Genomic DNA, 72,089 nt, shown 5'->3' with positions numbered 1-72,089 from the left:
ATAAACGCTCTTTTAGACCGCATAAACACACCTAGCACCAATGTAGACGCGCCTACACGTTTTTGACATTTTTTTGGACCCTATTCTAAGTGCCTTTATTACATTACCTAGCATGCATTTATGAAAATATTTATTGCAACAAAGTACAAGGAGGTTTTGTGGTACATACCAGCTCTCCTACCTTTGCTGGCCTCTGAAATCGACGAACGCGATCAAATCTGTGAGCCATTGCCATCACTGTCGACTGCTGGTACTCTATCTCACTCTGCACTTTGATCTCTTGGATGTGTGGATGACAATGAGGATGTTTTCCCCTCGTGGTCCATCTTATAGACTACCCTAACCCTAGTCTCCTGTGTCAGTCTTCGTTATCCCATGACTCTGTCACTCTATCCGGTCAGTCCATTCTAGCCATTCTTTCTTATTGAGAGATTGTCTGCGATTTTTTAGACATTTTCATCCAATCTCTTGAGGGGGCATATCATTCCCATCTTGGGGCAACTTCGTATCAGTTCATCTTATCTTCTTTGAAACAACGCGACAAACCGCATTGTCTCAAAGAGGGGCAAAATGTAGACACCTAAAATTGTCCAATCTAATTAAATAAATATCTTTATTTATTTAATTACTTTAGCCTAATTCATCTATTAATTAAATAAATCCTTATTTATTTAATTAATTCATTTATCCTCTTCTAGCCTTATTTCTCATTTAAATAAATACATTTATTTATTTAAATTATCCTTTTTCCTAAATTAAATAAATATCTTATTTATTTAATTCATCTCACTCCCTCTATTAATTAAATAAATCTTTATTTATTTAGTTAATTCATTAACCTTTTCTACCCATGACACATGTCATTCATCTCTTAATTCATACACTACCTACCCCTTTCATTATTTTATTATTTCTTTTACCTACCCTCTAATCATAGCCGACCTCCTTTTACACCTCTCAATCTTATCCCTCCATTTCATATAGTGTCTTCTATATAAGGAGATGCTTCCTTCATTATCAAACCCCCCCGTTGACTACTTGACTACACTATGCTTTTGAACATAGCTGATCCTACTTGCAACCACATTTCCATTCTTTGTTGAGCTCTTGTGCACACATAAAATATGAGAGCAAATATATCAAGCAAGATCAATGGAGATAGGAAGAATGGAGATCCAAACCCTATTGGACATGTGATGGTATAATCTTTGTGATTTGATTTGATTTGCATTGTCTTAGGTAATCTTCATATGTTATGGTGGATCTTTGTTGTTGTTAGGCTAGGGTTTTGTGGTTTAATTCATTTAGCCTTTCAATATCGTTATTATCGTTATCCATTTTCACCATATACAACAAGTAATTAGAAAACCGAAAGAATAGTGTATTGGAAAATATTAAAATTTTGGTATGAGATTTGTTTATACTATTGTTGTTGTTGATATGTTTCCATCAATGAAAAAGGGGGAGATTTTTGCAAGTTTGAGTAGAATGAGTTGTTGGTGTGTTGTCATTGATGTCAACATGCACTTTGGTTGTCATTAGTGATTGGTTGGTATATTTGATGTTGATTTTCCTGTGCAGTTGTATTGAGAGATTCGCTCTGCATATATTCTATATTGTACATCTATCCATGCAGCTTGGATATGTTACTAAGTAGTGTTTAGATATGCTATATTTGAGATTTGGTGCTCCAAATTGCAGTGCTAAGGAAGTTGCATTCACCAATGTTTGATGATGTTTGATAGTGTTTCTGCATGAAATGTATGCTTCGCATTTCTCTGCTACATGGTTTTTGGTGTTGTGGTTTTGGAGATAAGTTGATATTGAAATTAACTTCATTCTATTCAATTGGCATGATTTATTGGGCTTTAGAAGCATGGTTTCAAATTTTCATGGTGTTCACTCTAGGCTTGTTTGACCTTAGGTGTTTACATTTCACATTATCGCTTTGATGATTATGGATCATTTTAAGGTGTATGACATTTATTTTGGTCTCAATTAAGACATGTTGTCGTCCACTTTAAATTATTTTCCACAATGGCAATGTATAGTGCCGACCTAATTTGAATTTTGTGTTTCGGTTAAGATGCTTAGCCAACCTTGGGAGATTTTTGCATATGTGAGGATGATATAAATAGAGGATAATTTTTTGAGAATGATACGAGAGAATGGGTGTTGTGTGTGGAATATAAAATAAAAAGGAAGTGAGTCATGGTATATGTGTATATGATGAAGGTGTATGAAAGAGGATCTAACTCCCGAATCATTTAATAAGTGTTTTTTGAGCTGGTAAAATGTGTTGAGCAGTGTGGACTTTCATGTGTTAGTTACCGAAAGTAGTGACACAAAGGTATCTACAAATCTTACAGTTGTAGAGGTATATCAATGGTGGATTATTTCTCTTTTATTCTTTTGCATCTAGGTAGTGAGCCCTTCGAGAGTGATTCTTTCTTTCTTTCTTTCTTTCAGGTAGTGAACCTTTCTTTGTAGATATTGTTGGAAACAATGTAGAAAATTGAGAGGGGGGGTGAATCAATTTGCACACAGATTCTACACAACTTAAACTTAAATTAAGATTTGATTATTAGCAATTAAAACATAAATCATCACCACATCAATAACACACATAACACCAATATTTTTGACATGGAAAACCCAGTTAAGGAAAAAACCATAATGGGAACCTACCCACAATGAGATAATACTGTGTTAGGATTAAATGTAAATATTAAAATGGGGAATGCACATGCATTCAGGCACACTGCCTAGAGCTCACTTCTCATGACAAGAAGGGCTACAACCCTGAGAAAGACTTACTATCTTACAAAGACTGCACAATAATCCAGATGACGTGAACTGATGAAATAACATCTCCTAATGCTTGATTATAGTTTCAATTAAGCATAGATACTCAAACTCTGTTCTTTCCACTTCTTCACACTCTTCCTCACTTTTTCACAATTCTCCTCTGCTACTAAAAGATTAATTCAATGTTTGAACATGCAGATACATCTCACAAATGAATATTACATATATTTATACAAATCATCAACCTATATTTCAAGGTCCGTTGAACCCTCAACAAAAATTATAAAATAATAACCTTACACACTACAACAACACATACGGACCAAAACAATGTCAACTAAGACATAGTCTTGACCCAAATCATTACCACAACCAAGAAACATCACCAAAAATTACACCTTGATCATCCTCAACACGCTACAATCACCAATAATGCCACATAACATGAATAACACCACCTGATCAAGAAAATGATCAATAATGGGCATGATGATCAATACCGACCATCAAAATAGATAGGACCCAATCTAGAAACATCCACAAGCAACACAAATAATACCAAAAAAAACCACAACATCACCACTTACTAGCATTACCATCATCATGATACCAAACCTCAAGAGCACATGTTGAACTGACTATCAAATTGAAAGATTCACTTACAAACTTCTAATTGACGAACCATATGATTGGGGACACATATGAACATCCCAAACACTTTGCTAAATCTACAAACCAAGATAATGTAGTTCTAGAGAAATTAAGAGGACAAACCAGAATACCAAATAATATGAACAACTAAATATCAACCATAATACTAGACGTCATAACTCAATCAAATCAACATGCGGATCACTGAAACTTCTATTGAATCAACTAAACATGCATACCTCATAACCCATGCAATCGTAATAGCTAAAATGCAACACACTGATGAAACCAACTCATTTATTCTGACTGCAACATTGGAATACACAAAAGAATATGTTGACATCAATGACAACACATCATTGCAACAAACTTCTCAACAATATCCAACAATCTCCCCCTTTGGCATTGATAGAAACATATGAATGTGAAAAAAAATCAATGTAAAGAAAGAAATCAACAACCAACAATAACCCACAATCTTCCCTTAAGATTATGCACATAGCTCAACATAGCTCTCTCACATATAGTGTTTTTCACATATATGCTTCTCTGACTCTCTCTCCCTTTGTCATCAATGCAAAAGGCATATACAACACAAATATTGATTCTCTCCCCTTTTGACACATTCTAACAGTTTTAAATATCTAAAACACAACACTAACTACTTCCCCTAAGTAGCAGCCTCTCTCATCAATCTAGATCACAAGATATATATGTGAAGTCTAGTAGACTGGTGCAACTCCATGCATCTTAGTTCTCATCAGGAGGGGTAGTTACCCCTAACTTCTCTTTGAGATACTGAAATGTATCTTTAGGAAAAGGCTTCTTGAAGATATCTAGAATCTATTTCTTTGTAGATATATACTCCAATCTAAGTTCTTTCTCATCCACCTTCTCTCTCAAGAAATGAAACTTGATTGATATATTCTTTGTCTTTGAATGCAACACCAGATTCTTAGAAATATTGATAGTAGTTGAGTTGTTAAAGTATATAGCAGTAGGCTCATCAAAAATAACTTTGATATCCTTCAACATATGCTTCATCCAAATCACCTGAGTGCAATTGCTAGCAACAACAATGTATTGAACTTCTATAGTAGACAAAGATGTAGCATTCTGCTTCTTACTCATCCATGAAACTAATCTCTTACCCAATAAAAACGCACCACTACTAGTACTATTTGTATCATCAACATCACTTACCCAATTAGCCTCAGTAAAAGAACTCAAAGTAAAATCATTATCTCTTGGATACCATGTTGTTCACCAAAAGTGATAACCCAAGAACATCTGCAACCCTTTTATGAAATGGCCAATTTCAGTCTACAAAACACAATAGGGCTTGGACAACATAACATAGGACCCTAATTGATCCTCCTGCACTTCAGTTTCTGCTAGACCTAGGGGGGGACACCCTTTGATGCTTTGAATACAACAGTTACAAACACATAACTGCATCAACACTAAGCAGATAGATCATTTCACAAGCTCACCAAATCTAGAAACACACTAGATATTGGCTAGATCTGTATAAATCATAAATGAAAATAGAGCTTGAAATGAGAAGAACACACCCCTAAACATAAAGGGAAATAGATTTGTCTTTTAAAATATATATCTGAAACCATCCCCAAATCTGTCAAAGACCAGTGCCTTGTTCATTGGGCCACAGAGTCACACACACAAAACTACAAAATGCTAATCACAGCTGCAAATTTGTTTTCCTTACAAAATATGCCTGTATTAATACCTTATACTAATGCATTACTCAATCCATTCACAAAATTATCAGATCTGGGACACATTCCATTGTTTATGACTGATTATAGAATTCAAACTCTTCATTGAAGAATGCCTACAAACAATCATACAATCTCCTTGAGATGACAAATTATAAGCCTCCTTGAGGATTCAATTCATAACAATGAAATACATACACAGAGACAATATCATGGGAAATTTACTCAAGCCTAACACAAGTAAGACCTGGAACTACAAAACAATCCATCATCCTGCAATCTAGCCTCTATACCCTGAACAGATCCATAGAACTTTACAAATTTGGGTCAAAAAATTCAAAAAATGGAAGCCATGAACACTGGACCACTTCTCACAGAATTTTGGAACCTTTACAAAATGAGAAGAATTGGAAATAAGAAGGAGAGGGAAGAAAATCAAATCTGCAACTGAAATTGCCAAGTATCTCCTCTTTAGATGAATTTCACTCCCGTGGAAACTGCTCCCAAAATATCCCACATTTGTCAAAATTAATTACCTGACCAGATTCCTCATTCTGAGAGCTTTCCGGCGATATATAACATTTCATATTTTGGCAAAAAATACAGCCATGGGCGAATTAATCCTTCTAATGTGCACATCATTTAAATTTTTCAATTTTCTCTATAGTCAGAACTATATCATTAACTGATTTTAATTTTGATTTTTGCTCTAATTGTGCTCTGACACTTTTCCATGTGGCGGGACCTGATTGGTCGATGGGGTCCACTGGGCACCACCTGGGATGACACCTCGTCACTCCGCCACGTGTCCGCTTGCTTGTTGGCCACCTCAGCGCCACCTCTATGCCACATCATTGCCACCTCATCGGGACCTGCCTACTAGACGACCAACTGGACCTGCCACCTATGCGCCACCTGGCTTTCGCCATTTCGCAATGCTTATCCGGCTAGCATCTTCCTTTCGCGAAGTCGCACGAGCTGTTGGATCTTTCAAACTTGTAGGGTCTTTAACCATCTCAATTTTTTCATGTGATTTTCACTATTTAATGGACCTTAACCAGCGAGCAACTTTCCTTCGCAAAGTAGCGCGGATCATCCGATCTCCCGAAACATGCACGATCTTTACCTCTTTTCGTTGTTTCGCAGGGTTTAACTCGCGTGCATCTTCGGCCCGCAAATCAACGTGCTTCATTGGATCAGCTCGGACCTACCCATCGGTTAAGGCAACCTTTCTCTGCAAAATTTGCCAAATTGCCTTGGGAAGCATGCCTATGTGGGGTCCACCTAGTCACTGCTCACTCACCTCCTTCATCGCCTCGGGATCCGGGGCCCACGCGTGGGCCCACCTTCGGCACCCAACAATACCATTCGTCAAAAGCCCAGATGGCTTTGACATTATAGATGGAGAAGGTTTTGCTTATAAACATTAAAAACTATCACTTCCCAGCGAATGTGGGATAATACAGTTTTGCCCAGAAATGCATTTTGAAGGTTTCCTGAGATTGTTAATGGCAATTTTTCTTCTGCAACTTGAATGTCTATTGCCTTTCACCACGTGGGAGGGGAGAGAACGTGAGGAGGTTTGAATGGCATTCTATTTACCCAATTTGTATTGCATGAATTTTTAAATGCCTCTCTCTAGCTATCATGTACCATAGCAGGGAGGAGAGGATTGCATTGGTTTGAAAGTTTTGTTGTTCCTCCTCCACCATTCATGTGAGGGGAAGAATTTGCTATTAGCTTTTTTTTTTTTTTTTTTAAAAAAGACTCTTCCAACAACCACGTAGGAGCTTGTGCCAATTTACACTTGCTGCAAGTTTTTCTTGTGGCCTCCAAACACCACGTAGAAGGGGGAATTCACCTGTTGTTGTGTTTGCTGAAGACTTTTTTGCTGCTGCTGTGTCCAACGTGGGAGGAACTTAGCTCATGTTTGCAATTCCTCAAGACTCCAATGCTGCTCCTCCACCATCATCCATATCACGCAGAGGGGAGGGAGATTGGATTTACCTTCTAAAAGCATTATTTTAAGTTTATTGTGGCTACTGCTAGAGGGAGAGCACATAAGAGAGGAGCTACAGCTAACTTTGTTTGCATTTACTTTGGCAAACACCATGTAAACCCCTCTCTACACTACTCTAGACATTATGGAGCCCATGAACCTGCCTTGGACACCAACCATATTGCATTTGTTTGATTTGTTTAATGCCTTTTCCTCCTTCATGCTTGCTAAAGTTTTATATACTCCTTCCAGCATGCTCACGCAAAGATATGTTAGCATGAAAATTGCCCATTTGCACTTGCTTGATGGATTTAATTGCTACTTCCTTATTCCTATGTCACGTGAGCATGGCAATTTGCACTTGTTTGAAAGTTTTGTTGTTGTTGTTTACCATGCAGAGGGAAGACACTTGGGTTTTCAACGCTTTCAATGTGCACTTGCTATAGTTTTTTAATGCTTTTTACACAGCCACGTTGACGTGCTCTGCTGAAACATTAGCATGAGAGTTTTAAATACAGATTCACAGGTTGCATCCACAACATCCACTGCCATCCTAGTTGGATGATTATCCCAATGCTTGCTCCTAAATTCTCCATTCACTTGCCTCTTTGAATAATTGCAATCAAAATTTAGATACTCAGGAATTCTCGCAGTGAGCCAACATTGACCATGACCATATTTGCCATATGAGTGGCTTGATTGCCTGCAACTTTCTCTAGCATCATCATTTGTCAAATGGGAGATTGCATGCCATGAAATAAGAACAATTCACCATAAAAAATAGTGCACAAGCATGGGCCAGGTCAGGCCCCAAAGTGGGTCTGACTAAAAATAATTTTTGTTCTCAAGCGACTGGCCTTCAAAATGCTTCAAACACCTTAAACACACATCTGGAAATGATTGGCATCGCTTTCGAATCATCAGACTAAATTTTGCAACCTTCAAGAAATTACACCGCATTTTCACATTTAATTGCGAAGATGTAATTTTCAAACCTGTCAAAACACCTTTCTGGAGCTTGTCATTTGACAGGCGTGTACTCTGATATACAAGCATGAACGCTGCCAAGCGGTTTCTCAAGATGAGTCCCGAGCAAAGAGATATTAATTTTTGAAAATGGCCAACTGGCTTTGTCGACACTGTGGACCTGATGAAGTCAATGTTTTGGCAACACATGATGCCTTTCTCAAAAATACCAAACGACCTCCATGGACCCTAAAATTTGAAACACAAGTACCTTGGATTACATATTAAAACTTGGAAATCTCAGTTCAATCACAAGACTGACAGGATGCAAATGGTGTGCTCGCAAAAATGGCTACATTAACTGATATAGTACTGAAAGTATGGATGATTGAAAACAATGGCTAAATGAACCCTTTTGAAAACTAATCAAATGGATTGACAGAGGCTTGAAATTTGAAATATAGCTCATCATTTATACCAACATTAACTCAGAAGAAAAATTGTGTCATAACACTTACTGAGACAACTTTAACACTTATGCGAAATAGGGCTCCGACTAGCTGTCGAAACAGGGACTAGTCAAATCACACAAACTGCAAATGGATTTGGCTTCAAAAACTGAGTAAATGAATTTGTTAAGACTTGAAATTTTGCAGGCTAACTCAAATTTATGCATAGAATCCAATCCACTTTTAATTTATTCATGACGATCAACAAGGCAAAAGATATAATCACTCAAAGTAGGCTACTCAATAAATCTGCATTTGTGCCTAAAATGCACTTTCAGCTCACCCCTCAAAATGGGTACCCCATAAACTTATCCAAACTGAATTCTAAAAGTTGCACATCATTGAATAGGCCAAATGAAAGGTGTTTAACATGAATCCCGAGCCTTACCCTCTGAAAATGAACCTGTTCCATTTTACCCTCTAGCAAACTAGGCCATTCAAACTAAGTTATTTTAATCATTTGGAAATGCAGGGCAAAATTTTGAAATGGGCCTCTAAAATTGACTCAATTTTAATGAGTCCCAATACTGGCTTTGATTGGGGATGGTTGATCACAAGATCAACACAAGATTCCAGATATCTTTGGTTAAGTAGACCCTCCAAAAGACGGATCATTCTCTTCTTCTCATCTCATTTCTTTTCAAAGACAGGGCATCCTTAGTCTACCCGGACAGCAGGGCACTTTATTGAAAACCACACAACTGAAGCAAAGCAACTATACAAGATATACAAACATATTGACAACTGATCCTAAGCTACTCCACTTAGAAACATTTACCTTTGTCAAAAATATGATTCTCATCTCTTGATACCATGATCCAAACAAAGGCACTTTTCAATAACAGCTGAGCATAACTTTTATAATCCACCTCTTTTATCTCATTACTGAAACAGCTAGTGTGCATACCTTTGGTTTGATTATGAACTTTGTAATCACACATTACTTCAACACAAGTAAAAACATGAGACAATTCACCATAGAGGCCTTCCCACAAGCTACAATACACTTCACTATCCCAATCAATTCTACCATTTGCAAGGACATCATCATGTTGAACTTCAAAAATAAAACATTCATTCTCAACATTGTAATTCTTATCAACACATACCTTATTATCATTTAAATCAATAGAATGAGGGGCATCACTAATCAACTGATGCAAACAAGGGACATAAACATTGCAATCTGAATGCGATACTTCACTATGCTAATCACACTCCATACTATCCTTGTTTATCAAACTGAATACATCCGCATTCTCAATATCCCAATCATGGAAAAGAATGCATACCTCTGGCTGAAGCAAATCCTCAACTAAGTCTTCCTCATTCAGGCTTACATCTACCTGAAACACTTCCATTTGTGGTTTGAAAAAGTTATCACATAACCCATGCCTCTTGTCTTCATCACGAATTAAATTCTTACAACCCATGTTACTGTTGTTCGAAACTTTATCAGCATTACAAATTTGTTCCGCACAAGGGGAAACTTCATCATTCTCATCAATGAAATCAGCACCATGGATATTTGTATCAAAAGAAAAGAACTCCAAATCTGGTTCAAGCATACTATCAACATTCACATCCTCATCATGGTACTTGAAATTCTAAAAGCATTCAAATGTGGGTTCATTTAAATTTGAAAATAGAACATTATTAGTACTATCACATACATTCTTATCTTCAAAAACACTTTCATTTTTAGATTCGTAACTAAGGTACATAACTTGGTCTTCTATTATATCATCTTCACAAGATGAATAATAAGAATATTCATAACCACTTTCAGCTGCATAACTGGCATTCATTTGCTGATCAAAAGAAAGTGAAACACTTGTGCCAAGATCGTTCTCATTCTGAAATTGATCTTCATTGTTCATTTGCATACCTTCAAGGTGCTGGGAATATAACTCATTGTCCTCATAATCAACAACACCACTCCATTCTGAAACACATTCATCACTGGGTATACTTGCACTGAACACATCATCAACATCATTCACATTTTCATTTTTCAGATTTATCAGACTTAACCAAAATCTGATTTTCATCATATTGCACATCTTCACTTGCATAATCAGCAACATTTGGTGATCCTTCAGTATTTGGTATTTGAACATCAAATACATCATCAACATTTAAAGATAGATGGTCATCACTACCATAATTTTCATTATTGTTAACTTTAGGAGATGCATGATTAACTTGATAATTTGCAATCACATAGTCAGCATAACCGACATACAAATCAAATGGCATGCACCCCTTGTATATATCAATCTCCATATCAGCATTATCACAACATTGCACACTAATCATTCCATCATTACTGTGAGAGGCAACCGGAATTAACAGCAGAGGATCTTGAATCTCATTCAAATCTGAAACATATGCATCAACAAAACCATTTGGAACTGCAAAGCTTGATGCACCTAGACAAGGAATGGTTGGTTGAGCTTCACATGGTATTTCACCATTGAAGGCATTTTGATAAGAAACTACAGCAGACACAAATCTCTTGGCTATTCCAAATTTCAAATTATTTTCGATGTCCCTAGCTGTGTTAAAAGCTTCATACAAAGTTTTGGGTTCTTTGTTTCTCAATAGGAAACCCATCTTCTTACCAAAAGCACTCATATAAATATCCAGACATACCGTATCATCAAACTTATACTTTCTGAAAATTTTAGTCAATGCTTGTGAAAATCTGATGTTAAATGTTGGTACCAATTCATCTTCCCTGATTTGTATATCAGTGAATTCTTTCATCATATCATAATCACTCACTTTCTCATCAAATTGATCCATGAAATCTGAAATCAATTCTTCTCACGAGGTAATAGAATTCACTGGCAAAAATGAGAACCAATCCCTTGCATCCTCTTTCAATGACTAAACAAACAATTTCATGCATACATCTTTTTGGCAAATTTCAAACTCTCCTATCAAATCTGAAAGTCTTTTCACATGTTGACATGTTGATTCTGATTTCTTCCCACTGAAAATTGGCAAATACTTTCTGATTTTTGTGGGTATGGGATTTGGGTAACCCGGAATACCTTCAAAGTTTAGAGTAGCATAATACTTCATACTAAAACTCTTCCTATTACATGTTTGTTCTGGTTTACTAGGCATGGCTCTATGTGGAAATACACAAGGCTGAAAAACTTCACTACTCATTTTTTCCTACTTCCACAAATGATTATACAATCTTGGATAAAAAACCTCAAGCACATATCCTTATTCAAATCTATTCATTAACATTGCTTGACATAAGGTTCTTCCACATTTGCATACTACGGAAGATAACATACACTGAATATTTTAGCAGCATAGATATGCAAACTAATTTGAAAACTTCTCTTTCCCTCTTTACTAGTGCTATTCACTAAACGGGAAAATGACATTACACATTCTAATTTTCAGAACAAATATATTTGCATTTGAAACCTCTGAAAAATACCTGGAGATTTGCAGTTGTAAAACTTGTAGATCTGAAGATTTACTTCACTTTCAGCACGGTCTTTTACCTCAGAGTCGCCATCTCTTGCATAGAGGACATTTTGCATAGCAGGATGTCACTCAATACTTATTTAATTCTCTGTTTCTCTTTCAATCTTGTTGTAATCAACACTCTTCTAGGCTGTTTAATACTGGTATGAACCACAGAGTCGCCACCCAATAAGGAATTGAGGAAAAGTTCGTATACAACTGCAAGAGCTTCTTACAACTTTGAACAAATACAATTTACTATTACCTTTCATAAAATATAACATGAAATTCATGGATACTTGCAGACCCAAAACAAGGAACACTTTCTAACTCATAAATTCACTTTCACACCCTGTGCATACACAATGGACAGACTAGCTGGATGAATTTAGGCAATTTCCATTCTCATTTCCCTAGTAGAGTCACCATTTTTGTTGTGGTGACTCGGATGGGATAATCTCAACCTTATATGAATTAAATCTTTATTAAAAAGAGGCTCTTCACAGTTCATTTGTTCCCCAGCAGAGTTGCCACTTTTGTTGTTCACCAAAAGTGATAACCCAAGAACACATGCAACCCTTCTATGAAATGGCCAATTTCAGTATACAAAACACAACAGGGCTTGGACAACATAACATAGGACCCTAATTGATCCTCCTGCACTTCAAGTTCTGCTAGACCTAAGGGGGGACACCCTTTGATGCTTTGAATACAACAATTACAAACACATAACTACATCAACACTAAGCAGATAGATCATTTCACAAGCTCACCAAATCTAGAAACACACTACAGATTGGCTAGATCTGTATAAATCATAAATGAAAACAGAGCTTGGAATGAGAAGAACACACCCCTAAACATAAAGGGAAATAGATTTGTCTTTTAAAATATATATCTGAAACCATCCCCAAATCTGTCAAAGACCAGTGCCTTGTTCATTGGGCAACAGAGTCACACACACAAAACTACAAAATGTCAATCATAGCTGCAAATTTGTTTTCCTTACAAAATATACCTGCATTAATACCTTATACTAATGCATTACTCAATCCATTCACAAAATTATCAGATCTGGGACACATTCCATTGTTTATGACTGATTATAGAATTTAAACTCTTCATTGAAGAATGCCTACAAAAAATCATACAATCTCCTTGAGATGACATATTATAAGCCTCCTTGAGGATTCAATTCATAACAATGAAATACATACACAGAGACAATATCATGGGAAATTTACTCAAGCCTAACACAAGTAAGACCTGGAACTACAAAACAATCTGTCATCCTGCAATGTAGCCTCTATACCATGAACAGATCCATAGAACTTTACAAATTTGGGTCAAAAAATTCAGAAAATGGAAGCCATGAACACTGGACCACTTCTCACAGAATTTTGGAACCTTTACAAAATGAGAAGAATTGGAAATAAGAAGGAGAGGGAAGAAAATCAAATCTGCAACTGAAATTACCAAGTATCTCCTCTTCAGATGAATTTCACTCCCATGGAAACTGCTCCCAAAATATCCCACATTTGTCAAAATTAATTACCTGACCAGATTCCTCATTCCGAGAGCTTTCTGGCGATATATAACACTTCATATTTTTGCCAAAAATACAGCCCTGGGCGAATTAATCCTTCCAATGTGCACATCATTTAAATTTTTCAATTTTCTCTATAGTCAAAACTATATCATTAACTGATTTTAATTTTGATTTTTGCTCTAACTGTGCTCTGACACTTTGCCACGTGGCCGGACCTGATTGGTCAATGGCGTCCACTGGGCGCCACCTGGGATGACACCTCATCACTCCGCCATGTGTCCACTTGCTTGTTGGCCACCTCAGTGCCACCTCAGCACCACATCATCGCCACCTCACTAGGGCCCGCTTGCTGGACGACCAATTGGACCTGCCACCTGTGCGCCACCTGGCTTTTGCCATTTCACAATGCTTATCCGGCGAGCATCTTCCTTTCGCGAAGTCACGCGAGCCATTGGATCTTTCAAACTTCCAGGGTCTTTAACCATCTCAATTTTCACATGTGCTTTTCACTATTTCACGGACCTTAACCAGCGAGCAACTTTCCTTCGCAAAGCAGCGCGGATCATCTGATCTCCTGAAACATGCATGATCTTTACCTCTTTTCGCTATTTCGCAGGGTTTAACTCGCGTGCATCTTCAGCTCGCGAATCAACGTGCTTCGTCGGATCATCTCGGACCTACTCACCGGTTAAGCTAACCTTTCTCTGCAAAATTTGCCTATTTGCCTTGGGAAGCGTACCTGTGTGGGGTCCACCTGGTCGCTACTCAGTCACCTCCTCTGTCACCTCGGGATGTGTGCCTGTGCATGGGTCCACCTTGGGCGCCCAACAACACTGTTCCTCAAAAGCCCAGATGGCTTTGACATTATAGATGGGTAAGGTTTTTCTTATAAACATTAAAAACTATCACTTCCTAGTGAATGTGGGATAATACAGTTTTGCCTAGAAATGCATTTTGAAGGTTTCCTGAGAGGGTTAATGGCAATTTTTCTTCTGCAACTTGAATGTCTATTGCCTTTCACCATGTGGGAGGGGAGAGCACGTGAGGAGGTTCGAATGGCATTCTATTTACCCAATTTGTATTGCATGAATTTTTAAATGCCTCTCTCCAGCTATCATGTACCATAGCAAGGAGGAGAGGATTGCATGGCTTTGAAAGTTCTGATGTTCCTCCTCCACCATTCACGTGAGGGGAAGAATTTTCAATTAGCTTTTTTTTTTTTTTAAAAAAGACTCTTCCAACAACCACGTAGAAGCTTGTGCCAATTTACACTTGCTACAAGTTTTTCTTGTGGCCCCCAAACACCACGTAGATGGGGGAATTCACCTGCTGTTGTGTTTGCTGAAGACTTATTTGCTGATGCTGTGCCCAACATGGGAGGAACTTAGCTCATGCTTGGAATTCCTTAAGACTCCAACGCTGCTCCTCCACCATCATCCATGTCACGCAGAGGGGAGGGAGATTGAATTTACCTGGTAAAAGCTTTATTTTAAGTTTATTATGGCTACTGCTGGAGGGAGAGCACGTAAGAGAGTAGCTATAGCTAACTTTGTCTGCATTTATTTTGGCAAACACCACATAAACCCCTCTGTACAATACTCCAGACATTATGGAGCCCACGAACCTACCTTGGACACTAGCCATATTGCATTTGTTTGATTTTTTTAATGCCTTTTCCTCCTTCATGCTTGCTGAAGTTTTATATACTCCTTCTAGCATGCTCACGCAGAGATATGTTATCATGAAAATTGCCCATTTGCACTTGCTTGATGGATTTAATTTCTACTTCCTTATTCCTATGTCACGTGAGCATGGCAATTTGCACTTGTTTGAAAGTTTTGATGTTGTTGTTTACCATGTAGAGGGAAGACACTTGGGGTTTTCAATGTCTTCAATGTGCACTTGCTGTAGTTTTTCAATGCTTTTTACATAGCCACGTTGACATGCTCTGTTGAAACATTAGCATGAGAGTTTTAAATATAGATTCACAGGTTGCATCCACAACACCCACTACCATCCCAGCTAGATGATTATCCCAATGCTTGCTTCTAAATTCTCCATTCACTTGCCTCTTTGAATAATCGCAATCAAAATTTAGATACTCAGGAATTCTCGCAGTCAAATGGGAGATTGCATGCCATGAAATAAGAACAATTTGCCATAAAAAATAGTGCACAAGTATGGGCCAAGTCGGGCCCCAAAGTGGGTCCGAATAAAAAAAAAATTCATTTTCAAGCGACTGGCCTTTGAAATGCTTCAAACACCTTAAACACACCTCTGGAAGTGATTGGCATCGCTTTCGAATCATCAGACTGAATTTTGCAACCTTCAAGCAATTACGCCACATTTTCGCATTTAATCGCGAAGACGTGATTTTCAAACCTGTCAAAACACCTTTCTGGAGCTCGCCATCTGACAGGCGTGTACTCTGATATACAAGCATGAACGCTGCCAAGTAGTTTCTCAAGATGAGTCTCAAGCAAAGAGATATTAATTTTCGAAAATGGCCAACTAACTTTGTCGACATTGCGGACCTGATGAAGTCAATGTTCTGGCAACACATGATGCCTTTCTCAAAAATACCAAACGAGCTCCGTGGACCCTCAAATTTGAAGCACAAGTACCTTGAAGCACATATTAAAACTTGGAAATCTCAGTTTGATCACAAGACTGATAGGATGCAAATGGCACGCTCACAAAAATAGCTACATTAATTGATATAGCACTGAAAGTATGGATAACTGGAAACGATGGCTAAATGAACCCTTTTGAAAACCGACCAAACGGATTGACAGAGGCTTGAAATTTAAATGTAGCTCATCATTTATACCAAAATTAACCCAGAACAAACATTGTGTCATAACACTTACTGAGGCAACTTTTACACTTATGCAAAACAGGGCTTCGACTAGCTGTCGAAACAGGGGCTAGTCAAATCACACAAACTGCAAACGAATTTGGCTTCAAAAACTGAGCAAATGGATTTGTTAAGACTTGAAATTTTGTAGGATAACTCAAATTTATGCGTAGAATCCAATCCACTTTTAATTTCTTCATGACGATCAACAGGGCAAAAGATATAATCACTCAAAGTAGGCTACTTAATAAAATCTGCATTTGTGCCTAAAATGCACTTTCAGCTCACCCCTAAAAATGGGTACCCCATAAACTTATCCAAACTGAATTCTAAAAGTTGCACATCACTGAATAGGCCAAATGAAAGGTGTGTAATATGAATCCCGAGCCTTACCCTCTGAAAATGAACTGGTTCCATTTTACCCTCTTGCAAACTAAGCCATTCAAACTGACTTATTCTAATCATTTGGAAATGTAGGGCAAAATTTTGAAATGGGCCTCTAAAATTGACTCAATTTTAATGAGTCCCAACATACCACAAACCAAAATCAACTATCCCTTTCAAATATATGAAAATTCTTTTCACACCAACAACATGAGATTCCTTAGGATCAACTTGAAATCTAGCAACAAGAAACACAACATTCATAATATCAGGTCAAGTCTGAGTCCAATACAACAAACCACCAATCATAGATCTGTATCTATTTTGATTTTCTTTTGAGAAATCATCATCCTTTGTCAACTTACATCCGATTACTCTAGGTGTACCAACAAGCTTTGCATCATCCAAGCCAAACTTCTTCAACATTTCCTTCACATACTTTGATTGAGATATAAAGATACCTTTATCAAACTGAGTAATTTGGAATCCCAAAAATAATTTCATCTCACCTATCATAGACATCTCAAAATCATTCTGCATATCATCAGCAAACTTCTTACTTAAACCATCATTTCCACCAAAAATAATATCATCGACAAAAACTTCAATAATTAAGATGTTATCATTATCAATCTTGAAGTATAGATTACTATCAACAGTACCTTTATTGAATTCAAGCTTAATCAAATGCTTATCCAATCTAGCATGCCAAGCTCTTGGGGCTTTCTTTAATCCATACACTTCTTTCTTCAGCCTGCAAACCATATCTTACTAATCTATCAATTGAAAACCATCTAGTTGCTCAATGTAGACTTCTTCTTCCAGCTCACCATTAAGAAAGGCTAACTTGACATCCATCTGATACACTTTGAAATCTTTAAAAGCAACATAAGCAAGAAATAATCTAATAACTTCAATTCTAGCTACCCGAGCAAAAGTCTCCTCAAAATCCATACCTTCCATATGAGAGTAACCTTTACAAACAAGTCTTGCATTATTCCTAACAACTTCACCTTCCTCATTCAACTTATTCTGAACACCCATTTAGTTCCAATTAAATTCTTATCCTTAGTTCTAAGAACTAAATTCCGTGTACTATTCTTTTCAATCTGATTCAACTCTTCTTCTATAGCTTTAACCCAAATTTTCATCTTTACATGCTTCATCAACATCTTTAGGTTCAATTTTTTAAATCAAGCAACACTTTTCAACAACTCTTCTCCTAGTCATCACACCTCTATTCTTATCATCTATAATCTGATTCTTTGAATGATTTAACCTTAAATACTTGGGAGTCTTGGGATTTCATGATTCCCAGACTCTTGAGCTCTTTCTTCTGTACTTGCTTCCCCTTCATTCTCAGGCTTTTCTAGAGCAATCTGAACTTGATTCTAGGTCTACACTTGCTTTCCTTTATCTGCACTCACAATATGATCATCTGAATCATATCTAGAGTATCTAGGCTAATACTCATTTCCTTCATCCACTTTCACATTAGCACTTTCAACTATATTTCTGAATCTCTTATTATAACATCGGTAGCCTTTACTCTTAGTAGAATAACCGAAAAATATTCCTTCATCACATCTAGCATCAAACTTCCCTCTATTTTCATCTCATTTGATATAGAATTTACTACCAAAAATTCTGAAATATCTAACTGTAGGAACATGACCAAACCATAACTTGTAAGGAGTCTTATTAGAATCACCTTTAATATGCACCTAGTTGAGAGTGTATACAACAGTACTCACAACTTCTCGCTAATAGATATACAAGATATTTCCTTCAATCATCATGGTTCTAGAAGCTTCCTGAACTATCATGTTCTTCCTTTCCACAATACCATTCTGCTGAGGGGTCCGCAGAGTAGAAAACTGTCTCTTCACCCCATGCTCTTCACAAAAACAATTTAACTCACTAGAGATAAATTCACCACCTCCATGATATCTCAGACACTTCAATTTCTATCTAGTCTCATTGTCAACCATGTCTTTGAAAACCTTGAACTTCTCCAATGCTTCAAACTTATTTCTTAAGAAAGTAACACACTTCATCCTTGAATAGTCATCAATCAGCAACATGAAATACCTATCAACCTACAAGCTTCTCACTCTAGAGGGACCACACAAATCAGTATGCACAAAATCCAATATCCCATTAGAAGTATATTGTTTGCTTCTGAAATAAACTCTTGTCTACTTCCCTAACTGACATTCCTTACACACAGAGTTAGAAGGCTTAACAATCTTAGGTAGATCTCTTACAACTTGAGTGGAACTTATCTTAACTGTGCAGTCAAAATTTCAATGACACATCCTTCTACACCATAACCAACTTTCATCAACCTGAGCAATCAAACAACTTTTACCACTAGCATTCAAGTGAAAGATATTACCTTTAGTCTTTGTATCCGATACAATATTAGTTTTGGAGCTACTCAAGATCTTACATCTACCATCCTTGAATTTCAAATCATATCCCTTATCAATCATCTATCCAACGCTCAAAATATTATGCTTTAGACCTTCAACATAAAAGACATCATCAGTGTTATTCTTACCACAAAGAGATATAACACCTCTACCACAAATTATACTAGCTCTGTCATCTCAAAATATTACTACACCACCATCATACTTTTCCATACTCACAAACTTACTCTTATCACCTATGATATGATGAAAGAAACCACTATCAATAACACATTAATCTTTCTCTTCAACATTGCATCTAGTAGAATCAGCAGTCACCAGATCATCTTCCTTGATAGAAATAAACACCCACTCATTAACTGAATATCCTTTCTCAGACTCATCATTTATCACACCTTCATCATCAAAAAAGTAGTACTTCTTCAGATATTTAGAATTACAGGGCTTAAATGGCTTCTTAGTAACTCTTTCTAGACACCTTGAGGAAAAATGTCTTATCTTATTGCATTAAAAACATTTAAGAGGCAACTTTCCTTCATACTTACCAGCATCTTTAAGCAATCTTCTGGCAATCAGGGCTTCAATCTCTTCAAGATCTATTTCATATTATTCAAGCTCTTTCATCTCCTTCTCATATCTAGATACTCTTGTTGAAGCTTCTCCCAGATCATATTTTTGCTTCTCAGATATAATAGCTTTGAATGCAGATTTAGATTTAGGAGGGCCTTCACCAAACTCGCTCAACTCAAAAATAAATAAGTTTACCAATCAACATGTCTCTCGTCACATCAGTTATAGTCCAAATCCCTTCAATATCAACATTTTATGCTTGTAAGCAGGAGGCAAGGATCTCAACACTTTAGCCACAATCTCAGATTCTTCCAATACTCCATCGACACATCGGATGTTCAACACAATCTCATTCACTTTCTACCTAAAGGAGTTAATGTTATCATCGTCACCCATCTTCATCATTTCATACTTTCCCTTCAAGCTTTGCAACTTAGCAACTTTCATAGGGCTATCTCCTTCATACAAAGTCTCTAGCTTCTTCCATATCTCATGAGTAGTGTAGAAATCCATCACATTAGTCATATTAAAATCAAACAAGGCACTCAAAAATGCTTCCTTAGCTCTAATATTGAATTCAACTTCCTTAATCTCATTCGAAGTGGTAGGACCATTATGAGGGGCATTATACATATTCTTAGTAATCTTCAAATAGTCTTCACCGATACATTGCAAATGACATTCAATTTGGTTCTTCCAGAGAGTGTAATTCATTCCATTAAACCTCAGACTATCCTTCTTAAAAGAAAAGGTTACCATCTCTGATCTCATCAAGCAGTCAAGCTTCTTCTAGAGGATCTAGCTCTGATAATAATTGTTGGCAACAATGTAGCAAACTCAGATGAGAGGTGATAAGTTGAGACAATGTCATGTTTCTATCATCAGAACTCTTAAGTTTTTGACATCTTTTGGTTTGCATAGTAGTAGTGATGTATTGTAAATTGACTATATGTATTCCATGTGTTAAAACTGAACTTTGCCGGTCTATTCCTGTAGCCATGTGATTTGTTCCTATTGCCATGCAGATTATTTTGGGTAATATCATATGTGAATTAATAGATTTGTTAATTAAATAAAATGCGTATGTATGTCCTTGTATGTTGTTTTTGTTGCAGTGCAGGTAATAAATGATGACATGGTGGATATTCTCCTTTCGCGCTTGATGAAGGAAATATTACATAAGAGATAACTAAAGATCAAACTGAAGAGGAGCTGAGCAAGCGCAAGGTACAACATAGGTGGACCACTTAAGAGACACTACCAAAGTTTAACTTTAGTGGATATTGAATTTACAAACACTGCCACGAGATGCAAAGACTATGGTTCGGTTTAGATCCACGTTTCCTACAGCCAAGCTCTAGTTATCTTCTTTATCGGTCAATCATCCACCTCTTCTTCTGGGTGTGATTTGTGTTGTCTATTGTAGTTAATCTTCTCTTTAATAATAAGCGCTTCTTTTTCTCAAAGGTTAGACAGAATAGAAAGAATAGAGCAGAGGATCTTTGCTAGGCATTCTTGAGTTTTCTTTTCAAAATATGTAATCACTTTCAGGAAGCAATGAATAAAATTTTGTTGTTCTGATCTGTTAAAAGTAATTTTCTGGAAGCTTGATATCAGTCATCCAAGGGGGGCCACTTGGTGAGTGATCCTATGTGTGTTCATTAAAATTAGTATTCTTTCTTTAGTCATAGTAAAATTTCTTGCTTCAACTATTTCTATAGCCACTGGAAATAGATCCACTGACTGTTCCTACAGCCAAGCCAGAATAGAGTAATTTCTATTATCCATATTAGATCTTTCCAGCATTGCTTTTATGAATATTAGGTAGAAGTTCTTCCTATAGCCTTTCCATAATTTCCATTCTTCTCTTCCCTTTTCACATAATCTTAGTTGTTGCAGTAATGCAGAATAGCTATTGAAGGACCTTAGTGCATATATAGTGCAGACCCATTTCAAGTATTACATCCCTAGGTTGACAATCAAATGAACACTAGCCATGAAAATAGTAACTTTACCAGATCAATTTTCAAACTTTGATTTGAGACTTCAATTAGAGTTATTAGTCTTATTGTTGGGGTAGACATTTTTGGCATCATTGTCGGGGATGGTGTCAAACTAAGAACCTCCTATGGTTATTATTCTTTTCATTTTTTAGTTAATTTTTTATTTTTGGTATACTTTATTGTTTGAAAATTTCATGAATCTGCATGCATAGAAGAAGAAGAGACCCTAGAGGTAGATTTCTGCCCACTCATTCTAATCATGCAGAAGATAATTTCCCAGATATAAATCCTTTTGTTGAACTTTGCCAAGCTCCACAAAATTTGAACCACCCTGAATCTGAATTTCCTGAAGGTAGTCTTCAGTTCCTCTTTGGTCTTCAAGAAGGAGAATTTCTTATAGTAACAATCCCGACAAGTCTAATGCAAGGGAACCCACCTCTTGGTGGGAATAATCCACCACCACCACCAGGCCCAATGTTTGAGTTCCCCATATCTAATCAGCATGATAATGCTAATCTCAAGAACATTCCATCATCTTCACTCCCTAAATTCTATGGACTGGTGATAGAGGATCCGAACACATTTCTGTTTGAGTTTGATATTGTCTGTAGGAGTTTTGACTTTACTACAGATGCCCATGGACTCAAAAAATTTCCAACCACCTTGAAGGAGTCATCCTTAAGATGGTTTATGAGCTTGGGTAGTAGCACAATCAATACATGGGATGAGATGAAATGGTTGTTTCTTGCAAAATACAAAGATTATTGTAGAGGTACTGATCGTTATGGGGATGATATCTTTAGAATGACACAAACTGAAGATGGGAGTCTTGAAGATTATATGGAAAGGTTCCTATTTAGTGTCAAAAAGTCCAAGCATAGTACTCTCAATCAAGATTCCCTCAAGTTGATACTTTTTAGGGGAATTAGTGATGAATGCACTGATTCTTTGGATCTAATGGGAGGAGGTGACATTACACAGTCAACTTGGGCTGAAATAGGATAAATTTGCAAGAAGTATTGCAAATTTGCTTCTAAGAAGAATAGGCATTTTAAACCAGGAGCATCATCATCAACATATGGAACTGGAGTTTCTTGATTGGAACTTAGTCATCTACTAAAGGACTTTGAGGATATTATAAAAAATATGGCTACTTAGTTGGATACACTTGCCGCTAAGAAGAAGCATGAAGAAGCTGATGCATTTCTTGCAGAATTCTACCCTCATTGTAAATAGTGAAAGAAGGATTGTAGATGAAAAATGGTTGCCAATATGGAGGTACCTAACTTCAAGCCAATTCAAGGTGAGGATAAGCAAGTCTTCTATGTTGCTTGAAGAAGACCAAATTTCCAAAGACAAGGTATGTCGCCAGATCCACTTTATTTTTCTAGTTATAGTGGAAATTTTTATGCACCAAATAACTAATGGCAATCACCATATTCTCAAAATTTTGGTAATTATCAAAATTGGTATGGTTCTCAAGGCCAAGGGAAGAATTTTGGTAATCAAATGCCACAGTGGCAGTAGCCACAAGAGAATTGGTACCCACCTCAGGGCCAAGGAAGCTAGTTTCAAGGGAATTGGCAACCTACTTCTCAATGGAAGGGAAGCCAACCATGGAATGCCCAATGTTTTGGCTATCAACCACCTATCCAATAGCCACAACCTCCTGCACTAATGCCTCCTCCTGTAGCCACTATTGTTCCACCTAAACCAACGCAGTTGCCTACTCAATCGTTGCCAAATCCTAATATTAAGTCTCAGCAACAACCACAAGCTTATTCAACTGATCTTAATCAATACCCAACCTATTCTTTATCTCTAAATGACATTCACCTCTGATCTAGGACAACTCTGCCTAATTCTGACTCATCCAGTTATCACTGAGGTACAAGAGGAGCAAGAAATCTCTAATCCAACAGATAGAATACCTCAGAACCAAATATTGCCATCATTTCCCCATAGATTGCAAGAAAAGGAGGTTACCATAGAACAATAGCAAATATTTTATATTATAGATCAGCCGAGGCATATTTGTGTTAAAATTTCATTATTGCAAGCAATAAAAGATGTTCCCATATATGGTAAGGCACTGAGAGAAACATGTCTAAAAAAACTTGGCAAGAAGAAAAGGGATCCACAAACAGTGCATGTTATGGGTCAACGGGTAGATACTATGTTAGGCAAGCTTGCCATTCCAAAGTATTTTGATCCAGGTAGTCCTATTGTGAGTATAGTCATTAATGGTAGTCAAATAAAAACTGTTTTGATTGATTTAGGGGAAGCCATTAATGTAGTGACAAGGGAAGTAATGAAACAACTTGAGATAAATAGTTTCAGGCCTACACCCATAGTTCTACATCTTGCTGATAGCTCTATAGTGAGACTTGATGGCATCATAGAAGATGTAGTAGTTATTTTGGATTCCTGGGAATATCCTACAGACTTTATGATTTAATCTCCAAAAGTAACATTGGGAGGATATCCGGTCATTTTGGGTAGACCTTGGCTTGCCACAGCTGATGCATATATTGGATGTAGATCAGGGGATATGACTGTTTCAGATGGGATTTCTACAAAAACCTTTTTCCTTGTATTCTCCAGCACAACCCCAACTTGAACAACAACAAGCCGTTTGGCCTATTTTGGGAGAAGAATTTGAGGGAGTTGACTCTATTGATCACCTCATGATGATTAGTTGAGGGCCATTCTTGCAATTATATGATCAGGAATAATTTCTTTATTAAATACTAATAAATGAATTAATAGAAGAGCAAGAATTGCAGGAATTGGTTTCGAATATTGTAGGTTTGAACTTTCCTGTAGCCACTGATATATTGCATACTTTGTTGCCACAAGAATTATCTTCTTCTCATTTTTCTTATACAAATCAGATTGATCTTACTATTAAGATAGAAGTGGAGTTGAATAAATGTTTGAATATCAATAGAGATCTATCAGATACTCAAAAGGAGGCCCTGGTGGACTTGTTGAAATTTCATAAAAATGCTTTTGCATTGGATTACAAGGATATGCATGAGATAGATCCAGAAGTTTGCACCCACCATATTTATATAAAGGAAGAGTGTTGCCCACTCATACAACCTCAAAGAAGAATCAATCCTGCCTTGAAAGAGATAGTTAAAGAAGAATTGCAAAATTTATTAAAAGCTAGGTTTATCTATCCTATCTCTGACAGCCAATGGGTATCACCTTTGGTCATAGTCCCTAATAAAGGAGGAAAATGGAGGGTATGTGTTGATTATAAAACCCCGAACTTAGCAACAAGAAAATATCATTTTCCATTACCATTTTTGGATCAGGTATTGGATTCTTTGGCTAGTAAAAGATACTTCTCATTCCTTGATAGGTTTAGTGGTTACAATCAGATCTAGATAGCCCTGAAGGATCAAGAGAAAACAAAAATTACTTGTCCATGGGGCACGTATGAATATTTCGTTCTTTCTTTTGGGTTGTGTAATGCTCCAACCACTTTTCAAAGAGCAGTGATTAGTATCTTTTCTGATATTTCTCAAGATATTATGGAAATCTATATGGATGACTTTACAACTTATGGTTCTGAATTTGAGCAAGCATTGGCTAATCTGAAAAATGTTTTGCAACAATGTGAAGACTACAATTTGTCATTAAATAGTGAGAAATGTTTCATCATGATGCAAGAAGGAATATTCCTTAGTCATCATATCTCTGTAGAAGGCATCCAGGTGGATCTAGCAAATATTGAGGTCACTCAGCATATTAATGACCCTATGAAGCAGAAAGATGTAAGAAGTTTTCTTGGTCATGTTGGATACTACAGATGGTTTATCAAAGATTTCAGTAAAATTGCAAGTCCCTTATATTCACCGCTTACCAAAGATATGGAATTTAAATGGACTCCAGCATGCAATGAAGCTTTCTTAAAGCTTAAGCTTGCTTTGACTCAAGCACCAGTTCTTCAGGCCCAAATTGGTCTCTACCATTCCAAATCCATATAGATGCATTTGATTATGCAATAGGAGCAGTGTTAGGACAGAAAATTGACAAATTTGAAAATGCAATATATTATATTAGAAAGAACTTACAGGGACCTGAGTTGAATTACACAGTCACTAAAAAGGAAATGCTAGCTCTTATATATGCACTTAACAAATTTAGGCACTATATTAGGGGATATCCTATATTTGTGCATACAGATCATACTGCAATCAGATATCTCATGAATAAGCCATCAATTACTGGTAGATTAGCTCGCTGGTTATTGTTGATGCTGGAATTTGATATCACAGTTGTTGATAAACAAGGGAAGTCTGATGTGGTTGTAGATTATCTTTCAGGACTTCAATTACAAGACGATTCTATAGTGATAGATGATGCTTTTCTAGATGAACATTTATTTCTTATTCAAGCTCACACTCCTTGGTATGCTGATATTGCCAACTATTTAGTTGCTACTAAGATGCCAATTTATTTCTCTCCTAAGGAAAGAAGGTTGCTAGTTGAATTTTTTTTTAACTTCTCATGGAATGTTGATTGTCTATTTTACATTGTACCTAACCAAGTTATGAGAAGATGTGTCAGAGAAGATGAAATGTATGACATCTTGCATGCATGTCATGATGAGCCATGTGGAGGCCATTTTGATACCAAAATAACAACACTGAAAATATTCAATACAGGATACTATTGGCCCAAACTACATAAGGATGCAACACAATACATACAGAAATGTGATAGATGCCAATGAATGGGAAGATCAACAAAATCTGATGAGATGCCACTATATCAACAAATATTAGTTGCACCATTTATAAGTGGGGATTAGATTTTGTTGGACCAATTGATCCACCTTCTAATGGCAGATCCTATATTTTGGTATTTATAGACTATGTAACAAAATGGGTGGAAGCTCGTGCCATGACACATGCAAGAGATTATAAGGTAGCTGAGTTTCTATGAAGAGATATTTACAAGATATGGAGTACCAAGAGAAATTGTCTCGGACCAGGGACCTCAATTTACTTCAACATTGATAACAACCTTGGTCAATGAATACAATATAAGGCATAGAAAATCTACTTCATATCATCCACAAGCTAATGGGCAAGTAGAAGTTACAAATAGGGATCTTGAGGCCATTCTTACTAAAAAAGTATCTATTCATTAAAAAAGACTTATCTCATAGGCTTTCAGAAGCAATTTGGGCATACAGAACAACTTGGAAAACACCAATTGGTTTTACACCTTTTGATATAGTTTATGGCAAAACAACAATGATGCCCATTGAATTTGAGCATAAAACCTTGAGGTCAACTTTGCAATTAAATATGACATTATCTAAAGCACAAAAGGAATGTATTCAGCAATTGAATGCTCTAGATGAATGGAGGAAAATAGTTGTTCAACATACAAATCTAATTCAAAATCAAAGAGAAAAATGGCATGATAAATATATCAAGGAAAAGAAATTCAAAGCTAGTGACTAGGCACTACTGTATGATTTCAGATATAAAGATGCTATGGGAAAACTTCAAACCAGGTGGTTAGGTCTATATGAGATAGAAGAAGTTTTCCAGAATGGAACAGTTCGTTTGTCCATAATTGATCATGTTTGATTTAAACACCTTGTAAATGGTCATCGATTGCATCTATATCATAAGCTGACCACTAAAGAGGATTTCTTGCAGCAATTTGCCCAACCTAGTGAAACAAAGGTTCCTGCAGCAAATGATAAGGTTCCTGGAGCAATTGACAATGATCCTGCAGCAACTCATCGTATTCTTGCTGTAGCAGAGCAAAGTAATAAAGGTAAAGTTTCTGCAGCCTCTGCAGTGAACATGTTTGCTACTTCACAATAAAATATTTCCATATCGTATGGGAATATTCTTCTCCATAAATAAAATTCCATCCACATCATTCCATCCCACGTTCTTACCTATCATTTCACTTCATTTCATCGTCATTTTTTTTTTTTACGACTACAGGTATGTATATATTGTGTTTTGTTTTAATTATGCATTTATTGTTCATTATGATTATACCCCCTTTTAAAATCCTCTCCACTCCTCAAAATCTTGTCAGCTTGTGTGGACACGTGCTAGGTTACGCTGGGGGGGTGCTTTATGGTTTGGTTTCCGAAGTTATTGATTATTCATCTTTTTTGGTACTTTGAATTGATTTCTTGCCATTATTGTTTATCATGTTATTATTTCATGCAAGAGAATAATAAATTCTACCACCAAAATTGAGATATGTATGCAAATTTCAATTTAGCAAGTTTGTCGTATATTCTGGTGTTTTGTTTCTTAGTTGTAGAGTAAAAAAATAATAGAGTAAGAGATGGGTGGTGATCCAATTCACCATGAGCCAACTGTTCATGAGGTGTTGCTATAGGATGCTCTTTGTGAGCATTATTTTAGACAGCATAGCTGGTTGGATTACTTCTTGAAAATCAGAAATTATAACGAAGAAATTCCTATAGAATTTATGCATTCTTTTAATGAAGGAGAAGCTATAGTTAAAGGCTTGAGGGTTATTGCTACAGAGTAGCGAATAGTAGAAGTAACGGGGTTGCTGCAGGAAGGAGAACTATTTCCAAAATCAAAATATGCAAGAAGCACCAGGGAAGAGTTCACAATTCCCATAGATGGACCCCTAATGGTGGACAAACAAGGAACTAGAAGGGTTTCCCTGCCCGAAAAGTGGCCTGAGGTAGCTTTGTATGTTATGAAGTACATTACATGTAAGGGGTGATATTCAAATCTGCATTCACTATTTTTAAATTACCTAGTCATTTACGGCATGGCTGGAGAGTGAATGTCCCTAATTTCCTATACCACCTCATTTCTACAAGCACTAAGGAGATATAGAAAAATAGAAATTGCTCCATTAGCCATCATGGATTGGTTAAGTTGCTTGTACAATGGTCCCTAACAGACGTTTCACAAATGGAATGGGGAGTATTTGAGGATATACTATAGTTTACGGTTGAAGATGTCCCTATTGCAAAGAATCTGATAGTTGAAGAAGAAAATGTTGCAGAACCCTCTTCCCCCATAGTTGTTGTAGATGAGGATTTACTTGTTGCTGAAGGAGCTATGGTTATTGTGGAGGAAGAGATGGTTGAAGACAATGTGGAACAACCCTCTACTTCTCTTCAAAGAGATTCAACAATTCCTAGAAGAAAAGGGAAGGAGTTGGAAAGAGATGAATCAGATGAAGAACCCATGGCCCAGCCGCAGGTAACTTAGATTCCTCCTATAGCCAAGAGGCATAGGACAAAAAGAAAAACTCCTACAACAACTGAAGCAACTCCTGTAGCCATTCCAAAGGTTTATGTGAGAAGAACATGAAGTAAGACACAGAAGGCTCATCCTACAAATGATCCAACAGAGGTTATTACGGTGGAAAATTCAGAAGAAGGAAGCCCTGTAGATATTGAAATTCAAGAAAAAGAAAGCCCTGCGGATGATGAAATCCAAGTAAAATTTGATTAGGATAGACTAGAAAATCTTACTTTTGTGGCACAACAACTTGAACAAATTGTTGGAAATATTTCTCAGTAGCCTGAAGAAATTGTTGGGGAGATTCCTGAGTAGTTTGAACAAACTATTGAAGATATTTCACAACAGCCTGAGGAGATTGTTAGAGACATTCTACAATAGCTTGAAGAAAATATCGGAGAGATGTCAGCATAGATTGAGGAGTTTATTGAGGAAATCCCACGACCTAAGGTAACACCTATTAGACCTCCTTCATCCCTAAGTAGTTTATCTATTTCTTTAACATTTTATAGACAATGGGAAATAGAGAGGGCTAGGTTGCAAGGGATTATTGATAAATAATAGAAAGAAATTGAAAAAAGGGATAATATAATTGAGGAATTAGAGGCTAAGGTGGAAATAATTGTTGGTATGGTTCCTGAGTTGATGTAATGTAGGTCACCTCCAAGGTTTTATGTAGTGCACTTGAAGGAGCAGTATTTGAACTTAAAATTGAACCGCATTATTAGGGACCTTAACCCCTCCTTAGAAATACCTGAATAATTATTTTATGCTTACCAAACCTCTCCACCACCTATGAAGAATTTTCTATGTGAATTATATTTACATAACTATGTTGTACCCTCAGACAGTGAGTGGAACCCTTTATTGTATATTAGGGATATCCATATCAAAGCTTTAATGTCTTGGATCCAAAATGAGATCAGCACGGGGGTGCAATCCAAGGCATATAAAAAATTAGAGTTTCACTGTCCATTGCCATTAAGGAGAGAATCAAAAGCACCAAGAGTTCTTTATTACGAGCAGTAGAAATTACTGGTAAGAGATGATGTTAGAAAATTAGTGCTTCCAATGAGAGAAGAAATCTATCAGGCATATGAGCATTTGGTTCAGACTAATAGGACAACTGCAATAGAAGAGTTAACTCAACGCTGGAACAATTTACTATAATAGTTATAGCAAGGAGAACCTTATTCACTACAGAATTTTAGGCAGCTATGCAAAGAGCCCCCTGATATATATAATTAGGCAGGGAGAAAGCCAACAATTGGCTACCATTGATCTTTTAGCCCCTAATCATCATGTGGCCACTTTTGGCATGACACCCTATGGAATAAAACTATGATGCAGTCACAAAAGAGTCAGCCAGATGGTCTAGGCTAGAAAAAATGAAGGGATTTTATTGGAACTTGGCTTCAGGGGGACAGGTCAGGGCACCATTGGTGATTTGAGAGTTATTGCAAGAGTCAGAAATTTTCCTTTTGTTGTAGGATCAACAAGCTCTTAAAGTTGGGGGGCATGATAAGTTGAGACTTTGTCTTGTTTTTATCATTAGAACTCTTAAGTTTTTGATATCTTTTGGTCTGCATAGTAGTGATGTATTGTAAATTGACTATATGTATTCCATGTGTTAAACCTAAACTTATGAAATCATGCCTGAACTTTGTTGGTCTATTCCTATAGCCATGCCATTTATTCCTGCAACCATGTGATTTGTTCCTATTGCCATTCAGATTATTTAGGGTAATATCATATGTGAATTAATAGATGTTCTTGGCATTTGGCGTTATAACAGACAATGGGAGATTGTTGGCATTTCAATAAGGATATTGAGAAGGTTGTTGATGATTATGGATATAACCGATTAAGGATGATTTACTGTCTTAATATTATTATTTTGTCATTGATGTCAAGAAATTGATTTTCTCACTCAGTATGATGTTGCCATGTCTTGAGAAATATGATTTGATGAGTATAAAGATGTCGATAAAAGGCACATAAAGAATATGATGAATAAGGGGATGAATAAGGTATTCAATGGGCAACTATTACCAAGTTAGACAATGATGAGATCATGATGTTTAGATTGTTTTAACATCATACATATGTTGTAAATTGTAAGGTTAATACTATACTATGTTACCGAGCAAAGAACCTAGTCGATAAACCCTAAGGAACCTAGTTGGTAAACCCTAAAGTTATCGCTATCGGTTAATGAAGGAGGATTTTCTACCGAGTGAAGTTTAGTATTTACCGAGCTGTAACAGAATACATTAAATGGTTACATGCGTTATTTAATGAAGGAAGCTGATGAGCTAGAATTGATTAAATGATTGGTATGTCGTGCATGAAGATTGTTAATGAATCTATGGCATAGGAAAATTGACATGAAGATCTACAGCGTAGATTGAACTGCATTACCCTAGCACAAGTTCCAAGAAATGTATGCAAGTTCCTAGGCGGGGTAAAATGTTTTTTAGATCGAAGGATACATTAAACCTGGACAAGATTGAAGATCTGACGGCTATGATTGATCATGGGAAATGTGATTAAAGAGATTAAGTGGTTAGCTAATTGTTTATAGATAGGGAGCTATTGATAAACAATGTATGTGGACAAATGTATGCACAGGGATGCTACATAGTGATTACCGAGCATAGAAGCTTGAAGACCTATTTGAATAATAGAGTATAGAAGCCCAGTAGATGGACAATATTAGTTCTATGTCTAGATTGTATTGAGCAAACAAGAATCTGCTTTAGCATTTTAGATGTGAAGTTGCAGATAGATTTTATTACTGTTATTTTGTGCAAGTGACAGAAAATCTCTTAACTGAGTGGACTTAACAGTCTTATTTGTAAAACCCTCTAGCAAGGTGACATTTTGATTGAGTGTTCGAAATCCTTTAACAAGGTTGCCTCTAATAAGGTGAAGATCCTAATAGATCTGAGGGAAATCCCTTAACCGGGTCACATCTAGCAATGTGTTTGTAATCTTTAACAGGATTTGCTTTTAACCGAGCATACTCTAGAAGAGTATATTTCTTAGTGGGTCTGAAATCCCACAGTGGTTTTTCCCTACTTGAGTTTCCACGTTAAATCTGGTGTTATGAGGTTTATGATGTTTATATGCTTTTGAGTTTGCATGTTTAGCAATTTTGGTTATATTACTAAATTATATGTTACTGAAGTTGAATCTGATGTTTTTATGGAAGATTAAGTTTGTATGATTCACCCCCTCCCTCTCATCTTGTTGGCTATTGGATTTGTATTTACATTAAGTATCAGAACTATCAATTGGTATCAGAGCTCTGGACTCTGGAAGAAAAATTTAAAGGTACTTGAGGGAAAGATCCAAAGATGTATAAGAGGGATGCACCGAAGCTGAACAATTCAAGTTTCTCTACATGGCAAAAAAGGATGAAGCTGGACCTATCAAGAGTTGGAGAATATGCTGTATATTATCTGGAGAATGATTTCATCACACCGAGCACCTATCCATTGACTATGGAAGAAATAAAGGCAAAGCAAGAACATATCCAAGCAATGATTGAAATAACATCTGCATTGACAGACTTAGAGTTTAATGATCTAGAAGGCTGCAATGATGCAAAGGCAATGTGGGACAAGCTCATATTTGTATATGGCAGTGATGAACATGTTCAAAGAGCAAAAGTAGACAGTCTAAGAGGACAAATTGAATCTATGAGGATGAGTGAAGGTGAGAACATAACCCAGTATAGTACAAGACTAAAGGAGATTGTCAATCAAATCAAAGGAGCAGGTGGAACTATTGAAGAAAAGGATATAACAAGTAAGTTGTTAAGAGCCCTTCTATTGGCTTATGCAATCCGAGTCTCTGAAATCAATGAATTGAGGTCTGTATCTGATATGCCAGTTTCTTTAGATGCTACCATTGGTAAGCTACATTCATTTGAGTTAAGTAACTTTGATAACAGTGGATCTTCGGTAAATAAAGTTGAATCTGCATTTAGTTCTTTTCATCTTGAATCTAATGATTACAATGAAAGAAAGTATAAGTACTCTGAAGGAGATCATAGTGGAGCAAGTGAAAGATTTCATAAGAACATGGAAGAAGTACACAAACTGTATGAGGAAATCAGAAAGCGGGAAGAGTTTGAAGCACTATTAGCCAGAAGGTTACCGAGAGGCAAAGGTGAGTATAAAGGAAAACTACCTTTGAAATGTTTCAATTGTGATAAAATAGGACATATGGCTTCTAACTGTCCTGACAAAGATTCTACTGAAAAGAGAGATTACTAAGATGACAGATAGAAACATAATCATTACAGAGGACACCGAGACTTCAAAAGAAGAGATAGAATGACATGCTTAATAGCCGATGAGGAATCCAACGATGATAAATCAGATGAAACTGATACAGAGGAAGTAGTTTATGTGGCTATCAAGGATGGATTAGATGAAGAAAGATATGAAGGAAAAGCCCTAATATCTTACATAAATACTAACGATTCTTGGATCATAGATAGTGGATGCTCACATCATATGATAGGTGATAAACACAAGTTTGTTATGTTAGAAGATTATGATGGAGGCTATGTAAGATTTGGTAATGATGCACCATGTCCAGTAAGAGGTAAAAGATCTATAACACTTATTGACAATGCAAGATGCAATGATGTTTATTGGGTTGAAGGTTTGAAATACAATTTGTTGAGTGTAGCACAGCTAAACAATACAAGTTACCAAATAGAATTTCAGAAAGGAATTGTCAAAGTTCATGACAAGCATGCAAAGTTAGCTGCTACCAGGACACAAACAAAAGGTAATACATTTCACCTTGACTCAACTCGGAACAAGTGTTTGTATGCAAACATAGATGATACCTGGTTATGGCATAAAAGGTTTTGTCATGTAAATTTTGATAATCTGATCAAAATAAGTAAGAAGCACCGAGTAAGAGGTCTACCGAGTCTTGAAAAACTTGAGAATGCTATTTGTCGAGGATGCCAGATAGGTAAGATGACAAGATCAAGCTTTACAAGTAAGTCTTACACTTCTAAGGGAATTTTAGATCTTGTGCACACTGATCTTTGTGGTCCTATGAAAGTTCAAAGTTATTATGGTGATAAATATTTCATATTATTTGTGGATGACTATTCAAGGATGATGTCGGTAATGTTTTTAAAAGAAAAATCAGAAGCCTTTCAAATGTTTAAATGGTACAAGGCAAGAGTTGAAATGAAACAGGAAGACAACTGAAATGTCTTAGATCAGATAGAGGAGGAGAGTTCACATTTGATGAGTTCAACTTATTCTGCAATGATCATGGTATTAAAGGACAAGTCTCTGCACCAAGAACTCCACAGAAAAATGGAATAGCTGAGAGAAGAAATAGATCTATTGTGGATTGTGCTAGAACCCTGATGATTGAAAAGAAAGTGCCACAAACATTTTGGAGAGAAGCAATAAGCACAACAGTTTACACCCTGAACCGAGTACAACTGAAGAAAGGTAATTTGAAGAGACCATATGAAATCTGGTATGACAAGAAACCTAATGTAAGTTATTTTAAAATCTTTGCAAGTAGATGCTATGTACACAAAGATGATAGAAATGGCAAGTTTGATCAGAAAAGTGAAGAAGGAACATTTCTAGGTTATTCTTCTAGAAGCAAAGCATTTAAATGTCTGATCAAATCATCTAACAAAATAGTAGAAAGTGCAAATGTGAAAATTGACGAATTTGTAGAAAGAAATAATGAAGGAAATTCCAAAGAACTAGAAGATTATGATGAATTTGTCTATGTTTAACTGACAAGTCCTATCTAGAAAACTGTTGAAGAAAATGAAGAGAATATCTAGTTACCGAGTGATGAAGAAGATCATACAGAGCCTACCAATCCTGTATTAGCCAAGTATGTCAGAAGACATCATGCACCAAGTCAGATTATAGGAGATAAGGATGATCTAGTGATGACAAGGAACAAACTGAGACAGAACACATGTCTGATATCTGAATTTGAATTGAGAATAGTGAAAGAGGCATTTAACAGTGAAGATTAGATAAATGCTATGATAGAAGAGATTGATCAAATCAAGAAGAATGACACATGGACACTAATCCCAAGACCGAAGGACAAAAATGTAATCGGTACAAAGTGGATTTTTAGAAACAAGCTAAATGAAAAAGGTGAGGTCATTTGAAATAAAGCAAGACTAGTATGCAAAGGTTATGCTCAAGAAGAAGGAATTGATTATGGTGAAACTTTTGCACCTGTTGCTAGACTTGAAGGAGTAAGAACATTGTTGGCACATGCTGCTTTCAAAAACTTCAAGGTATATCAAATGGATGTCAAATCTACATTTCTGAATGGAATATTAGAAGAAGAAGTTTTTATTGAACAACCTAAAGGATTTGTTGAAGACAAGAGTAAAGATCGGGTATGTAAATTGAACAAAGCATTATATGGTCTGAAACAAGCACCTAGAGCATGGTATGAAAGATTGCACTCTTATTTGATTAAGATTGGTTTTATAAGGACAAGTGAGAACAACAATATGTACATGAAGAATGATGAAAATGGAATACTGATCTCAGCCATATTTGTTGATGATATTATATTTTGTGGAAATGACTCTTTATGCAAGAACTTTGGAAATGAAATGAGAAAAGAATTTGAGATGTCATTAATCGGTGAAATAAAGTATTTTATAGGTTTACAAATTCTGCAAATGAAAAATGAGATTTTCATTACTCAATCCAAGTACATAAAGGAAATCTTGAAGAAATTTGGAATGGAGGATTCAAAACCAGGAAGTACTCCTATGACTACCAACTGTAAACTATCAAAGAATGATGAATCTGCATCTATTGATGAGACACTTTACCAATCCATGATTGCAAAGCTACAATATGTTGTTCACAGCATACCAGACATAGCACATGTAGTAGGTATAGTTGCAAGATTCTCTGCAGATCCTAAGGAAAGACACATGACAACAATCAAAAGAATTTTTAGATACATGAAAGGCACTGAGGATTATGGCTTAGTATATCAGAAAGGAAATGATTTTGATTTAAAAGTGTATACTAATGTTGATTGGGTAGGCAACATTGATGACAGAAAAAGCACAAGTGGAGGAGCTTTCTTTTTAGGAGAAAGACTAGTGAGTTGGCTTAGCAAGAAACAAGGATGTGTTTCACAGTCAATAATAGAAGCTGAATACGTTGCTGCAGCATTGAATTGTACCAACATAGCATGGATCAAACAATTGTTGGAAGGTATAAATGAAAAAGTTACCGAGCCAGTAACTATATTCTGTGACAATACTAGTGCCATTAACATTTTGAAGAATCCTGTTATGCACTCTAAGACAAAGCACATCTCTATCAAATATCATTATCTTAGAGAAGAAGCTCAAGAGAAGAAAGTGGTGTTGGAGTATGTTAGCACAAAGGAACAAATAGCAGATATCTTTACCAAGCCACTACCAAGGGACACTTTTGAGTATCTTAGAAGTAAGTTAGGGGTCCTACCCCTATCTTCTGCTCACTAACCGAGTTTGTTGAATGAATCAATTCGATGACTCTACAAAATATCTTTTAGGAGTTGATTATGATTTACACACTTTAGGATGTTTTCTAAAGGTGTGCAGGAAACAGTGCAGGATACAATAGGAGAAACAAGAATTGAAGACAAAATGCTCTGACTGAGACTAAGTTGACACATTACAGCAGGAATTCACTTCATATAGGAAGAAATTATGTTTTACTTCTTTACTTTTTTTTTGGCATTGTTGTCAAAGGGGGAGAAGACTGAAGAAGATTAAAGAAAAAGGGGGAGAAGACTAGAGAAAAGAGGAGAAGTCTAATGTATGGGGGAGAATTCTGATGACAGGAAGAGAGCATTTCAGAATCTCACAAACAACTCACATCAATCCAAATCAATTAGATCAAATCAATTGGTTTTGCCATCAATGCCAAAGGGGGAGATTGTTGGCATTTGGCATTATAATAGACAATGGGAGATTGTTGGCATTTCAATAAGGATATTGAGAAGGTTGTTGATGATTATAGATATAACCGATTAAGGATGATTTACTGTCTTAATATTATTATTTTGTCATTGATGTCAAGAAATTGATTTTCTAACTCAGTATGATGTTGCCATATCTTAAGAAGTATGATTTGATGAGTATAAAGATGTCGATAGAAGACACAGAAAGAATATGATGAATGAGGGGATGAATAAGGTATTCAATGGGCAACTATTACCACGTCAGACAATGATGAGATCATGATGTTTAGATTGTTTTAACATCATACATATGTTGTAAATTGTAAGGTTAATACTATACTATGTTACCGAGCAAAGAACCTAGTCGGTAAACTCTAAGGTTATCGCTATCGATTAATGAAGGTGGAATGTCTACCAAGTGAAGTTTAGTATTTACCGAGTTGTAACTGAGTTGTAATAGAATACATTAAATGGTTACCTGCGTTATTTAATGAAGGAAGCTGATGAGCTGGAACTAATTAAATGATTGGTCTGTCATACATGAAGTTTGTTAATGAATATATGGCAAAGCAAAATCGGCATGAATATCTACAATGCAAATTGAACCGCATTACCCTAGCACAAGTTCCAAGAAATGTATGCAAGTTCCTAGGCAGGGTAAAACATTTTTCAGATTGAAGGATACATTGAACCTGGACAAGATTGAAGATCTGATGGCTATGATTGATCATGGGAAATGTGATCAAAGAGATTAAGAGGTTAGCTAATTGTTTATAAATAGGGAGCTGTTGATAAATAATGTATGAGGGCAAATGTATGCATAGGGATGCTACATAGTGATTACCGAGCACAGAAGCTTGAAGACCTGTTTGAATAACAGAGTATAGAAGCCCAGTAGATGGACAAGATTAGTTCTATGTCTAGATTATATTGAGCAAATAAGAATCTGCTTTAGCATTTTAGATGTGAAGTTGCAGATAGATTTTATTACTATTATTTTGTGAAAGTGACAGAAAAACTCTTAACCGAGTGGACTTAACAGTCTTATTTGTAAAACCCTCTAGCAAGGTGACATTCTGATTGAGTGTTCGAAATCCTTTAACAAGGTCGCCTCTAACAAGGTGAAGATCCTAACAGATCTGAGGGAAATCCCTTAACTTGGTCACATCTAGCAATGTGTTTGTAATCTTTAACAAGATTTGTTTTTAACCGAGCATACTCTAGAAGAGTATATTTCTTAGTGGGTCTGAAATCCCACAGTGTTTTTTCCCTACTTGGGTTTCCACATTAAATCTAGTGTTATGAGGTTTATGATGTTTATATGCTTTTGAGTTTGCATGTTTAGCAGTTTTGGTTATATTACTGAAGTATATGTTACCGAGGTTGAATCTGATGTTTTTATGGAAGATTATGTTTGTATGATTCATCCCCCCCCCTCTCATCTTGTTGGCTATTGGATCTGTACTTGCATTAAGTATCAGAACTATCAATATTAATTAAATAAAATGCATATTTATGTCCTTGTATGTTATTTTTGTTACAGTGTAGGTAATAAATGATGCCCTGGTGGATATTCTCCTTTCATGCTTGATGGAGGAAAGATTACGTAAGAGATAACTGAAGATCAAACTGAAGAGGAGCTGAGCAAGCACAAGGTATGATATAGGTGGAGCAGTCAAGAGACACTACCAAAATTTAACTTTAGTGGGCATTGAATTTACAAACACCACCACGACATCCAAAGACTGTGGTTTAGTTTAGATCCATGTTTCTTGTAGCCAAGCTCTAGTTATCTTCTTTATCGGTCAATCATCCGCCTCTTCTTCTAGGTGTGATTTGTGTTGTCTATTGTAGTTAATCTTCTCTTTAATAATAAGCTCTTCTTTTTCTCAAAGGTTAGATAGAATAGAAAAGAAAAGAGCAAAGGATCTTTGATAATCATTCTTGAGTTTTCTTTTCAAAATATGTAATCACTTTTAGGAAGGAATGAATAAAATTATGTTGTTCTAATTTGTTAAAAGTAATTTTTTGGAAGCTTGATATCACTCATCCAAGGGGGCCCACTTGGTGAGTGATCCTATGTGTGTTCATTAAAATTAGTTTTTCTTTCTTTAGTCGTAGTAAAAGTTTTTGCTTCAACTGTTCCTGCAGCCATGGGAAACAAATCCACTAACTATTCCTACAACCAAGCCAGAATAGAGTAATTTCTGTTATCCATATTAGATCTTTCCAGCATTGCTTTTATGAATATTAGGCAGAAGTTCTTCCTATAGCCTTTCCATAATTTTCATTCTTGCCTTCCCTTTTCACATAATGTTAGTTGTTGCAGTGATGCAGAATAGCTATTGAAGGAACTTAGTGCATATATAGTGCAGACCCATTTCAAGTATTATGTCCCTGGGTTGACAATCAAATGAGTACTAGCCATGAGAATAGTAACTTTACTAGATGAATGTTCAAAATTTGGGTTGAGACTTTAATTAGAGTTATTATTCTTATTGTTGGGGTAGACAAGAGGGCTGACTTTGTTTCCACACAAATTCTACACAACTTAAACTTAAATTCAGATATGATTATTAGCAATAAAAAATGAAACCATCACCACATCAATAACACACATAACACCAATATTTTTTATGTGAAAAAACTAGTTAAGGAAGAAACTATGGTGGAAACCTACTCACAATGAGATAATACCTTGTTAGGAGTAAATGTAAATATTACAATGGGGAATGCACATGCATTCAGGCACACTACCTAGAGATCATTGCTCAAAACAAGAAGGGTTATAACCTTGAGGAAGACTCACTATCTTACAAAGTGTGGACAACAATAAGGATTACATTAACTAGTGAAATAAAATCTCCTAATGTCTAATTACAGTTTTTGTTAAGGACAAATAATCAAACTCTAGTCTTTCCACTTTCCACACCTCTCCTCTGCTATTGAAAGATCAATTCAATGTTAGCAGATGCAGATACATCTCACAAATGAATATTACATACATTTATAAAAATTATTAATCTATATTTCAAGGTCGGCTAAACCCTCAACACAAATTGCAAAATAATAACCTCACGCTACAACAACACATGCAGACCAAAATAATCTTAGCTAAAACATAGTCTAGACTGAAAGCAATACTGTAACCAAGAAATTTCACCAAGAATTACACCTTGATCATCCACAACACGCTACAATCACCTAGAATGTCACATAACACAAAGAACACCATCAGATCAAGAAAATGATCAATAACATGCACAACGATCAATGTAGACCATCAACATGGATATGACCTGATTTAGAAACATCCACAAGCAACATGAATTGCACCAAAAACAACTGAACATCACCACTTACTAGAATTACCATCATCATTATACCAAACCTCAAGAACACATGCTAAACTAACTATCAAACTGAAATATTCACTTGTGGACTTCCAAATATGTTGGCAAATGCACACTCCAATGAGAAATTGTAGGTGATTGAAGGTTTTTTCGTTGATGGCAACCTTGCAATCATATGATACCGGCAAGACAAATATACCGACACCGGCAACGACAAACTCTACACCAGCACAGATGACACCGACAGTGAAAGGAAGGATACCGACACCCAGGCCGACATGAATTTTATTGATAATATATTTTGTAATTAATTGTAAAATCATTGCAAGCCGATATGGCGAGTTGTAATATGACTCATATATGTATGAGATCATTGTAGAACATTTTGTAATAGAGTGATAGGTGAAATTATGCAGACCTAATATGTGAATTATAAGTTAAGGGTTTATGTATGAAGCAGAGCTAAAACCGGTACTAGATCTGGCATTGCAGATGCTAATTTGAGGCACTACAAGACATTGGATTTGCATAATCCATTTTTTTTTTAGGTAGTGTGACTTCCTTTGTAATTGAGCAGTCAGCTTTAGGCACTTGGCCTTTCTGCATGTGCAGGCCCCTCTTGTAAAAAGTAATATTCCCTTATTGGCTAGTAAGTGGATATTGTGGGTCACAAATCCCACTGAGGTTTTTCCCACACTAGGTTTCCTCGTTAAACTACTATGTTATGGTGTGATTTTCATGTGGCTATTGTTATTCCTATTTTTTACATTGTTTCTGGTTTACTAGTACACAGTTTTGATATGCTTTATATGTTTTAAATCAAGTAAATTCTATAACTGGTTAGATACTGATTCACCCCCCCCTCTCAATATCTTTGGGAATCTTAACAAAATCATGAACCATCTGAATTAAGGACACATGTGAACTTCTTGAACACTTTACCAAATCCAAAAACCAAGGCAATGCAATTCTAGAGCAATGCACAACACAAACCAGAATATTGAATAACACAAACAACTAAATATCAACCATAATACCGGACCTCATAACTTGATCAAATAAACATGCAAACCATTGAAACTTCTGCTAAATCAACTAAACTACATATCTCAAAACCCATTAAACCACAACAGCTCAATTGCAACACACTGACCAAACCAACTCATTTAATCTGACTGCAACATTGGAATACACAGAAGAATATGTTGACATCAATGACAACACATCATTCTAGTAAACTTCTCAACAATAGCCAACAAAAATCACCTTAACCAGTGTTACCCTAATAGGTGTTCTTATATTGAGAATAACATTCTTCGTGGTTTTTCCCTTAATACAATTTTCCACGTCAAATCTAGTGTTTCATTGTGTACGATGTGTTCTTGTTTTCATGTTCTTTCATGTTGTGGATTAAGTGATAAAGTTAAGTTGAACTCTGCATTTGAATTAAGGATATATTTTAGATTTGTAGGTACAACTTACTCAGCCCTCCCCCTCTCAGTTGTCTTGTGCGTAAGAACATTCAAAAAAAGTTGTATCTCAAATATAGACATGAAATATGGTGATTTAATTCTTTGAATATTGAAAAATCTCATGTCATATTCCCTATACTACATTGATGTTGTATATGATTGTGTGAATATTAATTATTACAATACTAGTTTTCTAGATTTTTTTAATTGTTCAAATCTAGTGAGTGGAATGGAATTTATCATTGTCCATCTTGTCTCACCCTAGTTTTCTCTTTCTCATTCTTTTAATCAATCAATTAAAGGTAGTTTCAAATCTTTCGAAGTAATCAAATGTTTATATATAATTAAATTTTATGCATGCCTAGAGAAATATTTATAGATCTTAGTTTTCAAAATTGAAATGACACATGTAAGAATATATCTATGTCTTACAGATATTAAATTCAATATTTTTAACTAGTTCTAATAAAAATAAATAGTCATTGCAATTTGTTGAGTTAACTATTTATTTTGGAAAAAATTACAATTTAGTTTTCAATATTTAGTTATTTATATTATCTATTGCACTATATATGACTATAATTAATATTTATTTGTTGATGAACTCTCTATGGATTTAATCAATAAAATATATATTAACACTCATCAAGGATATTAGAAGTGAAGAGAGGAAATTGATTGAAATAAAGAGGGTGATCAATGAGAGGATGGAATGCATGAACTATAAGATTCCTTTATTTTCCTAACTATTCTCTAAGACTTTTCATAACACCATCCTTATATAAACATATTTTATGACGAGATAAATATCGGTTATGAATAGAGTCGAAGGAGGGGAATAATAATTTACAGGGGATATATGATAAGCTATATAGCATAAACAAGACAAAAGGGTGGGATGGCTAGGTGAGAGTAGAGGGGGCAAAATAGCACAAGGTTGAGAGAAAATATTTTTCATGATAGTGTAAGGGAGGAGCACCAGTAGCCATTATACTTCCAATAACTGTTCACTCATTGTGCACCAAATCACCCAACTATTAACTTTAAAAAAACCAAAAAAATGATAACTAAAAGCCCATTAAAAAAAGTTCACATATACTAATAGCCACCTACTTTTAGCATTTTTGGACTATAATTGTCCATTTTTGCACTACTACTAGGACATGTGTGCATGACTATTGGGGTATTTGTGTATAAGTATGGACAATTTTAAGTGCGTGGTTTTTGGAGCATCTTTATGTAGGCATCAGACAACCCTTTGAAATGTGCATTTTTTGACACCTACATTCATAACGGATCCCACAGTGTCATCACTACTTAGAAACTAGAACAATAGATATATGTAGTTAGAATTGCATATAGAGATCTATGCAATATGCAATTCTAACTACATATATCTATTGTTCTAGTTTCTAAGTAGTGATGACACTGTGGGATCCGTTATGAATGTAGGTGTCAAAAAATGCACATTTCAAAGGGTTGTCTGATGCCTACATAAAGATGCTCCAAAAACCACACACTATGGGTGCACAAAGTTAGCGATAATACTTACTAGTACACTTCCCCTATTTGTTAACCAAACAACCTTATTTTTAATAGATGAAATATGCTTTAGGCAAGTATTAGGATAAATGATTGGTTGTTTTATTTCAAACCTAGGACTAATTAATTTAATAGTTTTAGGCAATCAAATGTTTAAGTCAACTTTAACACAATCCCTAATTTGAACTTTATTTTAGAGTTAAGAATTTTATATTGAAAGACAAATCATCTCTATATAGCTTTTTTTTCAACTATTTTCTATAGTCATAACATCAAATACTTCTCTCCTTACTATCATTATAAATTACACTTCTCAACACACTATCAAATGAATCTATTTTCTTATAATTTTTGAAAAATTAATAATACTTGTATCAAGTTATAACTAAGGTTTTAGAACCACATGATCAAATATGATGCATTATGTTTTACTAATATACTGATATTCATATGATTTGCTACTTATAGATATTAAAAATATATATTTTTTAATTATAAATAATCATCAGTAATAATAATTCTAAAATCACAACTAATATAATATTAAAAATATTTATCATTTAATAAACAAATACTGAATCCATTGAATCCATTGCCAATATGTATATACACACTTTTACAAATGCTGAATCCCTTCCCTATATGTATATACACACTTTTACAAATGCTGAATCCTTTCCCTACATGTATCTACACACTTATTGCAGGTTGATGCTACAATGGTCGGGTAGACTGTCACGCACTGGGATTACACCAGACTGATGTGTGCAGGCGATAAATACTCAATGACCTTGCGGCCTTCAATTATTCGCTGTATTCGCCGATCTTGCGTTCCATCTTTCAAATGGTAACTTGGGGAGCGTGTTTCTCCACGTCATTTGTACGATGAAAAATATTATGATAACAATTAATGTATGTCCCTTTTATTAGTTGTAATATGAAGGTAATTTTGATCCCTTGGAATCAATCTACCTTATTCTTCTGCTGCAAGAAAGAAACAAAACAATAATTTTGAACATTCATTTGGGCGGTGAAGTATATACATATATTTTCATTTTGATCTGTGTTATATAGCTGGGTTCCGAGTTATTCATGTGAGCTTATAAGTATGTAATGAATTAATGCAATTCTAATGTGCACAGGGCTACTTCGATGTGGGAAGAGTTGCCGCCTACGTTGGACTAATTATCTGAGACCCGATATTAAGCGAGGCCGATTTCAACCAGAAGAAGAAAGAACTATTCTCCAGTTGCATGCAATTCTAGGCAACAGGTAGTAAAATGATTGGTTAACCATGGATGTAGCTTCTTCAAATGTTGTGTACTGAACAACCAATTGTTATTGCTACTTATCGGTGGGACTAATAAATATACTAAAAGTTGATTCCCAATATGACTATGGACGTGGTAACTACTTTGTTTGATTGCATTTACGGTTTCTAGTTTTAATACAGTGACTTTATGCAGGTGGTCCACGATTGCTTCCCAACTGCCAGGGAGAACTGATAATGAGATTTCAAGGCACCTACTGATATTTTCTTGAAGCTCTGGAACTCAGAAGCAGGCAAGGCCTTCAGGAAGGAATCTATTATTGATAACCAGGATGACAGTTCAGCTACCGGATCCCATGATCCTTTCTCTGAGGGTACTATGAGGGGCCAAATAGAATGCAAGAACCCTAGCAGCCATGAGGACTCCTCTAGCTCTGATGATGCTGTTCATAACCGTGACATACAGGACTTGACAGACCTGCTTCTGGATTCCCCTAATTACAGTAGTCCTAATAAGATCAGTGACAATAACTCAAACATGGGTGAATTAAGTACAAATTCTGATCTGCAGTCAGCTTGGGGATGGCAAGAACTACGCCTAGATGAGGACAACGATTACTGGAACAGCGTACTTGGAGTTCATGCTCAGACATCATCTGGACAAAATTGATAATACAGCATTTGGGTGTCTATTAATTAATTGAAATTATATTAATCTTGATATTTTAATTTTCAGTTGATTAATAAGAAGTGGGTAGCCAATTTATGGGTATATCTCACCTTTGATAAGTACAAAGGAAAATAGTAAGTTAAACCACTTTTGATTTGAGTTCATTTTCAGAAATCATCTGCACAAACTTTAGCAATCCATCATTTTAATAAACAGTCAAGTGTAATGTTTATCTGTAAGGATATTCTTATGTTTCTTTCTTCGAAACATACGTATTTCCACTATGTATGACAATGAAAGATGTGATCTTACATTTCCTGTGTACGCTTTCTATTTTCGGAGTACATGGTGGTACTGGCAAATGGACAAACATTTTATTAACACAGTTGGTTAATATTTTAAATTTTAATTAGTGGGTATTCAATTTATCACTATCTTATTTTTACTGACATTTATTTCAGAAAACCTATGTAACATATAGGTGATGTATTAAATTATAAAATATTTAATTTTCATAAATATCAATAAATCAATAAATCATCAGATTTACTATGTAAGAAATTGATTATGATAAGTATTATAATTATCTTTGGATAAAAATGGCAGATTTGTTCTAGTATTATTATTATAGGCACCTGAATTTGTCTTACCTAAAGAAATGAATTTTACATTTGCTTAATTATTAATTAAATTTTTACATTTAATTAATTCATTCCCCTTTTCTAGACTAACCATTACACAGAAGCCAATGCTGCCCACATTGGGCTACACATGGCTAAACGAGAGGGGTTTACTAAATTGTGGTTGGAGTCCGACTCGCTAAACACTATCAACTGCTTGAGTGGTCGCACAGATCCTAGCTGGACGATTGCCAGCCTAATCAAGGACTGTCGAAATATAATCAATGATCTGACAGATTTCAAAATCTCGCACATATATCAGGAAGGCAACAAGGCAGTGGATCTATTGGCCAATTTTGCGGTGGGATACGTGGGACCCAACTGGTGGAGTAGAAGGGAGCTTTCCTCGAAAATCTGTGCGATCTGGCACATAATGATTACTATGTTAATCAATGTTCCCTCATCATGACATGACTGAGTTGATAGGGAAACGACTCTTTCCAGTTTTCCCTAATCACAATCCTAGAAACCTCCTCAACAACTGGTTTTCCTATCTCATTGTGTGTGTTTTTTGCTACTGTTTTGATATCCTTTGGGTGTGGCTCATTTTCTGTGTCTGGTTGGCAATACTGATCTCCTATTATCTGGTGACCAGGAGAATAATGGGAGGGGATAAGAACAAAAAAGAGCCCTCTACTTGCGAGAAGTGGAAAAAGAATAAAGATGTCTGGTAGGAAGTGGTCGATGGTGGTCTCGTCCCCTACCTGGACCGGCTTCATGGCCCCTCTCCTCTAATTATGGAGGCCTTTGTTAATGGATGGAAAAAAGGGAGTCTTAGGGCCTATGGTGTCGATTATCAAATAGCTGAAACTTTGGTGGCGATGATCACTAGTCTGGCTAGGACTAGAAGAAGGTTTTTTCAGGGATAGAAAAATTGGGGAGGAGGACTTGTCGATCTTCTTCGACAAAGACAAGGAGCGCTCTAGAGTAACCAAGATGGCTAATGGCGGATATAATACAAAAGACCTCATGGCCCTGTCGGTTGATATGGCTGAGTTTATAATGAGATATATCATTGTTGATGGTAGGTATACAAGTATCTTCTCCTACCATTTCACTATTTTCAATCATTTTCGCCATGGCAAAATTATCTTTGTTCCCTACTATCTTGCCTCCTCCCTTGAGAATAGCCTAGAAAAGAACCTGCAAAACCCTAGCAACCCTATTCTTCATGAGGGACTTATTGTCCTTATCATGGAACAGGCCAAATCCCTTGAAGTTGTGCCCCCGCTTGCCGAGATTGGTCTATAGACGGAGGTCCAATACGTCTCTAATTCGGAGATGGACTTGGATGATAGTGGGGTTCCTACTGATGACCCTAAATATGAACCTACGGAGGAAAAAGACAAGATGGTCACTCTTGAGACACTCTGGAGCAAGAACCCCCCCAGATGGGCAGCCAACAAATACAAAACCACCAGCAAGTTGATCTCCAATGCCGAACCCCTCACCAAAAAGAAAAAGCTGGCAGCAAAGGATCATAGCCTGAAGATTACAGACCAAGGGATTAAATTGGCCATCCCTATCAATGTCCAGAAAGGCAATTAGGGGAAAGATGGTAGTCTGATGAATCTTGTCATGGAAACCACTAGAAGCCAGGAGCACTGTTGGAAGTGGGTCAAGCGCGAAATCGACACCCTCTAGATGGGGGCTAAAGAAATTATTAACATTTTCACTGCTTCCCAAGAACCCAACAAGCCGGAAAAACTCATGAGCATGACTCAAAACATCTCTCAGAATGTTGAGGTTATGAAATGTAACCATGAACAAAGAATTGACAAGGTGGAACAGTCCATGGCTGAGATTAAGAAAAATCTCAAGAATCTGGTCAACATTAGTAAAGAAGCCAAGAACAACAACATTGAGGGGCTAGAAAAGATTAACAAGATGATTGTTGATTATAGATCCTTCCATAGTTACTCGATGAAAGAACTTGGTGGAGATGATGTGGCTATTGGAGATACCAAAACCATGGGACGCAGTTCTAGAACCATGAGTAGAAGCAGCAACAAGGGTACCTCCAAATTTATCATGGAGGAGCTTGAGGAAATCAATAGGATTTCCATCCAAAAGAACAAATATCTGGCCCTCTCGCTTAACTGGGACCTTTTTTTCTTCAACTTGTTTGTCTTTTTTTTTTTTTTTTTGTTTCTGTTTGGGGTTGCTCCCTTATTTTGTTGTTGTTTCTTGCTAGTTTGGCTGTTGGCCAACTATTGTAAAACTTTATGTTTCGGGTCCTTGTAAAACCCATTTATCCTTATCAAAAAATATTAAATAAATAAATAAAATGTTCCCATAATTAATCCATCTTATCTCGCCACCCATATTTATTTAAATCCCTTTATCCTCCCACATATAGAACTTAATAAAACAATTATCTTATTTTATTTAAATCCCCTCACCTACTAGCATTGTCTAGAAAATGAAATTTGTTCATTAACCCTCCCCTTAATCATTTCTAAACCCCCTTTCATTAGCCTAATCACCCCCTAATTGTTTTCACATTCCTAAAACATGGGATTAAGGAAGGGTCACTTCTCAACCATTAAGGCTCTTACAAAGCCTTCAAAGCCCTCTCCCTTTTGCGAGCAAACCTACATGGGCTTTGACTATTCTATCCTATATTTAACTCTCTCACATTCCTCCAACCCTAGTTTAAGTCCAAATCCATCAACTCGACTATTAATTTCTGCCTCCATGTCTTCTTAATCCTTTAAGGCTTTATCTATTTCCCTCTCAATCCTTTAAGGCTTTACATATTTCCCTCTAAAGTCTTCCCTTGTTGACACTTGTCAACACATGATTTCTTGAGAAAGAGCACATGGATTGAAGATCATGGAATCCTCAAGGAATCCTATTCTTTCTTAAGACATTCAATCTTGACCATTCAGTAGCCCATTCTTCCTATAAAGGATATCCCATTTCCATTGTGAAAGGAGGGTGGCTTGCAAGTATATTGAGGTTTACTATGTAAGAAATTTATTATGATAAGTATTATAATTATCTTTCGATAAAAATGGTAGATTTGCTCTAGTATTATTATTATAGGCACCTGAATTTGTCCTACCTAAATAAATGAATTTTATATTATTTTCATTATTAAATAAATTTTACATCTAATTAATTCATTCCTCTTTTCTAGACTAACCATTATGTGGAAGTCAATGCTGCCCACATTGGGCTACACATGGCTAAAAGAGAAGGGTTTACTAAAGTGTGGCTGGAGTCCGACTCACTAAACACTATCAACTGCTTGAGTGGTCGCACGGATCCTAGTTGGACGATTGCTAGCCTAATCAAGGACTTATGAAATATAATCAATGATCTGATAGATTTCAAAATCTCACACATATATCGGGAAGGAAATAAGGTGGCGGATCTACTGGCTAATTTTGTGGTGGGATACGTGGCAACCAACTAGTGGAGTAGCAAGGATGCTTTGCCCGAAAATTTGTGCAATCTAGCACATAAGGATTACTGTGTTGATCAATAATCTCTTATCATGAAATGACTGAGTTGATAGGGAAACAACTCTTTCTGGTTTTACCTAATCAGAATCCTAGAAAGCTCCTTGGCGACTAGTTTTCCTATCTCATTGTGTGGCTTTTCAGCTACTATTTTGATATCCTTTGGGTGTGGCTCATTTTTTGCATCTAGTTGGCGATAGTGATCTCCTATTATCTGGGGCCCACGAGCATAATGGGAGGGGATAAGAATAGACAAGATCCCTCTACTTGTGAGAAGTGGAAAAAGAATAAAGATGTCTGGCAGTAAGTGGTCGATGGTGGTCTCATCCCCTACCTGGACCGACTTCATGGCCCCTCTCCTCTGATAATGGAGGCCTTTGTTAACGGATGGACAAAAAGGATTCTTAGGGCCTATGGTGTCGATTATCAAATAGATGAAACTTTGGTGGTGATGGTCACTGGTCTGCCTATGACTAGAAGAAGATTTTATAGGGATAGAAAAACTAGGGAGGAGGACTTGTCGATCTTCTTCGATAAAGACAAGGAGCTCTCTAGAGTCACCAAGATGGCTGATGGCAGATATAATAGGAAAAACCTCATGGCCCCGTGGGCTGATATGGATGAGTTTATAATGACATATTTCACCCATGATGATAGGTATGCAAGTATCTTCTCGTACCATTTCACTATTTTAAATCATGTTTTCCATGACAAAATTATCTTTGTTCCCTACTATCTTGCCTCCTCCATTGAGAATAGCCTAGAAAAGCACCTGGAAAACCCTAGCAACCCCGTTCTTCAGGAGGGACTTATTGTCCTTATCATGGAACCCACCAAATCCCTTAAAATTGTGCCCTCGCTTGCCGAGATTGGTCTATAGATGGAGGTCCAAGATGTCTCTGATTCAAAGATGGACCTGGACGATAGTGGGGTTCCTGTTAATGACCCTAAATATGAATTTGCAGAGGAAAAAGACAAGATGGTCACTCCTAACATGCTTGGCAGGAAGAACCCCCGAGATGGGCAACCAACAAATACAAAACCACCAGCAAGTTGATCTCCAAGGCCGAACCCCTCACCAAAAAGGAAAAGATCGCACCGAAGGATCACAGCCCAAAGATTACGAACTAAGGGATTAAACTGGACATCCCTATCAATGTCCAAAAAGACAATCAGGGGAAAGATGGTAGTCTGATGAATCTTTAAATGCTAGCCACTAAAAGCGAGGAGCACTTCTAGAAGTGGGTCAAGCGCAAAATTGACACCCTCAAGATGGGGGCTAAAGAAATTATTGACAATTTTGTTGCTTGCCCAGAACCCAGCAAGCCGAAAATACTTATGATCATGACTCAAAAACTCTCTCATAATGTTGAGGTTATGAAATGTAACCATGAACAAAGGATTGATAAGGTGGAATAATCCATGGCTGAGATAAGAAAAATCTCAAGAATCTAGTCGACATTAGTAAAGAAACCATGAACAACAACATTGAGGGGCTAGAAAAGATTAACGAGATGGTTGTTGATTATAGATCCTTCCACAGTGACTCGGTGAAAGAACTTGGTGGAGATGATGTGGCTGCTGGAGACTCCAAAACCTTGGGACGCAGTTCCAGAACCAGGAGCAGAAACAACAACAAGGGTACCTCCAGATTCATCATGGAGAAGCTTGAGGAAATCAACAAGATTTCCATCCAAAAGAACAAGGATATGGTGCTCTTGCTTAACTAGAACCTTTTTTTCTTTGGCTTGTTTGTTTGTGTTTCTTTTGTTTTTGTTTCTGTTTGAGGTTGCTCCCCTATTTTGTTGTTGTTTCTTGCCGGTTTGGCTGTTGGCCAGCTGTTGTAAAACTTTATGCTTCAAGTCCTTGTATAAGTCATTTATCCCTATCAAAAATTATTAATTAAATAAAAAAAAAATTTCCATAATTAATCCGTCTTATCTCCCCACCCATAATTATTTAAATCCCTTTATCCTCCCACATATACAACTTAATTAAACATTTATCTTATTTAATTTAAATCCCCTCACCCACTAGCATTGTCTAGAAAATGAAATTTGTACACTAATCCTCCCCTTAATCATTTCTAAACCCCCTTTCATTAGCCTAATCACCCCCTAATTGTTTTCACATTCCTAAAACATGGGATTAGGGAAGGGTCACTTCTCAACCATTAAGGCTATTACAAAGCCTTCAAAGCCCTATCCCTTTTGCGAGAAAACCCACATGGGCTTTGACTATTCTAACCTACATTTAACTCTCTCACATTCCTCCAACCCTAGTTTAAGTCCAAATCCATCAACTTGACTATTAATTTCTTCCTTCATGTCTTCTCAATCCTTTAAGGCTTTATCTATTTCCCTCTAAAGTCTTCCCTTTTCGACACTTGTCAACACATGATTGCTTGAGAAAGAGCACATGGATTAAGGATCATGGAATCCTCAAGCAATCCTATTCTTTCTTATGACATTCAATCTTGACCATTCATTAGCTCATTCTTCCCATAAAATGATATCCCATTTCCATTGTGATAGGAGGGTAGCTAGCAAGTTTATTGTGGTTTATTTTGTATATCTCAAATTATTTTTTATTCCATTGCCATAGTAGTACCACTATCTTTGGTTTTACTATGGATATTCAACAAGCCCTTGCATACTCACCCACAAATGTTACATAATCAAGTATCTCCCAATCTTCATTTGTCATCCTTGTGTTAGTACTCAAACTGAGAGTGAAATTCATAGAAACGAGATCTTGGAAAGGAGGAGGCCAAGGGAGAGCTATACATTCAATCTTAGGAGAAGCATCATTATTTTTTTATGTTTAGTTAATTTAATTCTCTTTTGTTTGATGTTTTTCTTTCTTGATATGTTATTGAAATAGTTTCAATTTGTGTTACTTATGGTTGGGCTCGTTATTTGAATAGATTTATGTTTATTTCCAACATCTCGATTTTTTTTAGCATCAATTACCATTTAATGATCTCAACTAATTTGAAATATCATTTATGAGAATTCTTTTATGTATATTTTCATCATGTAGATGGAAAAGTTTTAATGTCAAGTTGATTGGAAGCACCTGATTCTGCATGATGTCAAACATCTATGATTAAAACTTTATAAATTTATTTTGAAATGACAATAAGTTTGAAAGATCCCCACAACATTCTTTTATATGTGTATAAATTATCTTCTAAACCTTTTATCAACTTAGTAAGTCATTCAAGTCAAACTATCTACTTAAAATACTTTGCTAAATTATCTTAGTACTATTTGAGCATACTTATAAACTAGAAAATAGTATTTTTTTATGTCTAAAAAACAAATTAATTCCAAGAATATAATCAACTAATCATGGTTAATTTATTCATGTTTAAATTTAGATTTTTATTTTAAACATTGAGAACAATTTTTGCATTAAATAAATAAAAAAACAAAATTAACATTTTCTATGACACGCATGTTAACTTTCTTCCAACCAAAGTAAAGTTTAAAGAATCATATCTAATATATAGATATATTATGGTACTAGAATATCATGAAATAGTTATATCATGGTTTTTGAAGACAATTATTTTTAAATTTATAATACCAAATCTTCTAAATTGCATTTCCTCTTTCACTTCTTCAACAAAACATATAGCAAAATAATTTTTAATCTTCCAACTTCCACATTCTCTAATCCATATATGAATTAATACTTAAAACATTATCACACTTAAAAAATTATGAAATCTAATCACCTTCAAAACACACTAGTTCATAATTTAGAGGAAATGGTTGAAGTGCCTATAATTTTTGTGAGTGGTATATGTTCAAATGTGAAATTATTCGATGGAGGCAACCTTGTTAGGGATACTAAGATATTATGGATAATTTTTACCTTACAATTCAATTAGTTTGAAATAATTCTATAAGATCCTAAAAGTTTTCTTGAGTTTGCACATAGATTCTTTAAATCATCAATTCTATCAATCTCCCATTTAGTTGTTTTTTTACAAATGCACTATTCATAAATTTTCCACCATTTAAGTTCAAAATATAACTCAAGTATACTTTAATCCCAAATTAAAAACATATTCCTACTAGAATAATGGTAAATTGAGCTCCTTGTTGTTCAAATTTGATTCTAGTCAGTCATTCTCTCTATCAATAATATTGTTAAATCATAAACGAATCTCCTTGAACAATATTAAAAGAAAATAAATAAAATATCCTTCAATCATCAAAGTCGATTGACCAAAATTTATGTCTGTTGCTCTCCAAATCATTTTATATTTTTTAAATAGTTCAATATAAAATTCCATGTGCTATATTCTTCTCTATGAAAGTTTAATTATGAAGTTTAATAACCTTATTCAATCATTAAAAGAATTTATAAAAAATTCTTAAATGGGAAATTAATAGATTATAATATTTAACTAATATCTATTTATAGTTCTAATGAAAAAATTTCTTTTACTATAATATTAAAACAATATGTACTCTAAATAGTTAATTCCACTTTTATATAAATTAATTTTATAGTGAATGAATAAAGAAAATCCACGTGGCAATTTCTTGAATCTATTCTTCTTTATATACCATTAACATTCCAAATCCAAAGGAAATTTTACCTTAGAATTAATCATAAATTATTAATGGTGTTTAATATAGTGGCCAAATAAAAACTAATTTGATGAGCATCTTGTAATCCCTTGAGTCAACTATCACAAAAAGATATCTTTGTTCATATTTAAAAGCATGGGGGTTCACCTTCTCTTTTACCACATGCAATAAGACATTGATAGTAACTTCTATTTTGGCAACAATGTATCACTTCATCATATAAATTTTCTTCTTCTCCTTTTCAATGAAATGAGACTCAAACTAACTCTTCTTTCAAAAGAAGTGACTTTAAGCATGATCTCATATTTTGATGAAATCACCTCTTTGTAAGATTATCTTTTTCGTCTTCTTTTTATAGAATCTGGCTTTTGGTGAACCTATCTTTCAAAAAATTCACTCCTATACAAACTCAACTCCGAGCTTTTTAGTGAATCTTCCATCAGTGAACTAAGTAGCATTTGAACTTGTTTTTTACTAAGAAACACAAACCTTACAAAATCATCCTTCTTTTTCAATAGATTAGACTTTTTCTAAACTCATTCATTGATGAACTTAGTGGATCATGAATTTGAAACTTGGTTGAAAACATCATAGTTACAACTATATCCTTCTTTCATCAAAACAATTATTCAACAAACTCAAATTGTGGCTAACTCTTCCAATGAAAAACCATTTCATTCAGAAACACAAGAAATGATTGAAAATGTTAAACAAAAGAGCTTGATCTATGATGGTAAAAGAGATATTTAGTAGTTGGGAATCAATTATTCTCCATGTCGTCATTCAAATAAATATGAACATGATAAGACACACAACCTATCTACAAATTTTGACTAACTTAGTAAAAAATTCAAAGGGAACAATGCCTTCATCAGGGGTTAAGAGATGAACATACTACATTCTATTCTACCAACGAAAAACATATAACACTAAATTCCCTAGGTCCAAAGTTCAATACACTTAAAATGTTGAACACTCAACTTTTGACAAACCACATTTGATAATAACCTATTAATGCATCAACACTCCTTGATAAAAATGATAACATATCTAACATATCTAACAAAGAGAGGCAAAATCAACCTTTGACACGAGTGACAACATTTACTATAATCTTCCTATTTTTATTTTTTGAAACCAATAAACAACTGTTTACAATTTCTCACTTTCTATAACTCTCCCCTCGAAGGTGTCTCTCCTCATTTGGCTATTTTTGCAGCTTTGACCTCAATGGAAAAATGATGCCAATATCTAGGTTGATTCTATAATATTTCCCACGTTTCAATTAAGCATTATAAGATATATAAGATTATTGACTCTCATCATAATGCAATTATGGAATTATAAATCTAAGGATTCTTACTTTAACTAATATAGCTTAATGATAAGCACCAAAATTTGATAAAATAGGATTATTTAGAATTTAGTTGTGTGTTGATTCAAGGAGAAACCTCAATTAAATGCAATGAATATTAATGATGTGGATATTTGAAATATCTTCAGAATAAGAAAGGATAATATTAGGGAAATATCTAGGGGCTATTAGTTCAAAGTACATCATCCATTCTCGAAGATGTATTGTCCCTACTTTAATATTGGTGGCACTGATCCCAACCATGTTGACATGGATGAATTCTTACAAAAGTTTCACATGGAAGGCAATAGATCTATAATGTATATATATTGGCCAATTATATATTGATGGAATAAGTTTCTTTCCCTTAATAACTATAGGCATTTCAATTGGTGCTAGCTTGAGACCAACACTGGAATCATAGTGATATAAAGATTATTTAGGAAATTAGTAGAGGTAGTTCTAGACATAAGTTTATAAATGATTGAAAAAATATTTGTAATATGAACATCATCAAATAATATGAGGCTATTAGAATACAATAGGTTTTAACTCACTATGAAAAAATGAATTAGTAGTATATCAACTCTATCAACAACCAGCTACTTCTTAACAAAATGAAAATGGCACTAAAAATGACAAAAGTGTAGCACAAGAATGAGTTTAGGTCAGATGCAAAAGGCTAGATTACCTTGATCACCCAAGTCTATAGATACTCGAGCCATACTAGAGATTTTTGTTCTTGTATGTGCTAGTAAGATTGCCTCAAGAAAAAATATTGTTTGCGATCTACATTTATCAATGACAACTTACATGATCAATTTGTTGGCCATTTGGAGGAATTTATTATGTGTTGCATTGATGTTTTGTCATTGATCTTAATACTAGTTGTTTGGATGCTTTACCGACACCCTTTCGGTCCTAGTAGGTTGAGTGGTTTCTAGTTAACTTGGATCCAACATAATCCAGTAGGCTCCAGTATAATTTGGTGATGGAATTGGCTTGTTCATGATACTCATACTCATATTTGGTCAACTGGTTTTTAGATGCTATCATGTTTCCTTAGAAGATTGGTTTCTGGTTCCAGTGAGGGTTTCACCAATAGAGATTTTGGTGGATATCTTTGATGCATTGCATAATTGGTGTTGGTGCAGCTTCTGATGGAGTTTCAGGATGTTGTTGGTGATCATGTTCGAGACTTGGCATTTGGAGATCATTGCTGAAATGTGTGGACCTATACTTGGTCCCGGTTGATCTAGGTTATGGACTGGCATTAATGTAACGTGTGAATAGGACCTATTGATGTATTTTTGTGATGTCGTTTGTGTTGGATTTCATCTTTGATCTAAGGAGGACATGGTTTGTAATTATGTAATTGGTTTATTATTTGGTGGTCGACCTGATTGTTTATAGTCAAGGGTTTATAAAAATAAGATGTAAGATCTCATTGTACATCATCATGGTTAATGTAAGAGTTCATGTTGAAGGAATGTAATATCATTCAGGCAGAGGAGTTGGTTGATCATTAGAGATCAAATTGGGTTTAGCCCTCCGGTATTGAGCTTAACCGAAACTGTACTCTGGCATAGGAGATGCTATCTTTTGTAGTTCAACACTTCTCTAGATTGTATTCTAGATTTATATGTAGTCAGTGAGGCTCCTTTTGTGATGAGTAGTGTGCTCTATGTTTTTCACCTTCCTGGAAGTGCAGGCCCCTTTATTGTAATTCACATACTTACTGCAGAAGTATTATCTGACTGTGGGTAGGCTTCCCACCGTTGTTTTTCCCTTTACAGGGTTTTCCACCTACAAATTTTGGTGTCATGTGGATGGTATTTATTTTGTGATTATTGCTTATGTTTAATTGGATTAACTGCTATTTCAGTATTATTTTTTTGGGTTCCGATATTAATGTTTAAATTTCTAAATCTTCTAGTAATCTGTGACAAGTGATTCACCCCCTTCCCCTCTAAGTTGTCTTCTGGTTATCTGAACTATCTAACACAATTGATTTATGTTCTAAAAATCATTGTTTTATATGACCACCTACTTAGTGTAATTTTTGGCTTATGAAGCTACTTTACTATGACTCATAAAAGTGGGTTATCTATAAATGAGAGAAATAATAATATATTACCACTATCTTGAATTAGAATTAAAGGGTAATTATAAATGTTACTAAATTTGGCGAAAAGATGCATTTGTGTATGTAATTATTAGAGGGTTGTAGACTATTTTTTTATGAGAGGATATCCATGGAGGTAATCACTGAACTAAATAATTAGGTTAACTAGTACATAATGTTGGCATTGTGATGTCATTGATGTCAACTGGTATAGGATGACAACCGGTATGGGAGATGTATGTGCAGTGTTGTCATTGATGTCAACTCGTATTATTGTCATAGATGACAATTGGTAGTGTGTTCAATTGAGGCCAACCGGTATGAAAGATAGAGTCACTAGTATACTATAAGTTGTTCTTGGAAATGAAGAAATCAGTACTCGGTGAACAAGTGGATGAATATGTTAGTATACATGTTGGTACTAACCAGTAAGATGATGATCGGTAAGATTGTAGAGTGCACAAGTCATTGATTGATAGTGTGATGCCATCTAGCAAGACTCCCACCAGTAAATGATGTTGTTCCTAGAAGAAGAGAATACTCAAGAAGGAATGTTTCCCAAGGATTGTAAGAAAATTGCATCTACCCAATAATAGGGAAGTCACACCATTGGCCAGCAGGTGATATAGATCCTCTCCCACCGGTGATTGGCAGATTGTGAGCCACTGTGTAGCTACCTCCACTGCCCCGATAATACGCGTGAGCCTCCAACATGTAAGATTAGTGATGTGCACTTGATCAATAGAGTAAAAAGATGAGCTATTGAAACAAACAAGGAGTGATGAGTTTGTCACTTTGACAAACCGGCTAAGAGGAGAACCTGTCAGATGAAGGAGAAAGAAAGGTTTAGCTGCAAATAGAGTGTGCAACCAAAATGTTGATGTAGATTGATGCAATGATAGTTGAAGACTGTTTGCATAATTTTATCATGCATGTTACCAACATGAAGGAATATGTAGTGTTCGTCGGTACACAGTGCTACCGATATGCAAGAAAGAGCACAAGTGAAAGGACCTCATCAGATGAAGATGAGCATGTTGATTTGCAAGGACAATGACCGGTCAATATGATACAACAGTAGGGCACACATGGGAACCAGTATGTGTGATAACCGGGCTGATATGATCCACCAACACAATGAAGGGGAAGGTTAACCCATAAGACAAGATATACTAGTAGGGTTAGAGTGTTGGCAGCAAAATATGGACCGATAGTATGAAGCATACACCGGTTGTGTGTTATTGGTTAGTGACCAAGTAGGACCGACATAGTAAGCCAAGGTGGATGTCGATAATGGTGCCACATGGAGTTGAGGTGGTGAAAAAGCATGAAGTGGTAGATGGAGTATGCACCGATGAGGTTACAGGGTTGGTCAATATTAAATGTAGACCCTGTGAATTAAGTGATGTGTTGCAGAGGTGTGTAGATCGAGGAAGGTCGAACAAAGGTGATCGATGGGATGCATCAATCGATGTAGAGTGTCCAGGTGTAGATTGAAGTTGGTGCTGTAAACCATCGAACCATTTATGGTGATTGACCAAGTGCCAAGCCGACAAACTATCCTTGTTTGCTAAGTATAGAAAATATGCTTTGGAAGAAAGGATATATGGTGGAAATTCCCAATTCCTTGTAGCTTGTCCATCTTCATGTAGAATGAGATGTGATTTGATTTGATGCTCCTCATGATCAATGGAAGAAACCCTAGCGCGCTAATAGTTTGAAGTTGTGTGTTGGTGGGAAATCTCAGCTATAAGTATGCAGGTAGAAGACCAGATTGATTGATGCTGCTAGAAGGTGTGATGTTAGTTGCATGAAAAGAGTCAATCTAACTATGAGAGTGAAACAACTAAGCATTTTGAGGTGCAACCACTAATAGGATTGAGAGTGGTTTAATCTATAAGGCCAAGGCAACCAGTAAATTGTTATAGAGTTTAACATTACTATAAACCAGTAGGGTTTGCACTAGTAAAAAGAAGGCAGAGAAGAGTGAAGCGGGCATAGAAGAGTGAAGCATGCAGAGAGAGTGTTGAAGGAGATCCAACAAGGTGAAGGACATAATAGGTTTGAACTAGTACTAAGGAAGTCACAGGTAACTAGGTGCAAAGAAAGACAACTGGTAGATCGTAAACAGGTAAGGAAATAACAAGAAGCTAAGAAGAGAGAGGAAGAGAGTAAGATTAGATTAGACAAGGAGGAGGTAGTGTGACAGGAGATAGGAGTGAATTAGTGAGGTAGGGGAGTGTGAATCGACAGAGAGGAGGTAGAGCAGAAGATAGAGAATACTACTGGAAAAGCTGAGTAGGAGAGAAACCGGTAGAGAGAGATTAGTTGCAGATATTACATAATTCATTTGTAACCAGGATACAACTATTGTATTATTTCGATATAATTTATTGTTGTCACTCAGTTGGATGTTGGTGCAGGGGTTGGTTCTCCCTTGGGTTGGTGTCCATAAATTAGTAGGGGTTGGTGCTCTTTGGGTTAGTTCTGTTGGTGCCCAAAACCATAGATTGGAAAACCCAAAGACTTGCCAACTCCTTAGGAAATCTAATCAGCCTTGGCCAACGAACAGGGATGGTCGAAGACCAAATCCCTCTGCACTTCAGGCTCCACAAGACCTAGGCAGATGTACCCTTCCCTCTCAAGCACAAAAGAGTTATTTAAATGTGGATTTAATCCTCTAAGCAAGTTTACACAACTGGCAAATTAGTGTCTGCAACTATGCTACATCATGTGCTTTAGCTGAATACTTTGAAAACTGAAAACTGAATATGAATAAAAGTGTATGTTAAAGATATTGTATATTGAAAATGAAATGCTTTTAGGACTTGAATGAAATCTACAAGAATTAGTTCAAATAGGATATGGAAGAATGTTTCTCTGTAAGGACCTTATGCATACAAATCAAAATATCAGAAATAAATAACAGACTAGTGCCTCTATCCAGGAATATGCATGATACTTTGTGGACAAATAATTTGATTAAACTCTTGAGACAATTTTCAGGCAACTTGTCACACAAGACTATCAATACAGAGGTTCCATTAAGTGCTATAAGAACATGAAGAAGCAAATCTTATATTCAATTATAACAACTTGTGGTGGCACACTGTATTAAACCCTTTATCAGATTTATCAAGAGGACAAAATGAAATTCATCAACACAAAAGTATACACGAATTCTGGAATTGAAACAACGAATCTTGTATATTAATTTTTTGAGAGAGTGAATGCATACAATAGCTACACTTATAGATACTCCATTACACAATCATTGCTCAAAATGATACTTCCATTCCTACAGACTTCTCCAATACAGACATCCCATAGCCCCTATTGGCAGCCTGACAGATTGTGAATTATCTCCTTTTTTTAATTGAAAAGGACTCCCTATAAATACCTGATCCAAAAGACATATGTGAAAGGACACACCCTTTCACATATAAGAGGGAGTTACAGATAGTTGTTTTTCCAAAGGACACACCCTTTGGTTTACAGAGATAATTATATTTGAATCCCTAAAATACACACTAAATAAAGCTTTAATAATATATCCTTTATCCTCCGCTTTGATAATACTTCCCGTAAATATTCAATATCTCGTGCACATAAAATAAACCAATGAAATCCCTTATTAATTAAAGATTAAAAATATTCCACTTTAGATTAGGCAATAATCATTTTACCCTATGTAAAATACTTATTTACAATAATTCACTTAAATCAATTTACCCTATGCAAAGTACTTATTTACAATAATTCACTTAAATCAAAGTATTAAACACTTGTAAATATTTATTCCAATAATAGTTTTTATTAATTAGCATAAGGTAAAAGATTTTGTATATCAAGTAAAAGAAAATACTTCCCTTTGGATAATGTTACAATACTTTCTCACCTTTTGGTAATCTTTAATTTGAGTGGGAAATATTATATCATGTGAAATAACCTTTGCAAAAAGCAATCGAGCATTAAATGACTCACCCTAATGAATATGTTCAAATTATTTATCTAGGGTGAAAATAATATTAAGAGAATATAAGATGACATAGTAATATATCAAACCCTATTTAGGTCATCCAATACCACATATATTTTCCCTTTTGATAAAAAATATTACAATTATAATTTCTTAAAAGGCTAAAAGAAAATACTACTTGCATAAGTATATCAAGATGCTATAAATATCAAAATGCCTTTCCCAAGTAATAATTAGAAATATTATATCACAAAAAAATGTCAAAATGTAATCTTGGATGAAGAATACTCCCTTTTAATGTTTGCCCAATAATTTTAGCTTTATGCACATAAAACAACATTGTAATAAATATTTATCCTTTAATTAATCTCTTAATAAATAAAATTCACCCTAAAGTATTTAATTTAGTGATTAATGGCAAAAATAATTTACAAGAGAGTAAAAAAGGTAATAACAATATCAAAATTCAATTGTCTTCATTAGTACATTTCACACCTTTTAACATATTTTTCAAAATAAGATCCATTTATATGAAATAAAATTTTACCCTAATACATATATTTTACCAATGTTTTAGGGTAAAAATAATTTACTTAGATCACATATTTCAAAATGTATTTCCACATTTCAAGATTACTTTAATAAATTAAAATCTTGTGGAAATATTTGCAAATTATTATCCATAGTAATTTACCCTAATAAACATTTTCAAGTAATACAATAGAGCAATTGGTAAAACGAGAGGGTAGGTATGGGTAGTTAGGAAGGTCGGGTTGAGAGGTTGAGTGTTCAACTCCCTCTCCTTGCCCTTTTGTAAAAATATATTTTATTTTTAAATCATTTATATGCAAAATATAATCACATTGCAAAAAGTATTCTTGGGTAACATATACTCCCTGTAGAATAATTTTTTGATTGTCCAACCTGAGCAATTCGGTTATCAATTACCATGTTTTTGCCTGTAATTTTAGGTTGCACCAGGTTCTTTACATTAGTAGGAGTCATGCTCCTTGGGTTGGTGCCTTAAATGTTTTAACTAGTGTTTTTATTGTCAGGCTGGATTGGAGCAGTAAACTCCAATAACTTTTCTCACTGAGCTTTTTCCCATCTTGGTTAATCCTCGTATATACCGGTTTCATGTGATGTGCCTTTGAGTGGTTGCATTGTGATGTCTTTCCTTATCTGATCAATAGATTTACTTAGTGTTTGCACTGCTAACCTCTACTCACTCTTAGAATCAAAAGGTTAAGAGTTTTGGAAACCACTGATTCACCCCCCTCTCAGTGGTACATTTTTTTCAATAATTAGTATCAGATCCTAGGTTCCTGGTTGATAAGCTTTCTCTAGCTTGGGTAGATTCTGGTATAAATAGACAATGGGTTGTTTTGAGTCAATCTCTGCTTCATTGTTTAATGGGTCTAACTATTCCATTTGGTTTTGGAGAATGGAAGTCTACCTATCCTCATTAGGGTATGATGTATGGATGTCTATTGTAAATGGTCTCCCAAATCATGTTAGTCCTCCCACTAGTTCAGAAGAAAATAGAAGATACTGGTTTAGTGATGAAACAATGAAGGCTATACTCTATGGGCTCTCATACAATGTTTCCTCATAGGTGGACATATGAAAATTGGCAAAGAGTTTGTGGGAAAGGTTGAAGAAGCTTTATGGAAATGATGAAGATAGATCAGCCAATTGTTGTAGTAGAAATGATGAAGAAGGAACCCACCTTTTCATGGCTCAAGAGATAGACAGTGAGGAGCACACATCAGAAGGTGACAATATAGATGAATGTCCCCGACAAGATGTGTTTGGTAGTGATAGTGAAGATGAAGCCGAAGTTGATCTTCAATGTGAACTAGTAAGTGCACTAGAAGAGCTGCAAAATGTTAGAAATGAATTTAAGAGGTACAAAGATTCTGTTCATGAAGAATATAGCTAGTTGAGAATAGTCCTTGAATGATCAAATAATAATATCTACATACTGACATCTCAACTAGAAGAGGCAAAATGAATGACTAGTGAATTGAAATCATTCTTTGATGCTAAGGAGAGAAGATGTGGGGAGTTGTAGATAGAAGTAGAGACAAAGGACAAAGTATGTTAGGACCTACAAGGGAAAATGGAGAGCATCAGGGAAGACCTTGAGAAGTGTTAAAATTAGCTCAAGGTAAGGATCCAGTATGATGGTAGAACTGAGGCCTTGCACAACATGTTGAGTAAACAAAAATACTCCAAGGATACCGGAGGATTAGGATATGTTGTCTGTGAAGGCTCCACAAGCAAGGATTTCCGTCACAAGGACATTCAATTTGTCTCCTCTAATAGAGATAACAAGGTCAGACCTTCACAGTTCGAAGTGCACCAAGAAAGAAGGTTGACCTAACTACAATCGATGAGTACATGAGGATAAATATGAAGACCGGTGCAACAAGAAAAAATAATGTAAATCCTAAAGGAAAAATAAATCTGAGAGAAGACATGTTCACCAGAAACAAGAATACAAAAAGGAAGCCTAAACTATTCCCCATCGGTGGAAGATGAAGAGATGTTGCACCCTAGAGAAGTAAAGGTGAAGAAGCCAAACTAATAAGATCACCTCATGTTTGGCAGAATGAATTTGTAAGTAATAAGTCTCCATTCTCCAGTTACTATTTTGTTTGTAAAGGATATGGCCATAGGGCAAAGGAATGCAAAATGATGTCTAGGAATAGAAAGGGTGTTTTTCTTAGAAATAACAATTTAGTTTGTAAAAGATGTAATGCATTTTGGTATAGAACATCAGAATATAGAAATGTGCATAAGCTCACTCTCGGTTATGCTAACCAGAGTCCATTTGCTGCTTCAAGAAATATAAATTATATATGTTATAACAGTAATGGATCTGGTCATAGAAGCAATGAGTGCATGAAGAAGATGATTCATGTACATGCAACCGACATAGCAACTATGCCCAAAGGAGAACCACTCCTACAAGATTAAAAAGTCAGTTGAAACCAGTAGCGGACTATAATGGCATGACCCTGAGAAGAAGATCAAACCAGTCTGATAGAAGGTCTTCCAATCATCTTGTTGGGATGAATGTAGTATGCTTTTATGGAAATATATTCATTCATACTATAGAACCTAGTAAATCAAAGACCTATCTGTAGAAGAAGATGAGACCTACTCCAAAGGCTACAAATGAGAAGAGGAGGGAGTCCAAGCAGGTATGGAGGAAGAAGGAAGAGAACATGACCATGGACTGACACTGTGCATTCAATGCATCGGTGATATCTCCTAAAGTTTAAAGGAGATTCATATCCTTAGGGGGAGCTACATGTTGATCATATCATTCACCCCCAATGTTGAGAAGGACAAAGATTAAGGACGGGCATTCGCTAGCATGAGGGATAAGTTTTGATGAAAGAGTGTGTGCAATTAATATCTTGGCTGCACATTCACACGGGAGAGATGGATCATTGTTGCAAGTGTTAAAGTGGGATGTGACACTAGAAGGAGGGCCAGTGGACAAAGTATACCGATAGAGATATTGGATTGGTATAGTAAATTGACATGTGCAGTATGTTTCTAGTACAAATAGTTATCGCTATTGAAGAACATGTGTTGCAATGCATTCCGGGAACATTGTAGTGGCTTTGGTGGCTTGGAAAGAAGAAATTTGCCTTGGGAAATATTAGAGAAGCATTGTCTGGAAATGTGTTGGACTAGTAATTGATCTCATGTGCACACATCTTGATGAGTCAATCGATTGGATTTGTTAAATCACTATTTTAAATTGGATATTCTTGTTCCATAGTTGGCTAAAAGTCTACAAAATGTGTCTAGTATGGCCTTGTTGCCTCTGATTTTCTTGGGTCAGAGGAGGTTTTAATGTTTTTCAGTTTCTAACCCTTCCTATGTTTGAAAAACCCTTATGTTCTATTTCTGTGTTTCTTTTACCACTTAGAGAAGCGTCGGTCTATCATGAAAAGTGTTCCCCCATTAGTTTTTTCCCTAGGCAGTCCCTTAATATTTTAAATCTGTGCATCTTTACCTTTATCCTATTTTAATGTTTGTCGGGGCCCATAATTATTGTGCAACTCATTGTTAATCTTGCATTTGTCATTGTTTCGCTAGGCAAAGATGCTAGCAAGTTAGTGTTCATGAAATAGTGAAAAGGCTGGGCGAGCCCGACCAGATGGATTGACCATCAGATAAAAAAACTGCATCTTGTTTTAAATCTAATGGCTCGTGTTGATTCACTAGCCCGAGATGCACGTGATATAAGTTCTGTGAAATAGCAAAAGACTTGGCGGGTCCCAGAGGTGAGTGGCTTCTTTGGTTAAAGGATGATCGGTTTAGAAAAGAATCGACGACTCGTGTTTATTCATGGCTAGAAGGTGCATGTGTTCTACCTTTCACGAAGTAGCGAAAAGGTGGTGGGCCCAGGCTGAGGTGGAGGTCCGTGGTGGGCCCGATGGTTTTGATGAAAATGCTTGTTTGATGAGACCTATAGACCGCTCACCAAAGAATAAATTCCATGGAAAGATTGAAGCCAGACTGCTGAGGTGGCGGACACAAAGCATGATATGGCAGGACAGATGGTTTGTTCCGTGGAGTATAATGGTGACCTCTCAAGTGCAAGTGGCTCTGAAGGGTAGTTGAGGGCCCACCTTGGTTCAACCAGAAGTTATGTGGAGAATAGTGAAGTAAAGCACGTGGTGGTTTCGGAATGGAACCCGATGGAACTTCCTGAGAAAATGGCCGACTGCCATGAGGTGTTTGTTAACCAGTGACACGATAAAGCAATTTATCTCTGAGATAAAGGGCCCACTTGAAAGGTCTAAAGCATGTTAAAAGGTGTTCATCTCATGGTCGATCCAATGGTTGTCATTGTTTCGTAGCTCGAAGATGCTTACAGCTTAGTCTCTGCAAAATAGCGAAAACCGTTATCCGTCAAGGTGATGTGCAGTTAGTTAATAAGACTGACGGTCATTGTTGGAGATAAAGACCGAACAGGTAGATCATGATCTAATGGCCGGTGTTGCTTCGCGAAGGAAAATTGCACAAGTTTTAAGGCCAGCAAAATAGCAAAAAGAAGGTAGGGCCTATCACTAACATAGAAAGACTAGACGGAATAAAAGCAGTGCAAGTTCCCATGATCCAATGGTTGTCGTTGTTTCATGAAAGAAAAGTGTGGAGGTTTTAAGCTTCGTGAAGTAGCGAAACAACGAAACAGAGGAAATACTCAGAGAATTTATGATTCGTTGGAGCCCATTTTTTAATTTGATTTGTGAATTAAATTCTGAGGTGATGGTCGAAACATGCGGGATTAATTTCTAAAATTCAATGCCAACTTGCCATATTAGAGTCCACTTCAACTTGAATGTTGGCATCATTTCAATGAAGTCTATTGCAAAGTAATTGGTGATGAGCGGTTTTTTCTTCAGGCGAATAAAAGGTTTTTGTGCTTTTTCTTGCTAATTCTGGTCTGAATTCAGTGATTGTTGTGTGAACTGTTTCAGTAGAGGTCTGTGCAAGTCTCAATTGATATAGTTGCATTATCAAGATGGCACCAAGAAGGGAGTTGATAGGAAAAGTGAATTACCAGGATAGAAACATTTGTGATGATTTTTTAGAATAGTTAACCATGTCTACCAATGTTAGGTCCAAGGCCAAAGAATTGGTACCAAAGAAACCTCGTCTGAGAATTGGGGATGGCCTATATGATAACGGTAATTGGTTAAGGGATCCAAAAATAGGGATGTCAGGTTTAGGATTCTTCAAAGTAGGTTTTGGTCGGAGACATTCCCTCGCCCCTTTGAATAGCATATGGGAATTGGATGTGGGGAAGCTTGTGGTCCCTGGTGTATTCATGGATGTAGATTTGTTGACCCTAATTGTACAAACTTATGACCCTATATCTAGATGTATCAGGAATGTGAAGGGATCATCCCTGATTGAAATTAAAGTTGATGAATTTAGAAATGTGTTTAATCTTAGTAACATTTCAAATTTGTTAGAGCCTATTGATTTTGAGTCATTAGCCCAGGTCTATAATGCACAAAGGGATCATCTTAGGAGTGGCCCATTGAAAGGGTTCTTTGTTAAGATAGGAGGGTTAATAGTTGTAGGCCCCAGTACAATGGAACCCTTCTCCCTGAATCTATTTACTCTAAGAGCTAAGGGTATGTATTGGGCACTTTGTCAGATTTTTTGAGAAGATGCTAAGAAAAATATGCCAACCCATTACATGTTGATGATTGCATAAATTCTAGACCCCTCTCTGGCAATAATATTTGATTATGTACCATACCTTACTGATGCAATTCATGCAGGGATAGTAGGGATAAAAAATGGTAAGGTGGGCAGGCCGTTTGGATGGTACTCCCTTTTAATGCACATGTTTTTGTGCAAGGGTGCTGACTATTTTGCAAAATAAATGGATTTGGTTAAGGGAAAAGATAAGGAAGAGATGCTTGTTCAACTTTTGAGCACTATTTTATCCTACGATAGAGAGGATGCTAGTTATCTAAAGTTTGATAGATGCTTTGCATCTAAAATTAGGATTCTTTTATGCACAGAAAACACTAGGATTCCTAAGGCTCTCTTGAAATTCCTCGGGACTAAAGAGTTTACTGAGGGTATTAAGATTGTTCACAATTGGGGAGAAATGTATTTATACCCTGTTTCTACCATTTTCAAAGTGTATGGTTTCAGAGGTACCCCCTATCTATTGCCCTATCAGGTCCCATTGAAGATAGGGATTGTAGACGTCTTGAGGCAAATTATAGGTGTACAAGAGGCAGAGCTGACAAATAGGGGTAAGGGGACCATTTTCCCAACCATTACTATTGCCCATCATTTTGTAATCACTAAAGGTGGCTGGAAATATTTTGAAGAATTCTTTAAGCCATATAGGTTGTCAACTGTAGTTTCAAGATGTGCACACCCTAAGGACTTTTTCAACAACATGTTTAGAAAGAGAGCAGTGTGTAAAGATAGGACTCACCAATTTCAGTTCCCTAAAGATTTAATTAGGAATGAATTCAATTTAGATGAGCAGGAACTGAGGAAGGAGAAGTGGGTTGCATATAAAACAGCTCTTGACTTTATTCATCATTTTGATAGTACTTATGATCCTCTTTCTAGCTTTAACCCTTTTGAGGAGAAAGTCAAATTCTTGATTCTTTATTTTGAAGACCTCATGCAAACCTTGACAGAAAAAAGGGAGGCTATAATGCAAAATGATCCTGACAGGGTTACACTAGTCCTAGCTAAGCCTGCTTTTGCTAAGGCTATCCCACCTGGTGATTATGTGATGCATAAGAAATCAAAGTACAGTGTGATGATTCCAGTGATAGGTGAGCCTTCCACTTCAAGAGGGAAAAGAGAAATTGCAGATGTCATTGACATCCAAGATTCCCCTAAAAGGCAAAGAGTGGGGAAGGAAGTTGAAACTGATGAAATTCAGTATTCTCCATCTTAGTCGCCTATCCACATAGGAGATGAGCAAGCGGTGGCTGAATAGTTTTTACAATTAGGGAGTCTCAAAGAGATTTCCAAGACCTATGAGGAGACCCAAGAGGGGATGCCAGAGGAGCCACCTAGTGCTTAAATGAACTTGACTAATGGTGAGCTAAAGGGCCAAGAGTTAGACCTTACTATTAAGCAAGCCAGTGAGGAATTCCTGGCTGATAGTATTTTTTTTATAACAGGGGGCTTTCATGCAATTTGTGTGGAAGCAAAATATGAAACAATTCAAAGCCAAATGTGAGCAAAGGAAGAGTGAACAACCTCACAAGGAGGTAACTCAGGTGGAAGCAGAGGTAAAGCAAGAAATGATTGAAGAGTTTAAAACTATTACTCCTAAGAAGGGAAGAGAGATGGTGTCTAAGGCTGGTGTTTTAATCCTCCCTGAATGGGATATAGCTGATGCTCTGCTCCTTGAAGTAGTAAGGAAGGAAACAAAACCCATGGAAGGAGTGACCTTCAACAAGGATAATGCTACTCTAGTCATGTGGTCACTGAAGAAGGATGAGAATAAAAGGAGGAAAGGTGTATCAGATTCTAGTCTCCTAGGAGGCATGATTATAAGAAGAGTCCAAGATATAGAGGTGGTGGAAGCTGCAAGCACAGTCTTGGAAAATACAAAGTTCAGTGTGGCAGTAGCAGAAAAGGAGGCAAAAGAAAAGGCTAATCTCCAATTAAAATTGGAAACCATCTTAAAGGCTTACAATGAGGCCAAAGAAGGAATAGCCAACAGGGACAGTATTATTGCTAAACTTCAGAGTCACTTGGTAGGTCAGTACCATCCAGGTGAATCCTCTACTCTCATGATAGCCTCCTAACCAGCAAGACCTCCACCTACTAGTCCCATTATAGAATATCCCCCTTCTCCTATGCCTTCTGGTTTCCAGTCAACTAAAACTGTCCAACCTGATTGGAAAAGTTGAAACAAGCTCAAGCCTTATTTGCAAGCAAGTATGAAGAAAAGGTAAAAGCCACAGTTTTGAAGTTTGCTGATTCGGTCAAGGCCTCTGTTGTGCATATATGTATGAAAAGAATCCTGAATATTATGATTAAATTAAGAGAGGATAAAACCACCATGGAACCAATCCTAAATAAGTGGATGACTAGAGGTAGGGAGTTAGAGCTCATGTATTCATCCCATGTAGATGTAGAGGAAAATGACAATCTTAGGTTCACTAGTGAGTTTATGAAAGAAATGAATATACTCTAAGAAGAAAGGGTGGGTGTAAAATTAAAAGCCCAACTATGTAGAAAAGAATATTCAGAGCATAAATATGAATTATTTCCAGGGGGTTTTGTTAGTCCAATCTAGTTAAAAGAGAAGATATGGTTAGAAGAGCTGGACCACAAATTGTCCCAAAGGGTTAATGAAATCATTAACACTAATGAAACATCCTTATTTTTCCAGACAATTGAAGAAATTGAAAAGGTGAAATCACATTATGGTTTCATAGAAATAGAAATTGGGCAGTTAAGGGTCACTTGGAAAAGTCTAGAAGGGATGAAATAGAAGATTGTTAGCTTTGCTTGGTCAAGTGATGACATGTTCTAGGAGTGGAAGGACAAATATATCAGACAAGAAGAAGATACTCCAAAGCAGATAGAAAAGGTTGTAGCAGAACAATAAACGGAAGAGGTCGTTGATATTGAAAAAGACTTGTAACTGTTTCTTGGAGAGTATCGCAGTTTTTAACAAACTTTTTTAGGAATGTCCAAAACTTGTACGCATCCATAATGTTATAAATGGATACTAGGACTAGTAAAAGAGAGATCACAATAATTTTATAAAGAAACTCTGGCAAAATATACTTAGTTTTTTTTGGTTTCAAGGAGATGACTCTGGATGATGTAATATTTTCAAGAGTGAATATGAATATATAAATCAAAGTTCCAGGCCTAAAATTTATTTGTCTTCTAGTGTGCATTCTATAATTTGTTGGTTTCATTTGAATAATCTAGGGTTGTTTGAACGAGCATGGATTGTAAGGCGATCTAATAGACATTATTTCTAGCTTTCTTCTTTAAGAGAGGGATTTAATGTGCAAGGAATATTTCAGTCAGTAAATCTATTGTCTATTGCCATGGATCTGATGACTTATTTTAGTTAAATGGGAAAGGATCTATGTATATGTTAGGCATATATGAAGTTCATAAAAGGTGAGATGATGAGGCATATTAGAATGTTCAATTGTTGAATATTATTGCTTAATTTAGGTGACTCTGTGGCATGGATAAGGTACTGGTACTTGTTGTGGGATTCCTTCTAATTTTCATGAAGATCAATACTGAAGAAGTATATAAGTTTTTATTCAAATATTTCAGTTTATGTTGAGGTGATGAAATCCACTGGTTTTTTACACTAGTTTACTGTGGATCTCATTTAAAAGTGTGAAAGTATTCACAGAAGGTATACCCACCTAAACTTTGGATAAGTTGAAAATGTAGAAGGTTCTCAAAACCTTGTTATTTGTTACTCTAAGGTTCTTTTTTCCTTGATCTCTTCATATGCAGACAAAGTTATTTATTTTCTTACAGGGGATAAAAGGGAAATCAAAATTTGAGACTAACAAAAGTGGCGACTTTGTTGGGGAGAGTCATAGTGTGTATCTATGTTGAAGATTGGTGCTTGAAATAGTTTAGAAGTTGTTCGGATATCTGTGTGGTGAAAAATTGTCTAATCTCTGATTTGTGTTGTCTCTCTCATTGAAAATCTTCGTGATTTATGTTTTTAAAAATCGACAAGTATTTCGTTTAAAGCTTGTTTTCTTATTTCCCACAATCTTTGTGGGTGGCGACTCTGATAATCATA

This window comes from Cryptomeria japonica, chromosome 3, assembly GCF_030272615.1.
Source record: "Cryptomeria japonica chromosome 3, Sugi_1.0, whole genome shotgun sequence".
NCBI lineage: Eukaryota > Viridiplantae > Streptophyta > Pinopsida > Cupressales > Cupressaceae > Cryptomeria > Cryptomeria japonica.
The sequence above is the reverse complement of the archived record's forward strand: the minus strand, read 5'-3'. Positions refer to the sequence as shown.